Source organism: Myotis myotis, unplaced genomic scaffold (assembly GCF_014108235.1).
Source record: "Myotis myotis isolate mMyoMyo1 unplaced genomic scaffold, mMyoMyo1.p scaffold_m19_p_14, whole genome shotgun sequence".
Taxonomy (NCBI): domain Eukaryota; kingdom Metazoa; phylum Chordata; class Mammalia; order Chiroptera; family Vespertilionidae; genus Myotis; species Myotis myotis.
The window spans coordinates 29199452-29251486 of NW_023416318.1; the positions used below are offsets into that span (position 1 = coordinate 29199452).

Sequence of the window (52035 nt, forward strand, 5' to 3'; positions counted from 1 at the left end):
CCATTATATCTATAATACTAGTTGCCAAGATTTAAAAATTCTTTAGAATTATCCTGTGGACAAAGTTTGTCCTGTTGTCAGGAAAAATTGCCAAAGATTTTGAATAGTAGCTCAATTGTCCAGGTTATCAACACCTGTCATTGTCTTTGCATTATTTTACAAGTCTGTATATTTTTGAAAACTGATAATACACATAATACAAGTCCATACAAATGCAAATTAATTGTGGGCCAGTAGGGGAAATTGATTATCTAATCTAATAAAAGAGAAACATGCAAATTGACCACACCTCCGCTATGCCCCAAGCCACGCCCACCAGCCAAAAAGAGTGACTATATGCAAATTAACCCAACCAAGATGGCAGCCAGCAGCCACGGAGCTAGAGCAAGCAGGAGGCTTGGTTGCCCCGGCGATGGAGGAAGCCAAGCTTCCCACCTGCCCTGGCCGGCTGTGGCCTCCGCTCAAGGCAACAACATTTCAATTATAGAAGATAAATAAATCCCGATACCTGCTTCCCGCCAGCCTCCACTGGGAGCTTGTGTAGCTGGGGGCCGTGGCCAGCCTGCAAACAGCCATCATCCTCTCACCCAGGCTGGCCAGGCACCCCAGCGGGGCCCCCCACCCTGATCTGGGACACCCTTCAGGGCAAACCAGCCGGCCCCCACCCATGCACCAGGCCTCTATCCTATATAATAAAAAGATAATATGCAAATTGACCCTAACAGCAGAACGACTGGGAGTGACTGGTCACTGTGACACACACTGACCACCAGGGGGCAGACGCTCAATGCAGGAGCTGCCCCCTGGTGGTCAGTGCGCTCCCACAGGGGGAGCTCTGCTCAGCCACAAGTCAGGCTGATGGCTGCCTGCACAGCGGTAGTGGTGGGAGCCTCTCCTGCCTCCTCAGCAGCGCTAAGGTTGTCCAACTGCAGCTTAGGCCTGCTCCTTGCTGGCAAGTGGACATCCCCCGAGGACTCCCGGGTTGCCAGAGGGATTTCTGACTGCCAGTTTAGGCCCAATCCCCCAGTGAGCAGGCCTAATCCAGCAGGTGGTCATCCCCTGAGGGGTCCCAGACTGCGAGAGGGCACAGGCTGGGCTGAGGGACCACCCCCGAGTGCACAAATTTTTGTGCACCGGGCCTCGTCTATATATATAAAAGCCTAAGTGACCGTTATGACCAGTCGACCAAACAACCACCAGGGGGCAGACGCTCAATGCAGGAGCAGCCCCCTGGTGATCAGTGCACTCCCACAGCCAACCTCCTGCAACCGGCCAACCTCCTGCGGTCCTTCCCCCTGGTTGGCTGGCCCCAATCACCCCAATAGGCCCTGATCAGGATTGGGCAGATGGCCCCAATCAGCCCCAATTACCGGCCAGGCCAAGGAACCCCACCCATGTATGAAGTCGTGCACCAGGCCTCTAGTTGATTATATTACTGCATTGTGGATAGATTCATTTTACATCTATTTGTAAATTCATTCCAGAATTCCTTATTTCATGTACATCTCTGCTTTTGAATTCTCCTTGGAACAAGTTGCAACATCTTAATCCCCCCCTCTACACACATACCCAATTAGTTAACAAGTTAAGTAAAACCGTGGGCATATACTCACATTATTTCTTTAGGAGAGTAATGATTATATCCTCTTTAAAAAGTCATCCTTTAACATCCCAAATGATAGTTTGGTGGTGTTATTTTTCCAGGATGTGCCAAGATGCCATGTTCACTGACTCCTTAATAGTAAAGCAGTATACATTCACCTGACAGAGTCAATTGTTTAAGTTTATTAAAATTGATTTCACACCTTTAAAAAAAATAGCCCCAGACCTTGCAAAAGAAGATATAAGTCCACCACACAGCAAGAATCATTTGAAATACATCTTTAATTTTGAAAAACCAATATGCAATCTACCAAATACTTTGTTACATGATTATTAAGGCTCAATCTATTTTATATTTGTGTTGCTATGTCATAAAGTAATATTTTAAGTACAATATAATACTTAATCATTATTAAGGAAGGCTTTCTAACTGAATTTATAAGAAAAGGGCTGTGTCATAAGCACAGCCTCACAATGAAGGTAAATAACCCTTAGAACTGTCTAATATATAAATCAGGTTAAAAGGAAAAAACACCACACAAAACAAATCCAATCTTTATGTGCTGAAAAGTATTTTTTTCGTACCTTTTTAAATGAATAAACTATTTCTATTCCCATAGAAAGAGAAAATGTCTTTAAATTCTGATCTGTACAGTTGATCAAGTAACCATCAAGCCATGAATTCACTTCCACAGTTAATATGATCCTTTGACTGGGAAGGCAACCAGACCTGAACAATTAGAGCAGGACAACTAGTCAGAACCTGGTCAAGTCCTTGGAAGCCTGACATGTGTAACTAAATGACTGACCCCTAACCAGTCAAACTCAGAAAGGGTTAATCTAAAGTACATAAACTAAAATGCTAGAAAGGAGTAGTTCCTCCTTCACTTTCTTCCATCCTTGACAACCTTAAAAGCAAGGGGTTTCATTATTATAGTTGTCTTTCAGATCATCATTTACTTTCTAGCAAAGGAGATTCTACTTCTTAATTTGTAAGTCTAAATGGACCCTATCTAATTTTTCACTTATGGCACTGTGGTCATTTCTTACCTTCTGTCATTTCTGAGGTCAAAAGAATTGTATTAAAAAGCCTCTCCTTCCTCCACAGAATGTTAATTTAACGCTAAGTAATGAATATTTAAGAATCCTAATAGATGTGCAAATGAACAATTATGCCATAGCACCCTGCTGTTAATGCCATCAACCTTTGCATTGCAGCGAAAACTCAATTTGGGCTTTAGTCAGCGGTTTGTTACTAGGTTTCCAACACTAATCTTGAGATGCTCCTGAAGGCTGATGGCTGGTAAGTAAGTGACCCCAGCAGTGAGGTAGTCACAGACCAGGCAACCTGTGAAGCACCAGGGGCGATTAATTGAACCCTTTGCTGAAATTATTCCGAGGTGTAAATATTCATTAAGTCCAACTGAATCAGACTCTGAGTTCTTCATGGGCAGGATGCCATTAAACAGATTTGAAAGGAATGGCAGTAATTAACCCAGCGAACTTTGCTGGCACCTGGAGCAGCAACACCCCCAGCCACCTTCATATTTGGGTTGAGCAGATTGAAGTCTCTCCAGAGTGTGCCGCCCCAGAGAATGGGGAAAGATGGTGGAATTTTTCTTAATGACGCACACACAGATTTGCCCTCCCATACATCAACAGTGAGTCTCAAGCATATGATATTATGAGCAATGCATCAAGTGGGGTTAAAAAGAGCAATAACACTTCATTTTAACAGTCAACGTCTGCCTTCCTTGCTGTTACAGCAAAATAATGAAAAACAATAAAATCTGCTGATTGATACAAACCATCATACATGTTCGTTTTAATCTGGTTTTGGAACAGATTACAATGAATGTGACACAATATTAAATAAAACGTAAGACATAAACTCTGGGCCGACCAATAAATGTTGTTTGGAAGAACATTATTATATCAATTTTTACTCAAAACAAATCTAGTAAATAGAGAAAAATATCTCCTAATCATATTGTAGATCCAACATAAATTGAAGGTGTGTTAATACCAAATGGAGGACTTTGTTTTTCAGACCAAAAAAAATACCTAGAATATAGATTTCATGAATTTTAAAATTTGACTTTTCCCTGTAAATACTGAAAGGAAGTTATAAACAGAATTATAACTGCTAATGCTATTGGCTTTTCATTAGAAACCAAACATTTAGCTGACCGAAAAACAGAAATGTCAAAAATCTAGGGAAAATAATCTAGTGTTTTTCATTTTGCTCTAAATTTAGTAGAACTAGCATAAAATAATCATGAGCTAGACTTCTACTCAAGAGAGACTTATGTTAATCACAAATAATACTTTATCAAAATACATTCTTAGAGTCTGTACTTTTGGGAAAGAATATTCATGAAGTTTAAAAATTCATCTTTAATGCACATAAATATTTTAACTGGTGTCCAATACTGGGATTCCATTTTAAAAGAAATCTCTCCAAGCAAAAGGCAATAGGTCTTCGTGACTGGTACTAAAATATGTATATCAACAGAAATAGCTTCTTTGCAGCCAACACCAGAATACAAATACATTTTGAAAACAATAATACCGGGGGGGGAGACAGGTACCAAATACACAGCCAATGATTACTTGCAATGTGGTAAGAGGACAGGAAGATAAATAATTCAAAACCACAGACACTTTCCACATCTCCATTTTAGCTTGTCGTTTCAGCATCAATCTATACCGACCCACATTTCAGAGATGAGCAAGAGGGAAAATTAAGTATTTTTGGTTTATGGGTGTTTTTTTTTTATTGCCTCACCCTCCAGTACAGGTGCTAACATAGCAAGAAGAAATAGGGACTGGAGGGTAATAAATATGACAGCTGGGTAATCCATAGCACAAAACAATCAGCCACTGAGTAATCAAAAATCAAAACCCCTTTAGCCAAACTGGCTGTTGGGTCACACATTGAATAACAGCGCCTTTGAGTTTCAATAGGAAGCAGAAACATCACGCAAATTATAGACACATTTTAAATCAAACCCCTGGAGCACAAATATATCAAAAAGCATAAAATATAGATTGTTCAGTTTCAGGTCTAAACGTCTCCAAACACAGCCAGCCACTGGAGCTGTCCTAAGCCCTCTATTCCGAAGTAATTTCCACCAGGCAGTAGCAGAACTGTGTGCGATTACTATTTGAAAAGTGGGTTGTCCTCATTAACTCCTGCTACTCCTACTGAGTGATGCAATCACCAGCTTTATCTGGGTCTTCCCCGTCGATTTTAATCCACTTCTTTTCTATTTCAACCTGGTATGCAAAAGCAAAAACACGAGCAGCATTAACAAATGCAACACAGCACTAGCACCTGTTCAGTCCCATTTCATACATGGGGCATGCTCTGCAGCCACACCACCCTTTGGACAGACACAGCCCTTCCACCCCCTCATGCTCCTTCCATAGTGAGGCACTCCCCTCTCTTTTGGGCAACAGAGGTCCCCCTTCCCCCACCCCAATCCTTCCCTCTAGTGTCAAATCTTAAAAAGAGCTAAAACTCTCCTCTCTGCTAAGTCAAATATCATTTTTATAAAATGTACTCAGAATATATATTGATAACACAGACCTCTGGCTAGGCATGTGATCAATTATATCCTCATATCATAGATCCAGGCTTTGGCCCACCTGGGATAACACAGACCACTCTCGACAAGGAAGCCCCCATCAATCTCTATCCTATTACCCCATTTGATTCTCGTCCTAGAATCTGTCACTATTTGAAATTACATTACTTATTTGTTTACTAATTGTTTTTTGTTCCCCACTAGCAGGTAAGCTGCATGAGGACAGGCAGTATCTCATTCACTCTTGTATCCCCAGCATCTAGAGCAGCACCTGGCACTTAGAAATTGCTCAATAAATACTTATTAAATGTAAGATTACATTTTGAAACCAACTGCCACCCAGTGCAGATCAATTAGTAAATGATGTTAAACTAGAGACTCTGTTGCATAATTGTGAGCTGTCCTTCGACACTGTGTGAAACTGGCTTACCCCGTGAATAGAAAACTAAGTATAGAGGAAGTCTCTGTGTGCACTTGACCCACATTTCAGTCACACATAACACTTATATACCTAGTGTTACAGGTCAGGTTCCCCAAGATGCAAACTCTGAGATGGAGAATGGTGTGCAGAAGGTCTACTGGGGAGTGCTGTTGGGGTTGACATCTGGTCAGGGAGGGAAAGGGGGGAGAAGGAAGGAAGCAGAACAGGAAGGAGGAGAAGCTGGGCTGCAAGGAGGTCACAGTAAAGGCTTCAACTGATGCCCAGAGGAAGCTGAAGCTAGGATGGCCCTATGGAGTTACCTAAGCTGAGGCAAAGGGTCTTCACACCCCTGCAACCACCAGTCACTGAACGAAAGCTGCCCCAAGGACAGCGCAGGACCTGGAGCTCTCTTCAGCCAAGGCAATTCCAGCTGCTAAGGGAACAAGGGCTTAGGTTCCCACGGGGCTGCACAGGACAGGTGGCCCAAAATAAAGAAAACTCCTGACAGACTACTGTGTTATCAAACCACCAGTTGGTGTTTATGAGTCAAAAATCAGAATGACATTAATCATAGCTGAGATTCAAGCAACACAGATTTCAAAATGATATGAGAAAGTGTAAAATGCTACTCATGTGGAAGATAAAAGAAAAATAAATTCTAAACAGAACCACCTGTTTGTTACTTGCTGTTTACGTTTCTGTTTTGTTTTTTACTTTGGAAATATTTTCTAATTAAATGATATATTTGCAAACAAAATCGGTGATGCATCACCATTTCAAGATACTATGGGAAATATATGGCAGAGTTTATGTCTGAATCTACTACTTTCAAGATGAGAAGAAAAGCCAGTTTAGAAACAGGTGCAAATGTATGCCACTCTTTAATTCATCTGGCCTAAGGAGGCAGAAGCACTGATGGTGAACATTTTAAATTGTTGTAATAGAGTAACTTCACATTTCCCCAGGGGTGCTTCACAGAATACAATTTCAGAAGATATTGATATACATTTTACATGCACATGCCCATACAGACTGGATTTCATAATCAATAAGTTGGAGGAAACTGGGTCAAGGTTAACAAGGACTTCTCAGAGCCTTCATTTAACATTAATTTAAAGTATGGCATTCCTAAGCTTTTTTTTTTTTCCTGGATACATGTTCCACAGAACACTTATTGGGAAGTGCTATTCTAACATGATTTTTGTTATAAATATCCTTCTGAAATGTGAATTCATTTTTAATGCCCTGTTTTCCATTGAGAGCTGATTAAGTATGTAACACTGTGTGCTCAGGCTCCTAACATTCTCTAGAACTGAGAAGGGACAAACTAGGCTCACTGGTGACCATCAAGTCTGCATAGGTCAAACGCACACACACACACACACACACACACACACACCCATACATGGTCACGTAAAAGGGCAAAGCAAATATCTAAAACCAATCATGTCACAGCTCTAGAAGCCCTAAGGGGTTTAGGATGTACCTGGATGTTGTAGCAAGCTCGCTGATGAACGTGTTTCTGTGGCTGCACATCGCTCTCCACCCCCAGAGACCTGACCTCTGTCCTTGAGGCACAGGTGTCGAGCATCCCAAATTGAACAGTAGCAAATGGATACCAATCAGAGGGAATTTCTTGGTCTGATCCAAGTTCTAGTTTGTATGACAAACAATGGGGATGATCAGGACCTTGAGGAAAAAATCAAATTGTCAGTCAAAGTATTTCAATGGCCACTGAACATTTCTCTTGAATGTAAGAGGCACTCATCCCTCTCTTCAATAATCAATTCCATTAACACTATGGCAGCGTGAATTCTATTTGAGCAAAATACCATCAAAATTTACAATTCTGCACTAACTAGGGGAATATCTTCAATTTTTAAATACTAGCTTTAAAATAAATACTTTATTATTGCATACATGTATATATTAACTCCTAAAAATGTTTTCAGTTGAAGTATGTTAAGTTTCTTTAATTAAAAGATAGTATCTTTTACTTAATATGTGTAGGATTTATAAAAAGTACTGAGGTAAATAACATGACTTTTTACAATGTATGTAGGATTTGTAAAACAAAACAAAAAAAACACCAACAAAACTTGCTTAAGTAGACTAAATGAGCTCTTATAATAATTCTTAATTTATTCATTTTCTTACTACTCTTATTGATAGTTAATGCAAAGATAAGCTATCTAAATTAGGTCACATAAAATAATTCTGATTTTTTTAAGTTAAATTTAATGAAATTGTATTACATTTCAGGAACTATATTAGGCCAAAAATTCCTTTTTCAGTAGAACAGATTATATTTTAGTACATTTCCACTCACCCTTCTTAAAGCTTTGATGAAAACAGACATGCAGTGTAGAGATGGGCATATTGGCTTTGACTGTTTCTAATATTTGTTTTCACTTAATTCAATGTGTCGTTTATTGAGCATCTACTCTATGCCAGGCCAGGCTTTGTGCCAGACCTAGGGATATCAGATAAATGCAAAAATTTAAGTGTAGTCATATAATGTTTGTGAGTGTGTGAGTGTGTGTGTGTGTGTGTGTGTGAGAGAGAGAGAGAGAGAGAGAGAGAGAGAGAGAGAGAGAGAGAGAGAGAGAGATAATGGAGTAAAAAATATTTCCATTGTAATCACTGTAGTAACAGTGATTCTGCTGTATTTTCCACAGCATCTACATATCCAATGCAGCTATCTGACCTTAAATAAATGTATGAGGTGACAGTAATTTCAAAGCCAGATTAAATTACTGTAGCACTGACATAGCTTCCAAAATAACATTTCCCTCAGAATATAGCTTTAGGCACAAAAACAAGAGTTTAAAGGATTTCACTTAATTCTTAAAAGATAAATTGCCTTTCATCCCTTACAATCTGTTTCTTGTAGAGAGACCAATAGAATTCTAAGGCTGTAAAAGGCCTTGAGAAGTCATCAATCCATTAACCACCAGAGGCTCGTTAGCCACCTCCACCACTTACATGCAGGGTAGGACCACAGTGGCCTCTGAGGTGCTCTGAGCTACCCAGATCACTGCAGGCAGGTGATAACTTTATTCACACACACACACACCCAGGGGAGAGCCCACCATCCATTACCGTTTGTTTCTAGTCTTCTGCCTGAAGTGCAGACACAGTAAGTTCATTTAAGCTTAACTCAGGAACTCTAATGTCCATTATGACATACAGTGGTGAAGAACACAAACACTGGATCCAGGTTGCCCAAAGCCCAGTCCCAGCTCTGCTACTTAATAGCTGTGTAATCTTTGGCAAATTACTTGATCTCTCTGAGCCTCAGTTTCCCCATATGAAAACAGGGGTGATGGTGCTGATAATAACAACATAAACCTTACAGGATTGTTATGAGGATTAAACAAAACAATCAGCAAACCTAGACACTAAAACCATGGTATACTATAGTGGTATAGATACAAGTGGGGGATATATTCTGGTATGATTACTTTGCAAAGTACTATTTGATTATAAATACAATATTATTTAATTACTATAATTTTGCTAAGGAAGTGACTGTGAATTCTACATTTTTAGAGCTGAAAATTATATTGGAGGTTATCTAATTAGATATTCACATTTTAAAGGGAAAAAAATTTTTTGGAATCTCCTGCAATCAAAATTACCAAAGTTGAAGACCTAGTACTCCAAAAAATGTTAGAAACAAAACCTTTCTGCTTGTTTGTCTTAAAAACTGGTAAAAGGTAAAGGAGAGCAATTGTTCCTTTAAGCTTTCTGGCATATTTTCTTTGGCTTTTAAAAACTCTAAATACTCTACAATGTTTAATAACATACTCCTCCTTTAAACTTTGGTCTCTGTGAGGAGAGGTATCATGTCTGTCCCTAGGACAATGTCTGGCACGTTTGTGGCTCAATGGATATTTGATGAATTTACAAAAAAAAAAAAAAAGGAAAATCATGTTATTTATCTCAGTACTGACCAGCAGGGGGCACTCTCAGGCTTTGGAAATTGCTATTCTCTCACCAGAACTTTCTCAGCAAAGGGAATGCAAATTACAGTATCTTCTTAGGTCCAGTAGATATCTGGTCCTTCTTAAACCAAAACATTTCACATCTGAAACAGAACTGTTGCAAGTTGGAAGATATGAATGGCAAGAGAATGATACAAGTGGAGGAGGAGAAAAGCAACCAATGTGCTGGTGACAGAGCGCAAAGAGAAAAAGTAAAGGCAAATTGGGAAGGTAGAGATAGATATATTTGTTAATTGACCCTCCGCCATTTCCACTCTCCTTCCTAATTCTATGCCACCATCTGCACCTCCTTTGGCTAATTCATGCTCTCGTCTTTTCCTCTTCTTCCTTTCTCTCCCCACCCACCTCTGTTTCCCAACCCTCCACTCCTCCCACCGACCTCCCAACCCCCCACCAAAGCCTGTCCTCAGGAAAGGCTCCTCTGTTCCTTTGCTGTCATTCACATCTTTGTCTGAATAAACTATCTGAGCTACCTGCCCAAGGCCAACTTCTGTTGTAAAATGAAAGACCTGCCCGCTGTTAAAAGAAATATTAAGCATTGACATGCTAGAAGACACATTTAAAGGGCCAGCAGCCCATCCCACCTCCCTTGAAATCACATGTAAGTGAAAATGAAGTCAATCCTGATCTCAAAATTCCACAGGAGGAAGGGCATAAATTTTTTTAATTAGTACCTAGTAGAGTAGTTCTTATATTCTCTTTCATTTTCCATTTTAAAATATTTTTTTCTAACAGTGTAGATTTTTCAGAAACTAGTTTGGAAAAGGTAATGTTTTAAAGACTTTAAAAATCTGCTGTTCTCTAGACACCCAATTGCTTTAAAAATCATATAGAAAAGTGGAGATGTACTCTAAGACTCTGTTATTCTACGTGTTGTCCGTGGGCAACAGCATTGGTATCACCTGAGAACAGTTATCAGGCCCCACATGTTGAATCACAATCTACATTTGAACAAGGTAATTCATGTGCACACGAAAGTTTGAGAAGCACTGCCTTAGACAAAAATTTCCTCTCCACCCCAACCTATTTCTATACTTCTCCAGAGGCAAGTTGCCAGGCACCCTCTCACTCTTTGTGTTTCCTCCCCCACCCCCACCATGGTGAAGCCACAAGACTGGACCACAGGATGCCACCCACTTCAGAGCCACCTCCTGCCCACCTTCTATCTGACACACTCCATTGGCCTTTTCCCTAGGCCTCCTCTTTGCACACAGAGCTGATCTGAACAAAGCAGCTTTGATCCTAAAGGATTTGTTCAGTAAATTATCACTGGAATGCTTGTAAAATGCTTTCTGTGTGGGCCTGGTGCTATGAAAGTCTTCAAAAAGAATTCCCGAAGGCCAAGATCAAGTCCAGCCACCTTTCTGGGAAAACCCACTCTTGTAATTGTTCTTTGCGAGCTCAACTGCTAGTAAAAACGGGTACAAGAGTAATAACAGAGCTCCATAGACATAGGAATAGACAGCACAGGGAGGGACGTTCTCTGCCTAGGGGACCATAATATGTTCCACAGGTCGGTAGTTCTCAACACTAGCTGCCTGGGAGAGCCTTTTATCAGCGCCCATACCTGGGCCTCCTCCCACCAGAGAGTCATGGTTGGGATAGAGCCTAAATGTGGGTATGATGTTTTTAAAGCTCTAATGATTCTATGGTCTCTGACAAGCAGACAGGGCTTGGAAACAGACAGATTTTAAAAGCAAGAGTGATGACAGGATCCTCGGCTATCAGCTAATGGCACCACTGTCCACCCATTCCCCAAAGCCAGAGATCCTGGCCTCCTCCCATCCTCTCCCTAACCCCAAGGCTCACAGGTAACCTGTCATTGTTTTGGGGGCTCCTCTTCTGAATTTCCTCACCCATTCCTCACTTCCCCAGTGAAAGGCCCAGAGGAAAACGCAAGGAAGAAGAAAGAAAATGAAAATGCTCAGGTGAACTCATGGATGTAGATCTTTAAAGATTAATTAGGGAATTTAATGTCAAGAAGTCAACTAAAAGTGTTCCTTGTGTGCCACCATGTACAACTAAATCCTAGCCTAGACTAATATTTATTATATATATATATATTTAAAATTAAACTTATCTGGCAGAAACTGGCACAAAAGAATGAAATAAGCCGGCTGTTTAACTAAATGTCCCATCTCCCACCCAGCAATGTATAAGCATGTCCTCAGCTGACCGAAGTTACCATCTGTCTCAGCCTCATTTCAATCTAAGTAGGGTGAAAACATTGAGGCTGTTTCACATGAAAATCAACTTGAGGTGCTGAATATTTACTTGAATGTTTATCAGGAAGCCGATCTATCTTCCATACCACGGCCCGGTAGGCACTCTCATATTTTGCTGACCCCACAGTGACCTGTATGACAGGTTCAGATTCGGGTTCATGTAAACTCCCCAGACATGCCCGGCGGTTCATTTTGGCTTTCAGGGACTTCTGCCTCTGGAGGTTCATGGTCCAGAGAGCCTTGATCCATTGCGACGGGACAGGAAAGTGTATCATTATGTTGTCACAGGACCTCAAGGAACTGGCATGGGATGATTTCGGAAGCAATGAGGTCATGTTGACAAAGGCCTGAAGCTCCACATATGCCCCCTGGACAACCACTACAGACTTCAGGGAAAAGGGAAGGTCTTCCCCATTATACAACGTCTTGAAACGCATCAGCTCAAACCGGCAGGCATCCAGAGGTACAAACTTAATGATTCTTGATTGCTCGAATTCTTGTGCTTTCACACACTTATGAAAATGATATTCAAGAATATCAATCCCCTTCTTTTCTGGGTCTGCTTCAAAATAGTGTTCATTTCGCTTCTGCAGCTCAAGATCATTCAATGTTAAGAAGCATTCCGAGTTCCCATTCACAAAGCAGAGGCAACAGATCTGAGTTATCACAGCACTTTCAACCAATTTCCCTTCTTCTTTAGTGATTTTACCCCAAAAGTTGTCCACAATTTCAAGGGAAATTTCTTGTTCCTCATAGTTCTTTTTTGGTTTTGAAACAGCTGGCAGCTTCATCAGCTCCTCCTCCACAGTAGTCAGAAAGTCGAGGAAGTCATGGTACTCTGTGGATCCCAACTTTAGCATCTGCTCTATGTCTGGCTCGTGAACTACTTCTGTCTTAGAATGGTACTTTCTTTTTTCTGTGTAAGACACATGTTCAATCTTCACAGTATGGATTTTTCCCGCCACACTGAAGTTCTCAAGTTTGGGTTCAGAAAGCCTGCACTGTGAATCAAGCTGTAACTCTTTAAATGGTTTTTCTAACCCCTCCTCATAATACATTTGCAAAATTCCTCCAGGTAAGACTTTTAAAAAAATTGGTCCCCACTGACGGGAAGACATCATGTTCTTCTTCTCAGGAATTCTCAGCATGAAAGACCATCCAGGTTTGGGCTGACTCCTGAAGAGGGTGTGGGGGACAAAGGAAGAGCCTGTATCTTCAGCATACAGACACTGCATAGACAAACTTCCAAAGGAGTCTTGGTCCTCAACTGATTGGAGATGTTCAAGCTTCTTACAGATGTAGTTGAGTGAACACTGATTTAAGCTTTTTTGATCAATGGGCATTTCTTTGTCTCTTGATGGGAATCCCTTTCTGCTTCCTGGAGGGTCAAAGGTGAACTGGGAAGCACTGCCTTCTTCTTTCCAAAATGGACTTGAAAAGGCACAGTCCTCCTGAAAATACTGAAACTGAAGAGCATCACTTTGGAACCCCAGGCTTTCAGCCTGTGGAGGACTAACTTCATCTGGAAGACCCACTTTGGGAGCTGGAGGTGTGCATGAGTGATCACTGGGTAAGGAAGCATGGGGAACACAGGTTAGTTTAGTAGACAATAAGGAAGAATCTGCTCCAGGTGTTGTGAGTGGGCTGTTTGAAGATAATTCTGGAATAGGATAAAGCACATGAGTCCCTGCTTTGGGGATGCCAGGAATTCCTGTGAAGTCTTTGGTAGGTGTAGAAAGAGGAGAGTTACTTGGAGGTCCTGGACTGAAGTAGAAGTCTACGATGGGAGAGGGGAGGGGGGTACTACTGGTGGAGGAAGACCCACTGGAAAATTCCTTAGGAGTAGAAAGGTTCAGCTTAAGTCCGTTTGGCCTGCAGATGCCTTGATTCTCTGGACGGAAGTTTTTTGACTTTTGAGAAGATTGAAATGTAGGGTCATCATCAAATGTGACCCAGTTGCCTGGGTTTGTAGAACACATCTTTAAAATCAGATTGTGATCCTGTCAATGATTCAGATGTGTAGTCTCTGTTAAAGGAGAAAAAGAAAACATAAGAATAAAAATGAGGGGAAAATTTCAAGTTACTAAAGATCTTTAGTTCTGAGAAATACTTCGATTTAAAAGCATCCGGATTTATAGATTAACTGAGTTCAAAGAAGTGCTTAAAAACTGTAACATTTTTGATGGCTGAATGGATTTAAAAATATAAGATCTAGCCATATGCTGTGACAAAAGACTCATTTTAGATTTAAGCAAACACATAGGCTGAAAGTGAAAGGCTAAAAAATGATATTCTATGCAAATAGAAATCTAAAGAGAGCAGGAGGTAGCCATACCATCAGACAGAATAAGTTTAAGTCAAAAACTGTCACAAGAGATAGAGAAGGATGTTATGTAATAATAAAGGGGTCAACTCACTAGAAAGATAGGATGATTAAAAGTATATATAAACTCAACACTAATACACCCTAATGTATAAAGCAAACATTAAAAAACTAAATGGAGAAACAGACAAGGACACAATAATAGTAGGATATTTTAATATCCCACTTTCAATAATGGATAGGACATCCAAACAGAAGATCAATAAGGAAATGGAGGACTAGAACAACACTATATAGATCAAGTGGATATACAGGACCTATATAAAACATTCCACATAACAACAGTAAAACACACATTCTTCTCAAGCACACACAGAACATTCTCTAGATACATCACAGGTTAGGCCACAAAACAAATCTCAACAAATTTAAGATTGAAATCACACAGGTATCTTTTCTACCACAATAGAAAAAACTGGAAATCAATAGCAGAAGGAAAACTGAAAAATTCACAAATATGTAGAAATTAAACAATACTCAATGGGTCAAAGAAGAAATAAAAAACAAAATTAGAAAATATCTTGAGACAAAAATTAAAACACAACATACCAAAACTTATTGTATACAGCAAAAGTGGTGCTAAGAGGGGAGTTCATGCTGGTAAATGCTTACATTTTTTAAAAAAGATCTCAAATAAACAGCCTAACTTTATAGCTCAAAGAACTAAAAAACAAACAAAAACTAATCCCTAAGTTAGCAGGAAGAAATGAATAAAGATTAGAGCAGAAGTAAATGATATAGGCAATAGAAAATAGAAAAAAATATCAATAAAACTAAGAGTTACATTTTTTTAAAAATTAACAAAATTGACAAATTTTAGCTGGACTAAGGGGAAAATACTTAAATAAAATCACAAATGAAAGAGGAGACATTACAACTAATGTCACAGAAAAATTTTTTTAAATTTATTAGAAGAGACTATGTGAACAATTAGGGGCCAACAAATTGATTAACCCAGAAGAAATGGATAAGTCCCTAGAAACGTAATGTTTACCAAGATCCAATCATAAAGAAATAGGAAATCTGAACTGACCTATTCCTATAATTAGTGAGAAGACTGAATTTTTTAAAAAATATATTTTATTGATTTTTTTACATAGAGGAAGGGAGAGGGATAGAGAGTTAGAAACATTGATGAGAGAGAATCATCAATCAGCTGCCTCTTGTACACTCCCCACTGGGGATGTGCCCACAACCAAGGTACATGCCCTTGACCAGAATCGAACCTGGGACCCTTCAATCCGCAGATCGATGCTCTATCCACTGAGCCAAACCGGTTAGGGCAAGACTGAATTTTTAAGTGGTAGAGTATTGTTACCTATATGCACATTGTTGTGCAACAGATCTCTTGGACTTTTTCTATTGGCATGACTAAAACTGCATCCCCACTGAACAGCAATACCCTTTTCCCTCTCCTCCCAGCCCCTGGTAACCATCATTCTACTCTCTGCTTCTATAAATTTGACTACAGTCATGCACTGCTTAACAATGGGGATGCATTCTGAGAAATTTGCCATTAGGTAGTTTCATTGTTGTGTGAACATCATAGATTGTACTTACATACACAAACTTAGATGGTTTAACCTACTATACACCTAGGCTATATGGTATAGCCTATTGCTCCCAGGCTAGAAGTCTGTATGGCATGCTAGTATACAGAGCAACATGAGATTAAATCAAGCACAAGAGAAAATGGTGCAATCAGGAGTTGTGGTAAACATGAGAGGTATGAGGCTGCTGCTGATATAACACAGGATACTGTTTTACAATGAAAAATGTAAGAATTATTTTTATTCACTGCAACATTTTTGAATCACTTCAAAAAGTCTTTATTTGAATGACTGTTATGTAGCCAGACCTTGTTAGTGCTCTAGAAAATACAGGAGGAAGAGATAAAACCCAATGAATAATGAACTTATAACCCACTGACAGCTGACAGCCCCAAAATATGTGATGTTTACACTTTAGCAGCATTTTCAAATTCATGACCTCATTTATGAAAACAGCCCTGAGAGATGTACATCGTTATTCCAATTTCATAGCAGAGATTACTTGGGTTGAATCATTGCCTAAAATCATCCAACTGATTAAAAGGCAAATCTAAGATTTTTAAAAATAACAGTTTTATTGACATACAACTCACATATAAAATTCACCCTTGGAAAAAAAAAAAAAAAGACAATTCAGTGGTATTTAGGACATTCACAGAATTGTGCATCACCACTAAGTCTAGAACATTTTTATCACACCCCTCTCAGATAAACCCTGCACCTACTCAGTCACTCCTCATTTTCTTCCTCTCCTGGGTCCTGGAAACCACTGATCTACTTCACTTTTCTGAATTTGCCTAGTATGGACATTTCATATAAATAGAATCTCTACAACATATGGCCTTTTGTGTCTGGCTTCTTTCACTTAGCATAATGTCTTTAAAGCTCATCCATGTAGTAGCACGTATCAATTAGTACTTCACTCCTTTTTGTGGCTGAATAATATTTCATTGTGAGGATATCCCATATATTTTGTTCATCAGTTGATGGACATTTGGTTTGTTTCTATATTTTGTCTATTATAATACTGCTAGGAGCATTTGTGTGTAAGTTTTTTATGGAATCATTTATCTCGGGTATATACCTAGCTTGAAAAGAACCTGAATTTGAACACAGGGCACTTCATGCAAATCTAACACAACATAAATTATTGAAATTATTCTAATGACATCAGAGGCGAAGAGCTGTAGGGAACACAGTACTGACCTGGGGGGTGGGTATAACCCAAACGCTGGGCACTGCTCTGCCGCTCATTCTGGATATTCAGTGATTAGACTAGAATCAGCTCTGAGGCTTTTTCCAATTCCAAAACAACTCTATGGTAGTTGACATCCAGTTGAATTTTTTTTCAAAAACAGAAATTGTGTTACCACTGGGATTTTTGACCAAACTTCCAAACTGACAGAAAGTAAAGTTCCATAAGATCTACTAGTGTGAGAACTCAAAAACTGCTGGAATAAAGGCCGTGAGAAAGGCATATTTTTCTCCCTCCAGCCCCTTGTGGAAAATGAAGGCTCAACCAATGCAATCACTCAAGCTCGGAAAAGAACCAACACAAAGGAAAAGAGAGAGGGCCTGAGGCTCAGCTGGGGACAGGGCTCGCTCAGTGTTGTCATTTGCTAAATCCGCACATTCCTGAAGGCACAGAAACACACAGTGGAGCGCAGCCCAGGCCAGCTGGCTCTCTGGAGGGCATTTCACTGTCACTGCCCTTGGGCTGGAGTTGCCAGCAAGCAAGTTCCCTTCGGGGCAGGAAGAGCAGTGTTTCAAGGGACTCTGCCAGGAGCCTCAGAGGCAGGAAATCAAACAATATTTATCGACCCATCCCATCTCACCCTCTTCAGAAAGAATCCAGCCAAAATACCTCTTCAGACAGGGTGGAAGATCATGTAAATATTTACTTTAGTCGGTTAATTAAAAGAAAGAAAAAGTAAAAACCAAGAGAAGAAATAATTCAGCTTCAGGCTGCCTCCTCTTCTGATTGATCCCCTGAACGTTCTGCCTCATCCGTTTTTCATGGGTAGCTTCAAAATTTGGAACAGTGATATTGGTTTTTTCAGATTCGTGCTTATTATGAAAAAAATGATTTCCATAAACCAGATAGAAAAATCAATCCCATTACTTTCTAAGTGACCCCTGATCTTTGGAAAGCACACCTTGCAAAACATCTCCTACTTTGAGTACAAAAATCTATGCAAACCATACTCTTCCCCCTATGCAAGACTTCCATAGGAGGCACTCAGCAAATGTAATGTGAGTTAAATGCAACCAAACAGAATTCTATATTATGCCACAGAGAGCCCAATTCTTTGTCCCCGTTTAAAAGGCAGGACTTAGATGCTGCTCTGGAGTGAGTGGCTAAGACTCCAGCTCCAAGGTCAAAGGCAGGTTTGTTTCCTGTTCTCCTCATTCTCCTCTTCTCTATCCCTCTTGTTGTCCTTCATTATCAATCCTTTTTATACTCATTTCCATCTCTCCTTTTACCCTTCCCTCTCGATGGCTTCATCTTTCCAGTCTAGTCTCAAAGCAGCAACCAGTCAGTTTTCCCAAAGACAACTAGAATCAATTCTATTCAGCGCTTTCCTTCTCTTTCCTTCCCTCCTAACCCATCCCCACCCCCAACAGGGACAGGGGGCCACATCAGAATCTAGAGGTATAGAATGTGTCTTCTTTTAGTCATCTGCAAATTCACCCCATCTACTTCAAGACACAGATTTTAAAAGTATTCAAGCAGTAGCATCCATTTAACCTCAGGTTTGTCTTGTTTGTTTTCTGCACTGCAAATTGGGTAGGATCTAAATATGCATCTATGTCTCCCAGAGGGCCCCAAGCCCTACCATTTACAGAGCCCTTTCACAGACAACATCTCGTTTAAATTGTATGACAATCCAGAGTGGACCACAGCATTTAAGAGCCTTCTCCAAAGTCCAGGATCCAATGAGAGCAGAGCTGGGAACCCAGGATTCCTGGCACCAAGTCCCTAGCTGCCTTCCTCTTAAGGAAATAGTCCTCTGGTTCAACTCCCTGGCTTTTTCCTTGGATGTGGATGCCATCCCACCCTGTTTTCAGTCGATCTGGATTATCCGCAAACTTGTAGAAGACAATTCCAGACGAAATTCAGGGACAGGTCAAGACACTAAGACTGAATGGGGGGCATAGAAAAGGGAAATGTAGAAATTTATGGTAGAAATTTCTAGAAATCAATTTCTGAGGTTTAAAGGTTTCTAGGGGAGTGTTTGCGTACTCTTAAGACTATTAGACATGCTTTTTGTCTCCCTATTTTCAAAGCAGCATCAGAAAACATTGAACTCAAGATTAAGCTGAAAGTAAATGCACATGCCTACTCACACGGGGAATAACAAGGATATAGGCAGACCAGGGTTTTCAACTTCGTACCCCAACACATGTGACAGATGGCATTTTGTTGGGGTTTTTTAATATATATTTTTATTGATTTCAGAGAGGGAGAGAGAAGGAGAGAGAGATAGAAACATCAACGATGAGAGAGTCTTTGATCGGCTGCCTCTTGCACGCCCCACACTGGGGATTGAGCCCACAACCCAGGCATGTGCCCTGACTGGTAATTGAATTGTAACCTCCTGGTTCATGGGTCAGTGCTCAACCACTAAGCCACACTGGCCCAGCCAGATGGCATTCTGAAGCTTAGCACATTCTCTTGGTTGTGCCCAGAATTTTATCACCCCCAAAATATTTAGGGAAGCCTTAAAATAATTACTCCCTATGCTGAATGTTGGATAAGCAAAGGAGGGGCCCAGGCCACAACCAACATGAGAAAGGCTGCACTTACATGCAATTCCTGCATTCCATCCCTTTCTTCCGCTTAAGGGATCATACTGGAATTCTTAAAAAGCATTATGGAAATTATAATAAATTTATCCTAAATTATCTTAAAAATGAAATCTGTCACAAATAACAACATCTTAAATATTAATAACACTGCAAATTACTTTCAATAAGCCTTATGAATAAGTTGCAGTGGTATGAAAAAGTGGTCTCACCAAAAACAACTTAGGGATAAAAATTTTCATGTTATTGTAGATAAAAACTCATATCTTCCTTGAGAGTCAGAGTGAAGCTTTTTCAGAAAGGGATCATGTCTCATTCATTAGATCATTTTCCACAAATGTCTGACACGGGTGTGCAGCGCAATACAATTTTGATTGAATCATTTTAAATGGTCTATTCAGTATTCCATAAAGTAAATCTCTATACTGCCCTCCCCGGTACAAAGAATCACTGAATTTTAGAGGTGGGCAGAAATTGGAGGTATTCTGTTCAATTAACCACACCAACAAACATTTATCAAGCGCTCTGTGCTCGCGGTATGCTAAGTGCTTGACCTCATTTAACCCTCACAGCCACATCAGGTAAACATACCATCATTTTGTAGAAGAGGAAAAGAAGGCTCAGAGAGGTTAAGCTACTTGCCGGAAGTCACCCATCCCAGGTAGGCAGACCCGCAGTGTGGCCAGGTCTGTCTGATCCCAAAGCCCATGTGTGATACCATCCATCGCCCCCAAAGGTCCCAAGAGATCTGATGCCTGACTCTGCCAGTGTCCTACCTGCCACTTCCAAGTACTTTCCACCACTCCACCCTTCACTACGGAGAAAGCTCCGGGGTGGGAGCCACCATTTCCTGGAGCCAGGAGCTCTCTAAACTGGAAGGATTCTGTTCTCACCTGCGAAGACCCTACTTCTCCATAAAGCCCACCATGTGTATCTGCCGCTTGGACGCCCCAGGCTTGGGAAAGGCAGACTCCGAGACAGTTTTCCCCATGATGGCTCAAGAACAACAACAGCTCATTATCAGTTTGGGTCAATTCTGAGACAGGCGTTTGTCACTCAGCCTGCCCTGTTTCCTGTCCCTTCCTGTCCCCATCAGCTGGACAGCCCACCCCTCATGATGAAGTTTTTCAGACTTGCTGCCTAACAAATGCATTGATGTGCCACCTGTTCTTCGAGTGGCAATCTTGGCAGGCTAATTCCCCAAACTCTGTGTAACTCCCTGCATTGTCCTTCCTCCCAGGCCAACTCTCAACCCCCTCCATTCTTAGTTGTCCACTTCTGCTGTTCTTTGCAGTTTCCTTTGCTTTTCTCCAGAAACCATTCAAAGAAAGTATAAATATGAAGTTCTACCTTATCCTGCAGATTGTCAAAATTGGATTAGATGCACTTGGTTGTTGAATCAGCATTCCAGATTCTCTGCAACTGACGACTATGTCCCCCCCACCCCCCTCAGCGTGTTACCTGTGGATGACCCCAGGGTCCGGCTTCTCTGTATCTGCCAGGTGCTGGGGGAGACTGATGCTAAAGGGGTGTTCAGCAGAGAAAGCTCAGGGAAGTGTCACCACCACCTTCAGCAGTAGCCTCCTGACATTGGCCCCACCAGAGCTGTCATTGTTGGGCTGACTCCTACACAAGCCTCATGAACACAGCGGGACCCCAGCAACGCCCTCGCCTTTGCAGAGGGCTGAATTTAGTCCTTTATGCCTGTGACTTTGTTGCTCTATATCAATGCTGCATAATCTAGAGAAAGAATGTCTTCATGTCAGTGTCTGTGTGGTTTTCTTGGCTGTCCCCCAGATAAGGAATTCTCCGACTCTCCCCAGTGCTGGACCCCTCAACTGCGACACAGAAATGAGCCTGGAGCTGCATCTGCAAAGCCTCCCTGTTGTTTTGTATGGCTAGAGGTCTGCAAAAGTTACCCTCCTTGTTCTTCTGCAATGTATAATAGCCCGAAACAAAGCCAAAGTCAGGGAAAGTCCAGGGTGCACAATGCATCCCTGAAGAATTTCCTTAAAGGTTTGCTATGAAAATATTTAAAATACCATTCCTATAAATTTAGTTTCCTTTAAAGGGGAAACTAAAAGTTTGAAACAGAAAGGAATCATAAGACAACACAAAACCCTAAGAAAAAAGTAAAATGAAAACGCTTGCAGAGTTTTAGCTCACAGGAGAAGGGCCCGCTACATGCACTGGAAGTATTATTAACACATATGTTCTGCAGTCCATATAGTTAATCACAAACATGTGTGCTATTTAGTTCAGCTCTGTGACAGGAAATACCATTTGTAAAATATTAAACCACACCAAAACCTGTCCATGCCTTCAAAGATCATCTGTGCCGCTTCTAGCTGAGCCCCCCAGCCCCACTCCTCCCCTGGGACACTTAACCTCCACTTTTCCAGGGTGAATTTGGTTCCCAACTATTATTTTTAGCTTGTTCTAATAATCTGCTCATTTCCTAAATTTAGAGAGTAGTAGAGACAGATACCAACTCAAACTGGCTAGTCCCAGCAGACAGTCTTTACATGAACAAAGAAGAGATTTAAGGCCAGGCAGGTATTCTGACTTCAGAATCTTATTCTTCTTACCATGACAGCTTTTTGTATGGTTTTTTGTTGTTGTTGTTGTTTTTTCAGCAAAGCAAGTAAGAATGTACTGGCCACAGCAAAAGCACTCTTAGGTGGGATGTTTCTTAAAGCTGAGGACAGTGAAACAAGGAAGGGCTTAGCATAGAAGAACCAACAAGAGAGCCTAGGCTGGACTGCTTTAGCTCACTGGGGAGTCAGAGAAAAAGGGGGACTTGGAGACAGGGTCAGGGAATTAGTCCAGGAGGAGTTGCCGCTGCCCATTGCTCCCCTGGTTGCAAATCTTCTGGGTCCCTTAGAATTTAGAGATTGCATGCCTGATGGGGGGAGGGAATGGCATGGGCGTGCTCTCTGAGGGAGAGTGCACCATCATGACTGCTGTTGTTTTTTAAATATATTTTCATTGATTTCAGACAGGAAGGGAGTGGGAGAAACATCAATGATGAGAGAGAATCATTGATTGGCTGCCTCCTTTACATCCCTCACTGGGGATAGAGCCTGCAACCCGGGCATGTACCCTGACCGGGAATTGAACCACAACCTCTTGGTTCATAAGTTGATGCTCAACCACTGAGCCAGGCTGGCTGAGCACCACCATGACAGTTTTACGGAGTATCCACACCAGGTTCATGTCACTGTCATAGATGCTATGGAAATTTGTTAAACAGAGGTCTCTGGGTCTGTTTCTTCATCTGCAAAATGGTGGCAATATGTACCTCTTATGTAAATTGTCTCATAATAGGTACTCAATAGAGTAGTTTTCCTTCCTCTTTCTCTCCCTCCTGTTTCCCCTCTCCCATTCCAGCCTTCCTTTCTCTAGCCAGCAAGAGAGTAAAGAGCCCAGATCTTGGAGCTGGCGTTGGCATCAGGTCAACTTGTTACAAATCCTTTTCTAGAACTGTCTCCATTCTGCCTGGCACAAGACCATGCCTCGACCCTGCCCTCCAGATGTGACCTGTGCCTGGATCCATGCTCAGGGCTTCTCCTTTGGGAGACGGCATCTCCCAAAGTGGAGAGAATTTAATAGTGTGGGGACAAGACCCAGGGCCGAGGGCATTTATGGGTCTCTTCATGGCAATCCTTCCCAAAGCCTATGGCTGACATGAAAACCTGGGACCGTGCTTGTCACCCACAATGCTGACTCAGCATCAGTCTATACCACTGGTTCTCAACTGGAGTGACTTCACTCCCAGGACACATTTGGCAGTATATGGAGACATGTTTAGTGATCACAACTGGGGGTAGGGCATGCTACTGATCTCTAGTGGGTAGAGGCCAGGGATGCTGCCAAACATCCTACAATGCACTAGATGGTCCCCATAACAAAGGATTACTCAGCCCAAAATATCTCTAGCACTGAAGATGAGAAATCCGGCTCTCTGGTGAGGAGGTCAGTGAGCTGAGTGTGCCAAGCAGGGTGTCCGTCCACATGCGTGTGTCTACTTTGTAGATAATGAATCGGAGGCACAAGTTTGGGGATTTGCCTGAGGTGGCACACTCAAAAAAAAAGTGCTGTCAGAATCGAACCCTGTCTCGGGCCCAAATCTCATGCTCTTCCTCCTAAACCATAATGATTACCAGGGTGGGAATCAGAACAGGAGAGAGCCCAGATAAAGGAATATTTTAAAAGATTTGACAGGACTTGGACACCAAAAGTGATCTAGAAAACAGGGGGGAGGGGGAGTCCGGCACTTAGAAAAGCAGCTACAGAGTGATACCATTGTAATGACCTGGTTATTATTTAACAGGAAAGAAGTAAAGGGAAGACTAGACACTATAGACATGCCATTTATAGTTTTGCTAGAAAGCTGCAATTTAACACTCTCCAAGTCTGTTCCCTGCTGATCAATGGAGGAAGGGACTGGACAAAGGCAGTTGGACCCATACCCAGTAAGGTCTGAGTAATGTGGGAAGGTGCTTAGCTGTCAGCCACACCTGGGAACAAGTCAGTGGACAAGAATAGGTGTGGCCATCGCAAGTGCACTAAGTCTAAATATTTGAACTCCTAGACAAAGGGAGTTCACTCTCTTGGCTCCTGGCCCTCTAGCCCTCTTGGGACTCTTGCTGCAGGGGGCACATTACCCTGCATTCACCCACGTGGCCAACAGCCATGTGGGGTCCACACAATGGACTGGTGGACTTCACCAAGCCTGATGCTAAACGGGACCCAGCTGCAACATGGAACGGAGACTCTAGCCCTGCTTCTAACTTTGCTGAATCCACAGCTGCTCCTTTTCTAAGACTGCATTAAGGGACATGGGACTTTTAAACCCAAGGAATATAACTCCAAATAGTCTTTTACCTCATCTCATTCTCCCATGGGGGGGGCCTCTAAAAATGCTTATTTCAGCAGCATCTCAAGAATCCCCCTCCCATGAGCGACAGGGAAATCTGGCCCACTCAGTTCTCCAGTAACAACAGGAGAGGCAGGAAGAGGAGCAGGTCAATCACAAATCGGTCTGCGGTCCATCCAGTGGAAATATCTAGCAAGGAGCTAAAACAGGAGACCGTACCTGGAGAGAAAACCGGAGGCTACACATGTAGAGCTGGGGGGCTTTCTCCACTAGGGGAAAGCGGAATGCAGGAGAGAATGAGAGAGGCCACAGGGCACCAAAGCTAAGGACCCTATCATTTTACAGGAAGAGGAAAAGAAAAGGAGAAAGTAAGTCACACAGAACAGGCCAAGGAAAATCCAGGAGGTGCAGAAACACCCCCCCCCCCTCCCGGGCAAGAAGGAGTGTTTCTATGAGCCCTTGAAGAGCTGGAGAGGGTAGAGATAGATGAATTCTGGGTTGAGTGATTAGGTCAACAGTGACAGGGTTGGGGGCAACTTCAGCAGAAGTTGGGCATGAAGCATAGCTTCCAGTCTAGAAGCCAAGGAAGCAGGGATGCTGGGGCTCATGAATAGACAGAGGCCAGGTTCAGCTGTCCAGCAACTTCAGTTCAGTTGTCTCAGCAACTTCATCCCTATACTCTCCCAGCCCCCTCCACCTCCCCCCCCCCCCATTTTGGGGGTTTCTGCTGCTCTGGGTCTGAGTTCTTTCCTGGTGGACTGGTTTCTGGCAGCCCTAGGAACAGCCTACCGCTTTGTACCCTACCTACCTTTTGGTCTCAGGAACACAAAAGGGCCCCAGGGCTTCCCACTCTCCAAAAAATCCAGCCCACCCCCACCAGGGCAGGGGGCAGACAAGTGAGCCTTCATGCAGGCTGAGGGCCTGAAACAAGGCCTGCTTTCAGGGCTGCCTTCTGGTATTTATATTGCCGTGGGTTCTCCAGTGGGCAGAGCAAGGCACTCAGAGACAGACATGAGAAACGGCATTATCTCCTTAGGGGCCCCCAGGGCTGTGCTGGGGTGTGGCCCCTTGGTTATTAGATGGCAGCTCCTGGATTTGGGTTCCGAATTCTTAGAGGAAACCATGAAAAAGATGTGGGATAGTTAGCTGAAGGGGCTTGGTGCAGATCACACATCTTAAATATGCAAACCTCCTCCTTCCCCTCTACCTCCACCTGCTGGCCCAGGGCCCTCCTGAAGATAAGCAGAAAGTCCTGGAAGGTTAAAGAATTAGAAAGAAGACCCCTCTCTGGATTTAAATATTTAGTGAGGGGAAAACCAAAATTGGCCACTTTGCTATGAAAATTGTTCGGGTAATTTATCTTAATTACCGTGTAATTGCTTTTAGTGTTTTGAGAGGAGGCAGTAGCTAAATGGCCCAAAAAGAATATTTAACGCTTTAAAATGTGATTCCTACCCACACACTAATGGTGCTGTGTTCAGACTGGAATGGTCTGCATGAGAAGTTAAGGACCAAGATCTTCCAGGAAAGTCCCCCAGGATCTTCAACTTTGGATGCTGGGCTTTGGTGAATGCCTTCCAAATGTTCTGGTGCAAATTCTTCAATCACACGCCCACTGCTCATTCATTCAGCGAATAGTTACTTTGTCTTCTATGTGCTGGGTCCTGAGTGGAGCGCCATGCAGACCACAGAACCAAGACCCGAATCATTGCCCAAGTGGCTGAGAAAGAAGGGTTGAAAAGTTAGGCTGTGCGTAAGCCCTGCCCGCAACTGACTGAGCAACACGGGCAAGTTACTTTACCTCCGTGAGCCTCAGTCTCCTCAAGTGTGACACAAGGACAACAGTTAACTTTTAGGATTTGTTATGGGCTGAGTTGTGTATCCCCAAATTCAGCCCTAACGCCCAATGCCTCAGAATGTGACTGTACTTAGAGGTAGGGTCTCTAAAGAGCTGTTTAAGTTAAAGTGACACTGTTAGCCCTGGCTGGTGTGACTCAGTTGGTTAGAGCATCATCCTGTGTGCCAAAAGGTTACCGGTTCAATTCCCCATCAGGGCACCTGTCCAGGTTGCAGCTCGATCCCTGGTTGGGATGCCTGCGGGAGGCAGCCAATTGATGTTTCTCTCTCATATCAGTGTTTCTCTCTCTCACCCTCTGCCTTCCTCTCACTTTAAAAAGAATAAAAACATACTTAAAATAATATGAGACTGTTCGTCTGAGCCCTGAGCCAATCTGACTGGTGTTGTTATAAGGAGAGGTTACGACACACAGAGAGACACCACGGAGGCGAACAGAGAGAAAAGACCATGTAAGGACATAGTGAGAAGGTGGCCATCTGCAAGGCTAGAAGAGAGGCCTCAGAAGAAACAGACCTGCCAACACCTTGATCTTGGACTTCTAGCCTCCAGAGCTGTGAGAAACACATTTCTGTTGTGTGAGTCACCCAGTCTGGTATGCTGGTACTGCAGCCTGAGCAAAGTGAGGCAGGGTTCTTGCACGTACTAAAGCAACATCTGTAAAATGGAAGATGCAGCGGGAGATCATAAACAGAGGCTGTTGTTACTATAGAGTCCTGTTCTTCAGGTGCTTAAAACCTGGTAGAAAAGTCCAGAGAAAACAACAAATGATGGACAAGATGTGCTGTCCCCTGTGCTGAAGTGCACTGGGCTGTTCAGAGAGGACAGCCCCTGCTCAGGGGCAGGGAGGCTACCTGGGAAAGGGCGACTGCTTGGGCAGAAACAGGGGGGCAGCAGATGAGGCATCAGTAACCACACCCTCTACTCATGTTCTGTGCATTTGGGTTATGTACCAGTCAGTTAACACCAGCCTAAGGGAACTTCTCCCACCTGGCTTCATTCCCTCCACAAAGAGAACACAAAATCCAGCTCCACACGTATTAATCATCGCTAAACAGGTCTCCTCTCTGGCTGCCCAAACTGGGCCACATGCCACAGAGGCAAGCTCACTCGGATCAGGGCTGTGTGCAGACCCCAAACCAAATGCATTTTGGTTTATCCGTGGCCAGTCCTAGGCTGTTGCTGACCACCAAGCTCACCTGGAAATGTCTACATCACTGTGAATACAGAGGCAGGAAGCACTAACTTACAGAGAACAAAAACATATTGGCTTTGATCCTAGCCATTTCTGGAAATGCCACGAATGTACATACATATAAATATGTAACAACTTGAGCAATTCCAAAATTAGGGAAATTTTTAAAAAATCGACACATCCATCTTTCCACCAGACCCTCATACTACTGCTCAGAGCACACAGAGGTCCCTCTCGGGGAGGTCCCACAGCTGTTGGCCCAGCCTGGGAGCCAGGAGGCCAGTGTTTGGGGTGGAGGGTCTGGGGGGGGGGGGGAGTGTTGTTCCAGCTCTCTCTGGCTCTGTGTGTGAAAAACAAGGGCCCTTCAAACTCTAACAATGCAGGTGAATTCCCCTAAAGGGGTCTACAGAGAAGCAAGTGCCTGCCTGAAAACTTCCCTATTTAAACTCTTTAAGACAACTGCAACCACACTTTGGCAGGAAGTTTTCTGAAATGCCACCTTCTCCCTCCTCCCCTGAGAGAGAAGCTCTATTTCCCCTCTTGAATCTGGGTGGGCCTGTCACTGCTCTGATGGACACGGTGTGACAGAAGTGACGCTGTGACAATTCTGGGCATAGGCCTGAAGTCACCTAGAAGCTGCCAAGTGGCCTAGAAGCAGCCATTTCCTGCTCATCAGAGCCCTGAGCCACCACCACCATAGTAGAAACCCAGGCTGGACAAAGAAGCCACGTGGGGTGCCACAGCGGGGCACCTTGTAGACACCAGCCCATTGAGCTTTCAGTGATCCCGACCCCAGTCGCCATCTGATGACAGCTACATGAGACAACCTACACAAGAACCACCCAGCTGAGGCCAGTCAACCCACAGAACCAGCAAAGATAACATCAAATTGTGTTTTTAAGCCTCTACATTTTTGTATATGTGGTAAAATACACTGAAAGATAAAATTTACCCTTTTAACCATTTTTAAGGGCACAGATCTGTGTTATTAAGTCTATTCCCACTGTTATGCAACCATCACCACCCCCCAGCTCCAGACTGTCATGTTATCAAACTGATACTCTGGACCCATTAAATACTAACTCTCCATTCCCCCTCCCCTCAGCCCCTGGCAACCACCATTCTACTCTGTTTCTATGAATATGACTATTCTAACTACCTCCTAAAAGTGGAATCAGTCAATGTTTGAACTTTTGTGACTGGCTTATTTCACTTAGCATGTCATAAAGGTTCATCCATGTTATAGCATTTCCTTCCTTTTCAAGGCTGAAAATATTCCATGTACTTATATACCACATCTGATTATTCATTTGTCCATCTATGAAAACCTCTATGTTTGGAGAGGTTGTTCTAGAGCAAGCATGTCAAACTCAAAGGCTAACACGGCCAAATAAATAAGGTTTAAGTTTATGTGGGCTGTAAAAAAAAACAAAAGCTTCAGTTTTCATAGAACTGTAGGTTTATTTCGAGAGAGATATGCTGAATACCAAGGGCTGAAATAAATGAGTAATAGTTAACATAAAATAATAGAACATTTTAATAAAAATTAATACTTTTTCTTGAACATTAACTTACCAGACACTGAATAACTGCACAAATTAATAAGCATAAAGCAAATAAACCTATTTTTTCTTGTTCTCTGAAAGCGAAATATTTCCTCTCGCGCACACCAAACAAGTCAGTCCAAGACTAATGTCGTGGCAATCAGCTGCTAAAATATTCGCTGCTAGTATTAGTGGAGAGAAATGGTACGCCTACACATAAGGCGCGTAAGGGAAATGAATGCAACATGATTATACTAATCAGTCATTAGTGAATGTTGTAGTTCATTACTAATAATTATGTATAACAGGATATTGTAAAAATTAAGTTATGAAATTTTTATTAAAATGTTTCTTACATACCATTACATTGGCTGGGCCACAAAAATATTCATTGTGGGCTGCATGCAGCCCGTGGGCTGCGAGTTTGACATGCTTGTTCTAGAGCAATAGGTGACTGGCTCGGTGACTATGGCCCTGGGACAGCAGAGCAAAGCTCCCAAAGCAGATGTCAGGACCTCGGGAGTCTGGCAGAAACACAGAGCACCAGGGCACTAACCCAACCCCCAGAGTACGTGATGGGCCAGTGATCCAGGTTGGAGTTCCCAGTTGCATTTGTCACAGCAGGCCGAGTGTCTCCTGGGGTCTCCATTCTAGGTTGGGAGCAACCCCAGAACAGGGACTGGCAGGATCTTGTTCATGCTCGGGTGCCCTGCCCTGGCACAAGCTCACAGGCACAACAACTGTTCAGTGAATGAGTGCAAGATGCACCTGAGACTGAAGCCAAGTTCTGACTCATCCCAGGGTTTCTGACAGGCTCATGGAGGGCAAAAACGGGCCAAGGGAAGCACAGAAGAGCAGCTGCTTATGGCTGGAAAGGAAAGGGGGAGGCAGCAGCCACAGCAGGACATTCTGACAGGCAAAAACTCATGGTCAGAACCAGGCTTCCCAGGGAGCTCCCACCCCGACAAGGCAGCTCCGCAAGGGACTCATATAAAGGTGAGGAAGTCCATTAGGAAGGGTGTGCTAGGATCAGGCTGAGCCAACAGGATGAGGCCTCTCAGGGATCAGCCTTGATCATCTTGGCTTAGGGTCATAGAGCCTCCTGTGCCTATTCCCAGGGCTCAGGGTCATAGAGCCTATTAGAGGGGCACGGGCAGGGCTTAGAGGGGCTCGACCCTTGGTCATAGTACAGGCTGTGAGCTGAGTCACATATTTGAGCCCTGGAGCTTTGGGACAGCAACCTTCCTTCACTGCAGAAGGACCCAGGTTGGCTGCCCTATGACCTCAGCCCTCTTACCCATAACCACTTTACCAAGGAAACCCAAACCATTCTTCCTGCTGCTCTGCTCCACTTGGCCACATAACGAGAGTGCCCAACACAGGTCAGGATGCATCAGAGCATGGACGTTAATTCCAAATCTAAAAAGAGGACTTGTTCCGGGTTGACTTAAAGAGTGACTGCCAATGACACAAATGCCCCTTGGGGGTTTAACAAAAAGGGCTCAAGTTGTGTTTCATCTCTGCATTTAGGTTTTCCAGCCTCTAAAGATAAAGTAGAACCTTCAGTAATAACTCCAAAGGAATGTTTCCCTGTTTCTCTTCAAAGCATACACCTTGACATTAGGAACTGCTTGCCATATGGGAAGCAGTTAGAAGCACCAGTTAAAACTCAGAAAACATGGGTTTGGGACTTGGCTCAGCTTCTAAGTAACTGTGGGACTTTGAGCAAACTAATTACCCTCTTTGGGACTCAGTTTCCTAATCCATAAATAGAGGAAAATACTTTGTATTCTCACTGGTGATATACATTAATAATACATATATGTGAGGTGACATAGAGATAAGAGATATATATATACACTTACACACATATAGTGTGTCCCCCCAAAATAAATGTATACACACTTTAATAGCTGATAGCTGTTAAATGAAAATGAAATTTATTTTAATAAACACTGCCTTTATAATTATCTGAAGTCTGTGTATACATTTCTGGGGGAAGACCCTATATATGAGGTCCTTGGTGTATGTTATAGAGATTTACTTATGTTCAATAGTTGCTTGCTGATATTTGTGGAATAAATGGACAAATAACCCAAGATTATAACAAGACTCACATTATAACAAGTGTCCCTCTCCACACTTCAGAATCCCCAGCCAGTGTATCTACCAGATTTTAGAAGGCCACCTCTCCCCCCAGGAGGCTAAAACCAGTTCGCCCATGTCCTACCCACCAACCACCAAGCCTGCACACTTCCCTCCCAGCTGGCCTTACAGTCTCCCAACTTGCTGGAGCTAGCCTGACATCCAGGGTCAGAGCCTGCCCCAGTATCCCTGCCCCAGCCTCTGGCCCAGCTCCCATCTTCCACATGGCATGAGACTTCGTCTTGGACCAACTGCCAAGCCCAGAACCCTAGTTCTCCATTTCCTTTGACACCAGATGGAAACAACTCATTCCCCTTCCCTGATTTTCCTGAATCGTGGGTCAAATGGAAGATTTGTAGACCAGAAGCTAGCATGTCTCAGGGCCCCCTCTACCCATGACCTTCACCTGCAAAATGAGGCTCACATGGGCTCTTCCACCTCAAAGGGCTCTGGGGAACTTCATAGAAAGTGATGGCCTTAAAAGTTTCTTTGAAAAACAAGAAGCACTCCATAAATTCCTTTGCTCTCATCACTTCAGCTCTGATCTCAGAGATGATCTCCAGAGGCCTGGGACTGGCCCCTGGGTAAATTCTTTCAGCACAATGACCACACACACAGAGAAAAGCTTGATGATCTTTGTGGCTCCAGTGTTATGAGCAAATGCATGTGATCTCCAGGACAGGGGCTGGAAAGTCAGGAAGTCAGGAAGCCTTGGCACTGCCAGTAAATTAAATGCATCACTTAACCTCTGGGCATTTTTCTTCATAGGCACAATGGAACTGACAAGCCACCACATTCCTATTCACCAGGATACCAGGAAGGCAAAGAATTTCAAAAGAAAAAACAAGTAGAAATGTGGTATTCAGTGAGCATGGAGAATTGAGAAAGAATAGATGAAAAGAAAAATAAAAGGGGAAAAGAAACAAATAAAAGAGAGGGAGAGCATTTGGGGTGAAATGGGAGACCCTTGAGAAGGCAAGGATGGACTGCCATAGAAGTTCCCAGTACACGATTATAATAGAATCAGGGACATAGAAAGGGAATGGACTGACTATTCTTGGGGGGGAAAGGGGTGTGGGAGATGCGGGAAGAGACTGGACAAAAATCGTGCACCTATGGATGAGGACAGTGGGTGGGGAGTGAGGGCGGAGGGTGGGGTGGGAACTGGGAGGAGGGGAGTTATGGGGGGGGGGGAAAAGAGGAACAAATGTAATAATCTGAACAATAAAGATTTAATTTAAAAAAAAAAGAAAGAAAATTAAAAAAAAAAGAAGTTCCCAGTACAGAAAATGCACCCCAAGTTGAAAGTCACCGTCTAGATTAGATTTATTGCAAAGGCATCAGAAGTTCAACTCCAGCCTGGCTGGTGTGGCTCAGTAGTTGAGCATTGACCTATGAACCTGGAGGTCATGGTTCAATTCCCAGTCAGGGCACATGCCCAGATTGCAGGCTCAATTCCTAGTGTGGGGTATGCTGGAGGAAGCTAATCAATGATTCTCTCTCATCATTGATGTTTCTATCTCTCTCTTTCTCCCTTCTTCTCTGAAATCAATAAAAATGTATATAAAAAAAGAAGCTCAACGCCAGTGGACAAAAAGAAATAAAGTCTGTCCATCATCTGAGGTGGCATGAGCACAGACCAGAGGAACCAAGACACACTGCTGTTTGCTTGTACAGCCCAGCTCAGAGCAAGAGAGATGAGGCATTAATAGGTCCACTATCTGTAAAAATTGTGTAATGTTTCTAGAGAGGCCCTGGCCAGGCCACATCCTGGCCCATGAGGTCCAATTCAGGATGCTCCACTTTAAGGGACACATTCAAAGACTAAAGAGTTCCCAAAGTGGAACCACGTAGAAACTCCATTTCTTTAACATGACTCTTACTCCTTTCTGTCCGTCCACTCCCTTCCTTAATCATTAAGCCCTTAGGATATCAGTTTCTGATCAGTATCAAACTGTCTTAAGAACAATCTGTTGGCCACAGAAACAGAGTTTGGTCAAGCTAAAGATAACATCTGGATTCCAGTTGTTTCAGCCCTAGGCCCATGAAAGGGAAAGGACCCTACAGACCACACCCTCATGTGACAGAACAATACGATGGCTGACACCAGCACAAGATACAATGACCAACTACTCCCTACACTGGCTCCAAGCAATCAGTAGAGCCCAGGACCGCAACCCCTTTAACCACCATGATTAATGGTTTCCCCCCTGTATAGCCCATCCCCTGGAAGCCATCAGGGAGCCAGGTCTTTTAGCACTAGTTTACCTGAGACTCCAGGCTTGGCAGCATTTCCTCAATTAACAAACCTCTACTTCCTTTGCTGCAAAGTCCTGTTTGTGTTTGATTGGACTTTGATGCACGCAGATGAATGGACCCCTTTAGTCCAGTTACAAAAGGCAGGGTGTGCTGAGGAAGGGTTCTGAAATCTGAAAGCATTTCCCTAAATAAGATTTGGGGAGGATAATATAAAATACCGACTTCTGCGCATGGACCACGAAGTTTCAATCACACTGTACATGTGTGCCCGCATGTGGTATTTGGTGGAAGAGCCACACTCAAGGGGCCAAAGAGCTGCATGTGGCTCTCAAGCCGCAGTTCGCCAACCATGGATCTAGTCCAACCTTCCCAATTGAGGAATCCTTATCCATTTCTGCTGAGGAATTGTCCAGCTGCTGCAGAAACACTTCCATAGTGGAGACCTCATTACTTTATAAGCAAGTTCATCGCATTATCATTTAGACAGGATTATACTCTTCTCCCTCCAATTAACCCCAAATTAACTTCCTCCTGGCTTCCATCTACACTGAGGGGGTGGGGGGTGGAGGGGGAGGGCACAGATTAAGTCTAAACACCTTTCCACCTACCCATCCTTTAGACAACTGAAACTGCCTTGATGACTTGCATTGGGTCCTCTCTCAGGCTCTCCTGGGAGGGGGACTATTTCCAGCTTAGCCCTGAAAGCTCACTGTCCGGCTCCCTCCCATGCTCCTTTCCCAAGTATCTGGCGAGCTTTGAGCTCAGACTGACATGGGTCACTGACTGCTGCTCCCGCCTGGCTCGGGCATCTCACCCTGTCTTTGCTTTCCAACTAGGTCTTGGCCTCCTGCCACCAGTTGGGAAAACTCTGGTCCATCTGTTGCTCTCGGCTTTGCTGCTCTGCCCAGAGCTAGAGGGCTTGTCATGAACGTGCTCCATGATGAGGCTGAAAAATGAGTCCCGCATTCATGCCACTTAATGGAAAACAGCTGGTGGTTTGACTTTAGGCCTTCTAATAAAAATGGAATCTAGACTATTCAATAGGCATTAAATGCCATTTCTAACACCTCATATGACAGATGAGGAAATAGAGGTCCAAAGAGGTAAGATGATCTCCTCAGGGAAACAGAGCTGAGAAGATGAACATGAACTCTAACCTTTGATTTTCCAGTCCACATTCTTTCTACGGTAATTACGAGGAAGCGAGGCTACATGGTGGCTCTCTTCTTAAGATATTTTGGAATAAATTTTCCAGTCTGTACATATGTGCACTTACTTTTTCTTCAACTCAACAGACATTCGCTAAGCACCAACTATTTGCTTTGTAAATACTCTCAAGTAAGATTTAAAGTAAGCTTCCCATAGGAATCTACATCTTGATGTGTGTGAGCACCCAGAGTATGTGTGTGTGTGTGTGTGTGTGTGTGTGTGTGTGTGTGTGTCAGTTTCATGCAAGTGAACATTCACCCGACAATGATAACAGAACACCCTTAACACTAAACTACACACTGGTGCACGTGAAAAAGAGGCACAGCCCATTACCCACGCATTCTCTGTCTACCAGGGACAATTCTCGAATGTTATGTTGACATGATAAAGCCAAATGCAGGGTACTGTGGCACTTCATTGAGCCAGATACTCAATTAAGATGGGTGACAGCCATGGTGGCAGTGTCCACAATTGTAGGGGAAATAAAGCTGCTGGTCCTAGTTTGAAAAGACCTCAGGAAGAGCGGGCTTCTGGGCTGAATCTTGAAGGCTGATGTGAATTGATCAGGCCAAACAGAGTGGAGAGAGGTGTGTGTGCAAAGACAGGAAGGCAGAGAGAGCCTGATCCTGCAGGTGGAGGGGCCTGGCTGGAGCCGGGAGTTAACATGGGTGATACAGTGAAAGAGGCACACAGGTGAGTGAGGTACAGGAGCCTCCCTGTATCATGCTAAGGAGTTTGATTTTATCGTAAAGGATTCAGTGAAAGAATATCGAGAGAGTAAACAGGATCAGATAAGAATTTTAGAAGGAAAGCTCTGACGGGAGGATGAACTGGAGGGTGGTGAGGCCAGAGGCAGGGAAGAAACCAGGGTTGAACCTGATGCTTCCTGCTCCCACACACTGTTTTAAAGTCTCAAATATAAGGGGAGAAGAGATTGTTTTTCAAGCACATCTCTATGGTATGGGACAATCTCCCCAAAGCTTTGCAGAATGACATCACCTTCATCACTCTCCACAGTGACTTGATGGCACAAGCGTGATGTCCGCCAGGGCACCACGGCCAATGGTGAAGTGTAGGAGCCTCAAACAGAGTAGCCTCTCAGTAAGTGGTGGCTGAGTGTATGCGCCACATATATCAAAAGAGGGTGGAGGGTAGACAAGCCCTAAACAAAATAAGGTCAGGGTCTCTGGAGCACGGATAAGTCTAAGCAAGGCAACAAGTCAGAAACAAGATAAACCAAAATTCAGGAGGGAAGGGGTTAAAGACACCAGTTCTCCACAGGAATGGAGGGTTAAAGGCACAGACAGACTAGGAAACCAATAAAGGAGCTAGTTAGGGTAGTCCATACAGTGCCCTTGTGAGAATCCAGGAAAGACCCTCCCCTCTGGCCAGAAAACAAGCAGGCCCCAAGCGGTGGAGTTTACAGCAGGGTTCTCACCCACAAATGGCCAAAGCCTGTGTGCGCATGTGGAAGGGCATGTGCGAGCAGTTACGGAGGAACATTGGCGAGAGGGGAATGTGTGGGTGAGGAGGAGGCAGATCCTAACAAGCAAGGGCTATTTAAAGCTGGGTAAATCCCATCCCCTGTGGTACAGAGCCATTTCTACTGGGAGTGTCTGATCAAAAGATGAATGATCAAGAGGATGAGGTCGGAAGCCTAAAATAACAATTCCCTTAAAGGGGGAATACACTCATCTAGGCAAGTAGGACCCTTCTTAGAACTGAAAGATTCTGACATTACCACCCAGTTCCCAGGAAAGCCTGATCTTCCCCCCTCCCCAAGATAACTTTTCTGAAAATCAAGAGCACCTGACTGCCAGCATGCTGCTTAGAAAGACCCAAATTAGGCACCTTCCATTGAATCCATGACCAACAGAGGAGTCGGCAATTTTCGCAAAATTTATGAGGTTCTGCTTCAAGCCACAAATGAGCGACAGGCCTGCAGCTGCATCTCAAATGGTTCTCTTCTCAGTTGTAAAGACACGAGATTAAAGCATTTCCCTATGTTTGTGTTAACACTAAACTGAGGCCAACAAAAGCAAGGTTTGCAGCATCAATTACCATCTTTCATGCCCTCCAAACTGGCCCGGGATATGAGTTACCATGAGCTAGGAAAAAACATTCAAAGGGATGAACAGAGGCCAATGTGTCAGCCCCATCTCTGAACTTCTGGGCCACGGCTGTTTTAAATTAGATTCTCAGTGCTGATTCCATGAAACTCTTGGCTTAGCTCGCCAATGGAAAAATTATTTTTGTGCTCTGAGCCACAGATATTTATATGGAGGCACATCCATAATTCCAATTCTGTTTTGTTTTCATGATGCTCTTTTCCTCTACTTAAGAACAGTGATAGCTATCATTATCATTTCTGGTAAGACACTTGCAAAAAACTCTGAGCCAAGTACAGATTCCCTGGGGCCCAGATAAATGACTATAAAATAGGCAGATTTTAGATCTTGGGAAATCCTCAAGGAATACCTTCAGTTCTTCTACCCACTGTGCTGCCCTTCTTTGTCAATTCCCTACCCCCATCTACCTCTCATAATTGCTCCTCAGAAGACCTAGTCCCAGAAGTTATTTATTCCTTATATTCACTCTCTGGGGTCTTTGCATTTAAAATGTTATCTTCAATAATAATGAATTTTTATTTTCTTAAAAGAAGGAGCACCAACAAATAAAGCAAAGAGATATCTCTCGTTAAGAGCAGCATGGTTCTTAAATAACAACATAGTTATTCTATAGAACGGTTCGATCAACAGTCTAGGAGGGTTACTAAGATATGGTATAGATACAAAACCAAAATGGTGGTCCAAAAGCTTCCAGGAAATTCATCCAAGAGAAATCTAAATTGATTATCAAGAAAGCCAGAGACATGGAAGTATGGAACAGAGTATGGAATATCCGAGTGAAGGTGTGGGAGGGTGGGTGGGTAAGAGGTGATCAACCAAAGAATTTATATGCATATATGCATAACCCATGGATGCAAACAATAGGGTGGTGAAGGTGGGTAGGGGAGCGGTTGGGGGGGAGGGGACATATGTAATACTTTAAACAATAAAGATTTTAAATAAATAACCACCATAGAGAAAAAAGAAAACATAAGGTATCAGGAGGTACACACCCATGGCCTCTTTCTAGAAGTCTCTCTGATTAGACCTTCTGAAGCACAATCCTGATTTGAAAGAAAGAGCAAGGGAGGGGAGATGATGGGAAGAAACTAACATTTGTGAGCATTCACATATGCCAAGCATTTGGTCCATATTATTTCCTGTGATCTCACTTAAGCTTCAAAACAATTTGGGGGAGTGGGTTTCATTATTACTGTTTTATAGAGAAGGAAACAGCCGCAGAGATGTGAAGTAACTTGCCCAAGACCATGCGGTAGTCTGAATTTTTGTGTCCCCCCCCCCCCCCCAAAGTTCATGTTGAAATCCTAAGCCCCACAGTAAAGGTATTAGGTCATGAGAGCAGAGCCCTCATGAGGGAGATTAGTGCCCTTATAAGTGGAGGACACAGAGCACTAGCTCTACCCTTCCACCATGTGAGCACACAGAGAAGACAGCTGTCTGCAAGCAAGACGAGGGTCCTCACCAGAACCAATGCGAGTAGCCTCATCTTGGACTTCCAGTCTCCAGAACCATGAAAAATCAATTTTTGTTGTTTATAAGCTACCCAGCCTGTGATACTTTCTTAGAGCAGCCTGAACACACTACGATAGCCACACACCTAGTTAGTGGCAAAGCTTGGATTCAAACCCAGATCTGCCTGATCCCAAAGTCCATTTCTTTTCCATTATCACATAGGGCTGATATGAGGGCCAGTGGAGGCCAGGGACGATTGCTGGTTTGGCTTCCTTTAAAAAATAGAGTTTGTTGCAAGTGTAAGGGAAAGATATGTTTGTGTAGATTTCTTTATATGTAGGGTGTCCCCCCAAAATGTCTACACACACTTTGAATAATTATAAAGGCAGTGTTTATTAAAATACATTGCATTTTCAATATTGAGCTATCAGCTGTTAAAGTGTATATACATATTTTTGGGGACACCCTGTATTATAAACAGGATTTGCTAATATCAATCAACATTCCCAGAGATGCTCTTAGCCAGTAATAGGAAATCAACTGTTGAATGTAAACCTCTCTGCACTGTTAGAAACACATGAAAACACACATGCAAGCAGAGAGAGAACATCATCTCCATGACCAAAGGGAACAGGGACCGTTCTCTCCTCAGAGACTTTTCTTTTCAACATGAATGTGAGCGAGGATACTGGTTGGTAATGAGAAGGTTTAGTCTACCACAGAGAACCTAAAGGACAGCATTTGGGGACAAGAGCAGTGTATTTGGGAAATTCAGAACTCTTCTCAACTGAGAGCAGAAACCCAAATTCATCAATAATCCCATATAATAAAAGAGAAACATGCAAGTTAACTGTCCCTCCACTATGTTCAAGCCACATCCACAAGCCAATCAGGAGCGAGTATGCAAATTAACCCAACTAAGATGGCGGAGGCCACTGAGCTGGAGCAAGCAGGAGGCTTGGGTTGCCCCCAGCAATGGAGGAAGCCAAGCTTCCCGCCTGCCCTGGCCGGCCCTGGACTCCACTCAAGGCTACAAAGTTTCAATTACAGAAGATAAATAAATCCCAGATACCTGTTTCCAGCCCACCATGACTGGGAGCTTGGGTCACCGGGGGGTGTGGCCAGCCTGAAAACAGCCATCAGCCCCTCACCCAGGCTGGCCAGGCACCCAAGTGGGGACCCCCACCCTGAAGGGGCTGTGGCCAGCCTGAAAACAGCCCTCAGCCCCTCACCCAGGCTGGCCAGGCACCCCAGCGGGACCCCCACCCTGATCTGGGACACCCTTCAGGGCACACCAGCCAGCCCCCACCTGTGCACCAGGCTTTTATCCTACATAATAAAAGGACAATATGCAAATTGACCCTAACAGCAGAACGACTGGGAATGACTGGTCACTATGACACACACTGACCACCAGTGGGCAGATGCTCAATGCAGGAGCTAACCCCCTGGTGGTCAGTGTGCTCCCACAGGGGGAGCTCTGCTCAGCCACAAGCCAGGCTGCCAGCTGCCAGCATAGCTGTGGTGGCGGGAGCCTCTCCCGCCTCCTCAGCAGCGCTAAGGATGTCCAACTGCAGCTTAGGCCTGTTCCCCCCTGGCAAGTGGACATCTCCCAGGCTGCCAGAGGGATGTCTGACTGCCAGCTTAGGCCTGATCCCCCAGGGAGCGGGCCTAAGCCAGCAGGTGGACATCCCCCGAGGGGTTCCAGACTGCGAGAGAGCACAGGCCGGGCTTAGGGATCCCCCCGAGTGCACAAATTTTTGTGCACTGGACCTCTAGTCATTAATGAAATGAAATTGTCAAAAACCTGACACACATACCCTTTATATGCAGTTCAGATTATCTATATGTACATAAGGCTAATATGCAAAGTGTCCCCTCAGGAGTTCGACTGGGAGACTGGGAGTTCGATCACTCGCTATGACGTGCGCTGACCACCAGAGGATCTATTCAATATAATAATACAAGAAAAAGATATGTCAGTAGGAATAGAAAAAAAAAAGACAAATTAGGGCCTTTGCCGGGTAGTTCAGTTGGTTAGAGTGTTGACCCAATACGCCAAGGTTACAGGTTCGATCTCCAGGCGGGCACATACAAGAAACAACCAATGAATGCATAAATAAGGGGAACATCAAATTTATGTTTATCTCTTTTTCTCTTGCTCTAAGTTCAGTACATTAAAAAAATTTAAAATGACAAATTTTTGTTTTATGATTATCTATCTAGAAAATTCAAGAATATCTACATATAGATTTTTTAGATCTAATAAGAGAAGTCAGCTGGGATGCTGGATACAAGGTCAAAATTCAAAAATCAGGAATGTCTCTGTGGGCCAGTAAATAACCAATTTGAAAATATAATAAGAAAAAAGGATATCATGTAAAATATTAATAAAACCTATAGCAAGTAGATACAGCAAAAGTTGTATAAGACCTTTATAGGGGAAATCACCAATAATTCACCTGAATAAAAGGAGAAGACCCAATATTATAAAGGTGTCAGTTCTGCTGGAATATAAATTAAATACAATTTTAATTAAATTCCCAACAGGATTGTGTGTGTGCGTGTGTATGTCTGTGCGCGCGCGTGAGAACTAGACAAACTAACATTTAGATGAACTAATAAAACCCAAGAAAGTCAAGAAATTTTGAAAATATTTACAGTAAAAGTACTCATGTTAGCTAACAATTATTATGTGCTTCCTTAAATGGCAGGCACTATTCTAACATTTTGTATACATTATCCCCTCACAATTATCCTTAAAGTGGATACTACGATCTATTTCATAGAGTTGGAGACTGAGAGAAATTAGGTAACTTGTCTAACTCAGGAGTAGTAATCGATGCAGGATGATAAGGATGTAATACCTTCCAAGTACTAGGGAGAAAATAATTGTGAGTCCAGAATTCTACCCTTAAACTCTCATTTGTAAGAGCAAAATAGAGACATTTTCAGGAATACACATACTTTAAAGTTTACCAAAGACCGTTTATGAAAGACCTTCTAAATTTATGTTGACACGAAGAAAAATAAACTAGAAGGAAGGAGTGGGATGTCAGAAGTAGCAGCCTCCAAAATGTACTGAATAAAACAAAACTATGCAAAGTAGGTAAGAAAATTGGGACTCAATGAAAACTAAAGTAAAAGGGTATAACAATATTATTATGGAAAAATAGAGCTATAAAGTCCTGTACCTACGCTAGAAGTGGGCCACTGAGCTACTCAGAGTTGGCCAAATAAGAAATAGAAACCGTCAACTAAAGGATTCACAGCATCCACAAGACAAAACAAACAAGTTGCTCACAAAGACTTTACTTGGCACTGTGATCAGAAAAGCATTTCTCATATGGTTAAATGTCTATAAGATCTAGGACATTGGTCTGAGTATGATAATTTGGGAAAAGTCCTTGACTCTTACAATTTTTTTTCAACAAGGAGGTGATTTAGATGCATCAGCCTTTAGAATAGAAAAGATAAAGCCTCCTTCTAAAAGTGTATCATTTGGATGGCGAGGTGTTATAGAAAAGTCCATCCTTCTGAAATAGTTAGGTGTATTTCTGGAAGAGGATGAACAAGGTGACCTCTGGGGGCCTGGTTACTTGTGAGGGCAAGGAGTGGTCAGTCAGGATGTGGGCATTTTTCCCCAGAGCCATCCTCCAAATCACTCACACTGAAAATTTCCCCCTCCACTAAACCAGTTAATCTTGCCAATGCATGGGATCACCCATCTAGCCAGTCTTCTAAAAAATAGTTTATCATTGTATTTTCACAGTAATAAGCATCAGGAATCAATTAGCTTTCCTCCTCTTTCTTGTTCCATAAATCCTTGACTCCCCTACCCTGACATTCCATATAACACGTAGGTGAATGGGAGCGTGGGAGCTTTCCCTGGGTCTTCCTGTCCATCACACTCCCCTGACAATGCCTAGGACAGTGTAAGCCCACATTGGTAGAGCTCTAGGGACATTAATTTGCCTGATCTATTTAAATTAAACATCCTACCTTCTACCAGGACTGCTCCAGAATCCCATGGGGTTCCTGGAGCTCAGGCTGTCTGGGAAGACTCCAAGGAATGCTGATACTTATCAGTACAACTGGCTCCCAAGGGAAGGTGAGCTACCTCTCACTAAGTCTGGGCCAATTCCCAAGGACTTCCAAAGAAAAGTGACAGTGGAAGAAAGAAGAAAAAAAAGGAAAAAAGAGAAGTGGCAGTTGGAGATGGGAGAGAGGGGAGACAGAGGCACTTTACTAGTATTCAAAATATCAGTTTTTAAAGCACAAAATACTCTCCCTCTTCCTTTTGCTACCTATTGTTCTTATAATTAAAAGAATGACAATAATACAAGTGCAGGAAGATTGTAGAGAGTAGGATTGCGATGCATAGACTTTGGCCACTGATCTGCATTCAACTGGCTATGCAACTTTGGCAAGTCACCCCTCTGATTCTAGTTTCTGAATCTTATATCATGAGAATATTAATAAGGGTCATACCTCAAAGAGTTGTTTAATGCCATATGTATGTGCATTATACTCAATACATCCTAGCTATTACTATTGTAAAAGCTTAAGAAATGCAGGCAAGCACACAAAAAAATTAAAAGCACCTATCATCCCACCATCCATTTTGCTGCATATAACCCCAATGTTCTTGGATGTATTTTTAAAGAGTGAGTTTACAATGCTTCCTATTTCATAGTCCAATTTTCACATTTAACATCATACCTTGAGCATGTCCTATGTAATTCCGTATTCTTATACAATATTTTGAAAGGCTACATCCTTTTCCTTTGGGCTATTTTACCCCCCAATGACCCTTGCCCTCCTTCCTCTCTGCAGGCTCCATACTTCATGCATTTCCATCTCATCTGACCCATCCAGATGATCATTCACTGCTCTCCATTTGGCTCACTGGGGATGCAGCCTTTATCTCACCACCCAGAACACCTGCTCCTTGGGTAAGGGGCACATGGCTAGCACTCACTATATCTCCAGCATCCAGAGCAGCCTATCTGGGGCTGCAGCAAACCCTTGTGATTGATGGCAAACTACCCACTTTAGTAAGATTCCATGAAGTGTTGGTACAAAAGCTGAACAAGGCAGAAGGGGCGGGGGCGTTCTCTCCAAAAAGCATAAGGTTAATTTCTGGGGCATTAAATACACTATTAAAAATTCTCAGGAAGAGGAAGAAACTGAAGATTCTTATCTGAGTGCATTGTTTTTCTAAGCAGCAGGGCCAAACAAGTTCAAAATTTATGGGCTTTCTTTTTGAGTGGAAGTCGCAACACTTCCTATCAATGATGCATTGAGATCACAGTAACACATTAGTAATTCCTACAAATGGGGAATGGTCAAATTCAAGCAGCAGGGAAAAGGGAATTACATCCTTTTGAAAATAGAGGGATTTATTTCCAAAGAGATTCATTTTTTAAAAGAACTCTATCTCCAAATAGTTTAATGCCTTGACATGTTTTGACGGGTTGTTCAGAGCCTGACCTAGTACACGTGTTACAACCACATTTATCGTTTGTATAGAAATGGGAATGGCTAAAGTTCTTCAAAAGTGTGTTCTCCCTAAAAACAAGAAGTTCAACACCCCTAGGATCATGCTCACTCCTTAGGACAGCTCTTCCCTCCTAGGCTGCAAGGAAGCAGACCCCAGCTGGGGCTGCCCCTGCTGCTCCAGTTCTGAGTGGGCCGAGGCTTGCAAAAGCAGCCCCCGTCCATCCCCTTCCCCCAAAAAAATCTCCAGATTCCAGACTAGATCTGTCCAGACCCATCTGAAAATTAACAAGCTCCTTCTAAGCACCCAGAGCACCAGGCCTTGTCATGGAAACACTGATTCAACCGTAATGAGAACCGACAGAAAACCACACAAATGAACTAAACATTCTTCCACCCAATCGGCGCAGTCAAGCTGAAGCAACAGCCTCAGGAGTGAGAGAAGGGAGGCTGTTTTTTTCTTTGTGGTCCTGCTGCCTTGTTTTCACAACTCCTGTTTATGAGACGGTGGGAGTGGGGGAGCTGGGAGAGAGACAGAGCTAGCAGGAGGGGAGAGAAATGCAGAGGGGCTATGCCAGGGTGGGGAATGCCAACAAACACTGCGGCTTCTGTCAGGCAAATGAAAACTAGCCTCATGGTCTGCTTGGGGTTGTCGGAGAACAAGCTATAGTGAACTCCCATTTCCACTAAAACGGTGACGTGTGGGATGAAGTCTTCACTTTCCAAAGAATGCTTCTGCACAGCAAGCATTCTTTTTATCTTTCTTCTTCATTATTCTTTCTTGTTTGTTTGTTTTCTATTAGAAAGTCTCATTACACGAAGCATCATTATTATTGAAAGAAAAAGCAGAGTTGAAGTTTTTAAAAAGATGCCCAACCAATAGAAACAGTAAAATCCGAAGAAGGAATATACAGTATTTCATTTCCCCCTTGGACGCACAAGGTACAGTTCGTGGGTCGAAGGAACCCAACCGCAGATCCCAGTGACGGTCGTTCCTGCAGGAAATGTCTGGGCAAGGGCATCGCCTTCTGGGGCTGCAGGGGGCACTGGGCTGGTTGTGGCCCTAGCCTGGGGGGCAGGAGGGGGAGAGGATGGAGGGCGGAGGCTGGTGGCCCAGGTCGGGAGGGCCGGACCGCGCGTGAAGGTTTGCACGAGCCCCCGGCCCCGCCTCAGAACCGAGTCTGGAGTTCCTGCTCGTAGAGTTTTCTTTCTCTTTAGAGTGGGACCAGGTCACAGTAGCCCCGCAGCAGAGGGGAGCCCCGTCGGCGCCACCCGCGGGCCCGGGCAGTTCTGGGGCGGCGAGGGCGGCGGGGGGGACGGGGCACTGCGCTCCCGCCAGCCCGGGGGATAGATGCCGCGTCCCGGGGCGCCCGCGCTCCCCACCCGCAAACTTTCCCCAGCCTGGAGGGGCTTCCCACGCCTCCCGCCTTCCCCTGGGGCTGGTCACTCACGGACAGCACCGCGGGGGCTCCGACTCCGGCCGCCGCCGTCCACACCGGGAGGAGGGGTGGGAGGAAGAGGGAGAGAGGCGGAGAAGGGGCGGAGGAGGCGGAGGAGGAGGGCGGAGGCGAGGGCCGGGAGCCTACCCGCGGGGAGGGGAGGGGAGGGGCGGCCATTCCCCAGAGACGCTCCTGCGCCCTCTCCCACCTCCGCCCCCCCCCCAACTGCTCGGTCCCTTGCCGGACCCCTCTTTTCTCCTCACTCCCTTCCGGCCCTGGATCCCCCAAAGTTTTTCTGGTGTCCGTTTCTCCATTCTCTTCCTTCCCTTGAGTCTCCAGCAAAAGTGAGGGGCTAGGTGGGGGCAGTATATGTTACCTTTACAAGCTCCCAGGAAGCAGGTGGCTGGGACACTTGGGAGGTCTGAAGCCAACCAGCATCCCCGAGGACCCTGAGCCTCAGGACGCGGAGTGGTGAGATAATGGGGCGGGGAAAGCAGGGTTAGGGACTTTGTGGTCGTGCTTTCCACTTCATTGAGATTTTTTGTTCCTTTGGGGGTTTGTTTTGTTCTTGTGATTAGGAGAACTAAAGGATTATGTTTGAAGTGTCTGTGCTGCTTTTTCCTTCAGAAGTGGGACCAGCCCTGATCCCAGACCAAGATGAACCCTAAAAATGAAAGCTCACCTTCCCCTGGTGAATCGGCACTCAGGAGGACACAGGATGGCTTGGGGATGGCTCGGTGAAGGGCCACTCTGTGGACAGGGCAGGAGGTGAATACTTAGAGATGTGTGCTGCCTGCAGAGTGCAGAAGAGAAGGGGCGTTGACCTCTGAGGAGAGCTGGAGGGTGGCTTTTAGCCCTTAGTCCATCACCTGCTGGCAGGTGATTCTGGGCAAGTCACTTGGCATCTCAGCCTCCTCCAAAAGTGGGGCTGCCTCCCTGGTAGTGAGTCAGCATAGAGAGGAGGTCTGCCTGTGCCTTTTACCCTCTGCCCAACCCCAGGGTGGAAGCTTGAACTGGGTTTGAGTAGACTCAGGGGAGAAAGGAGGTAATTCTGGGCCCTCAGTCATGAGGAGCTTGGGAGGTTGGCAAGACTGGAAGCCTTACGGGAAGTGGGAAAGTCTGTTTGGGGATGTATAACTGGACACGAAGCAGAAAAAAGGAAATCCATGAAAGTTTTGTTTTAAATATGTTTTTATTGATTTTTAGAGAGAGAGGAAGGGAGAAGGACAGAGAGATAGAAACATCAATTAGAGAGAAACATCATGGATCAGCTGCTACCTGCACGCCGCCTACTGGGGATCAAGCCGGAAACCCAGAACCGGTGACCTCTTGGTTCGTGGGTCAACACTCAACCACTGAGCTACACCAGCTGGGCTTCATGAAAGTTTTCAAGCAAAGGTATGCTATTCACACTGTATTTCCAGAGCCTGGCATACAGTAGGCACCATAATGGTGACTGAGGAATGCTGGTGTAACAGTCTGAAAGATGAACTATCTAGGAAGAGAGGGCTTTGACCCAAGAAGGGGTTAGAAGGCCCTAAAGACCATGTTAAGTTGAAGTGCTCTGCCTAGATGGTAGAAAGGAAATGAGGGAATTCTGAATGAACACTTGTGTTTGCATGACAATTCGGTTCTCTTTTAAATGCTCTTTTGGGTCCAGTCTTGTACTTGTCTTTGGAGTTCCTGGTGAAATGGAAAATATGTTGTTCAGTATCCTATTCAACCTCCAGCCAGAATTAAGAACCTATGTATGCTGAGGGCTGAGGAAGTCACATAGCAAGGATCTATTTAGGACATTTTTACTCAAAGGTAAAATTTCTAATTGTGTTTTTCTTTAAGATACCCTAAACAGTCAAAGGCACCAAGTCCACCTCCCTTCCTAATTTCCTTCAGCTAACTTCCTGGTGGTGGTCATGTTTTGAGGAAGGGCAAGGAGGGAGGCTAGAGAACAGAAAGTCAACTGACTGGTGACTTTTCAGAGACTTCTATAGAACCAGACAGGTAGGGGCCCGAGTCAGGCTTCTTATAAGAAGCAGAACAAGAAGGACAAAGGAAGAGGAAGGGGAAAAACAGGTGCCTTGACCCTCCAGTGGTCGGCAAACTCATTAAGCAACAGAGCCAAATATCAACCGTACGACGATTGAAATTTCTTTTGAGAGCCAAATTTTTTAAACTTAAACTATATAGGTAGGTACATTGTTATTAACTTAATTAGGGTACTCCTAAGGCTTAGGAACAGCCACACTCAAGGGGCCAAAGAGTCGCATGTGGCTCGTGAGCCGCAGTTTGCCCACCATGGCCCTAGGCCTTTTGGCTGAAGCTCCAAACTGAGCCTCCTATAAACTGTGTCCAGCCACTGGGCCTCCTAGGAAGGCCAGCCTATCTCAGAAAATGCCACAGGTAACAACTAGAGAAAGGATGGACTCATACAGGAAACAATACATTTGACAAATAGCAATCATCATCTCATTAAAATAGGGTTTTGAATGCATCTTTTTAAATCTATCATCTTTGAATACGCAGTATGGCCTTTGAATAAGCAGTAGCCCACCTAGTGAATGAAATCTCTTTTGGAAACTTGGACACTTCTGCAAAGCACATAGGCCCATAATCTCCTAAAGACCAATTACTTGGTTGAAAATCATTTATCTTTTGCAAGGGACAGCACCCCTCACCCCACCACCACCACCCTCTTCTGTGTGACTCAGCAGTGCCCCAAAGGTTGCCACTTTCATGAATGCAGATTTATTTCTTGTAACTCCATCACATATTTCCAAAGGACCCTTTCTTGGCACTCTTTGTATCAAAATCTGCTGGTAAACAGCTCAGCCTGGCCTCAATTAGTGAGGCCACCACAGCCGGTCATCACCAGCTGTGACCTCATTTTACTCCAGTTCCTGCTCATTTCCTTGCTCTGCTCTTTGCCCTGCTCTACACTAAGTAGACCTTCAGATATCATTCTCCTTTCTATTAACAGGCCCCTTGCCTGCAGCCTTTTCATGGAAACCATTTAGAACTTCCACACTGTTTAACAAGGGGTCTCCAAAGTGTCTATAGATATAACCCAGCTGATTAACGTGGAATGCCTTAAAACTCAATTCAGCTGAAGCTGTTGGGATCAATTAATATAAATTCAAACCAGTTTGCAGAAATGCCTGATGTGAAAGGGGATATGGTTGGGAAAAGTGAGGACTTCAGAATTAGGACAAGCTTAGCCCCAAAGGCTTGATTAAGAACATCCCTCTCTAAAAACTTTTCAACAATTAAGTCTCTCTTTATATTGCAACATTCATTCAAGATGGAGTGAAGGCTTTTGGAATGCCATATTAAAAAAAAAAAAAAAAAGATTACAGTGTATGATGGCTTCAACAGAAGTGAAAATTAAGTAGGAAAAAAGAATCACCTTTTTAGGTGCATGATACATTCTGGCCTGATGTCTGAAACACACACTGTTTTTAAACAGCCTTTTCCATGAGGAAACCTGAATACTCTTTGAATAGAAATTTCCAGACATAAATTAAAAGCCTGTATCTTCACGGAGAATGCCAACTGAAATCACTGATATTTAGGGGGATGATCATTTAATTCAGAATGGCCCACGACTGGCTATCCTTTGTCCTAGAAATGGGACACTCTTAGGTGTGGCTTGAGCTACCCTGACCATTGCTATTGGCCAGTCCCTTGGCTTGCTCCCTAAAATGTATCCAATTAGTATTTATTGAACACCTACTATGTTCAAGACATTCTGCTAGGCACTGTGGGGGAGTTAAGTATAAGGCATGGCTCCTGCCTCTCACATCTGTAGTTGCTTAGGGAGATAGCATACATGACAATGACTGCATGAGATATGTTGGCCATGTAACACATCAAAAGTGTCCTAACGAAATACAGGAAAGCATAAGTCAGGGAGAATATTCTTTAGCATCTGAGCAAGAAGTCACTGACATTTTGTTCTTCGCTGGTTAACTGTGTTGATTCTATTCTTGGACCTATGTGGTGTCACCACTTGGCTATTCCACTGGTGTTTAGAGACCAGTAGGATTGAGTTCAGAGATCATTAAAGCTCCTGAAAAAACAAACATAAAGGTTCTAAGTGGGGGAGGTGTCTCTAAGGCTTCTACTCCTGCAAAGCAGACAATAGTCTCCATCATGTTTTCCCCTAGAAGCCAATTCTAATCCTCTCCTTATGAAAACGGTTATTCTAATGCTCTGTAACCTTTTCTTTCAAAGATTTCGAAGAGCTATAATGGGTTTTCCTGCTCTAATGCTTTGACTGCCAGCTAATTTCCTAATTTGGAGCTAATTACTAAACTGCTTAAAAATGTAAAGCATGGGCAACTGCTTACTGACAAGCTTTCCATTTATCACCATGGCGTCTGAGGACGTGGCCCTTAGCCAAGAACAGAAGCTTTCTCTTCTATCACAGAACAAACTAGTCCTTGTCAGTGTAGCTCTGCCGGCTGGTTTCTTAGCCATCGTCTTCACGTGTGAAAGATAGAGTTTGAAGGCTTTCAATAGCTGGGAGCAACTTCCAGGGTTATTGCTTCAAAAAAACAAAACTATAAACTGCACCTTATTCTCTCTGGGGATTTTTATTATAAAGAAGGCTTTAATTCATGGTCATTGGGAAAGAGCCTTTGCTTCAACTGTTTTGGTCCCTTTCTTAGCTAATTGGTTCCTCATTTTATTTATTTTCTCTCACATTTTTGTTTGGAACTAGTGCAGCTCAGTTTTTGTTTTATTTGATTGGATAATGAACTGGAAAAAGTGGTCATGTTGTTAAAAGGTCTGTTAGCTGAACTGATAAAGTTAGTCTCTTACCAAAAGCAATGGAAAATCCAATTTTATCAGCTTTGAAAAGTGACCACTATTGCTTGTAACAACATAATGGTGTGGGTTGAGGGTTATTTTAAAAACGCTACCACAAGACACATGCTGTTTATCACAGCTTCTCAAGCTGTGCCTGGAGGGTCTTATCCCTTCACCCAGTCCTGCTATGGGACATAATATAAACAGTGCCCCTGGAGTTGTGCAGCCCTCTAACCTATTCCCTGTCCTATTACAGAACCTATTTATTCCCTCATCTTATAATCCCAATTTTGATTAAAAATAAATAGTATCATATATATATGAAAAAAGCAGGAATAAGCAAAAAGGTTAATAGTTGAATCTCTTCAAAGAGAGATGTGTGCTCTTGATACTTTTCCCAGACTGAGAATGACCTCTTATTTTCCTTTCCATGGCTCAGAGGACTAGAGAGGATAGACCAGTCTTTGAGAGGTGGGCTGCAATGGGAAGCAGAGGGACAGGGCAGTCACTGGGAGGGCTCGTGGAGCGTGAGAGGGTAATGCTAAGAGTGGGAGACCCTTGATGCCCAGGATGAGGAGGAAGGACAACCCCGGGACAGCAGCAGCACTGATGGCCTGGAGGGCAACCCGTACTGCCTGGTGCGGGTCAAAGGGCTCTAGGAGAGACTTCTTGAAGAAGATGAGGTTGGCTGAACACCCAATTGAATTTGACCACACAGAGAGGAGAGTTAGTCATTACACACCTGGGAGAGAATTTAGGAATAAGGTAACATAGAAAACATAGTAGGCAACATTTTTAAAAAGACAATGATTAACTCCAGGGAAAAACAAAGAGCTATGAAGGAAAGGAAAAGTAATCACAGTACATTATATGACTCAGCTGTGACAGCACTTGAATAATAAAGCATACACTGAATATTGACCTAATCAAAATGCTGATGTGACTAGTTTGAAGACAGGAAAGAGAGATAAAGTATGTATGTATATATGTATGGTGTATATCAGTTGAAAAACAGGCAAATCCTCATCTTCCAAGTGTGAAGTCAATTGATAAAGCCCAGCAGGAAGACACCAGTAACGTGCTATTTGGAACTCAGAGACAGACACCAAAATAGTGAGTGCAAGTGGTTCTCTCCAGGGAGCATGAAATGAGAGAGGATCAGGGGCTGTTTCTGTTAGTTTTTTTTTGCCTTGTTGTAAGTACTTTGGAACAGCTTGACTAAAACTAAGTTCATAAGCTTGGTAAAAATATAGAAATTTAATTTTAGAAAATGATAGCCTTTAGGTATTATCTCTCACTTGCTGCTCTGTCTGAGACAATCCAGGGCAGGATGCACACCCTGTGACCATTTGTAATTAAGCATTTACATGATCACTCTGCTGTCTCACTAGCAGGCTGTAAGCTCCCAAAGGCAGCCAGCATGTCGTTTCGCTTATCACAGTCTCCTTAGGACTGAGCGCAAAGCAGGCACTCCACACATACTTATTGAATGAATGATGAAATGGATAAAGCAGATTTAGAAGTCAGTGCTCACCATTTTTACAAAGGTATGCATAACTGAAGTACTGATGAGCAAAATGGGCCAGTGTCTGGGAATTGCCTTAAAATACTTAGGAAAAAAATAAGTGTGGAAACAAGATAAAACAAGACTGACAAATGTTCATAACAAGTGATGGGGAGATAAGGGTTTGCATTCATCTCTCTACTTTTGTGTATGTTAGAAAATTCCTTTTTTAAAAAAAAGAGAAATAACAACAAAGTTTGTACAGAAAGAGGCCTGGAAGGAAGAGGCAGCATTATGGCATAAATATATTAAATTCAGAATTCAGTAATTATGAAGGTTTGAATAACAGGGAATATGTAAATAAAAATGAAGCATCATAAAGAAAAGAAAAGCATGTCAAAGGCAAACACTGTGCCAGCCCATTAGCCCAAGAAGCTAACTAAAAGCTGACTGAAAGAAGGGGTAAGTAGTACTTAGTGAAGACATGGAAAGGCAGAATTGAATGAAGTACTGGAGTTGCTGGAAATTAACA

General features: G+C 43.4%; 1 protein-coding gene across 1 annotated transcript; it reads right to left on the bottom strand.

Moving 5' to 3' along the window:
• Positions 1-1866: 1866 nt before the first annotated feature.
• STON1 (stonin 1) lies at positions 1867-45285 on the bottom strand. The gene is made up of 4 exons (XM_036334628.1): positions 45203-45285; positions 11895-13871; positions 7100-7302; positions 1867-4881 (listed from the first exon to the last, which is right to left on the bottom strand). Exons 2-4 carry the CDS (start codon positions 13822-13824, stop codon positions 4807-4809), a joined length of 2208 nt encoding a protein of 735 aa, XP_036190521.1. The 5' UTR covers positions 13825-13871; positions 45203-45285; the 3' UTR covers positions 1867-4806.
• Between the last annotated feature and the right edge of the window lie 6750 nt (positions 45286-52035).

Coding starts and splice junctions, on each gene's coding strand:
- STON1 (XM_036334628.1), bottom strand. CDS start 13,824: ATGTGTTCTACAAACCCAGGCAACTGGGTCACATTTGATGATGACCCT. Junction 7,303..11,894: donor GCTTCCTGATAAACATTCAA/GTAAATATTCAG, acceptor TTTTTCCTCAAG/GTCCTGATCATCCCCATTGT. Junction 4,882..7,099: donor GAGCTTGCTACAACATCCAG/GTACATCCTAAA, acceptor TTTGCATACCAG/GTTGAAATAGAAAAGAAGTG.